We start from the raw sequence: 72,089 nt of genomic DNA on the forward strand, positions 1-72,089 counted from the left end.
ATGAGACAATTAAAAAACAAGAAAATAATTTATTATTGCATATATGTGAAGATTTTTGGCATACACTTCATGGATTAAAAGACCTAATATATTGATAGCACATATTACAATAGTCAATACATGCATGTTTACAAAATCAATTTCTCATTAGATCGATGAAATTGTTAAGCGGTGGTGCTTGGTTATATCTAGTACTTAGTTTAGTTTAAGTTATGGAGTTCGATTGTTTTTGATCTACTTATCAAGATATGTTTAGAAAGAGTGACTCGATAAGGTAGGTGGATGCGGTTTTTTTTTTCTAGAAAGGGGATTTCTAGAAGGTCTCGTTAGAAGACTGTATAAGGCTTAACATCCGAGATGAGTTAGGTTTATGGTTTGGCTTGCTTATTATATTCGGCTTGACTTATAAATGATTAAGGCTTGAGAGCCTTATGGAGATGGTATGGGCAGTTCATGGGCTTGGCCCGTTTGTTATATTTGGCTCAATTTTCTGCCTTTTTTTTTTTTTTTTTTTGCAGCGGGTTAGTATATGTTTTTAATAGAACCTATGATTTTTTGTTAGTAACTTCTTGTTAGACACCATATTAGTTAAGTGTCTTAGCCAAACTTGTATCTGTAGTATCCCCTAACTTTTTTACATGAATAAAAACTTTTCTAGTTCGCACGTGAACGATCACGATTACAGGCTCAAAGCCTTATGGAGACGATATGGGCTTTTAATGGACTTAGCCTGCTTGTTATATTCGACTCAATTTTTTATATATATAAATATATGATTTTCTAATATGTATCCTAAGAGCACATGTAAAAAGCATTAATTAATGACAAATAATACTATAATTAAATATAAAATACATTAATTATAAGGAATATTACTTTAATCATAATAAATGTATTTTGAATTTAATTATTGTAATGTTTTTCATAATTAATACTTTTTATATATGCTTTAGCAAATTAGAAAATCTCTTATTTTATTTATTAGATTTTTAATGTGTGTTCTTAATGGGACTTATTACCATATATAATACCGGTTTTATAAGCATTTAAAGGTATCACACCATTTTCAAACGGGAACTGATTCGTACACAACACTTTTTTTCCATACACAACAATTTGTGCTTTAAAGTGTTGTATTGTACAACTCTATAATGCATAAATTGTTGTGTACGGCAAAAAACTGTTGTGTACGAATCACTTCCCTTTTCAAACAAGGATCATTCTCTCATTGATTACAACTTTAATGTGTTCGTTATAGGATTAATTAGCATATATAAGACCGATTAGTTATTTGCTTGATCGGACTTCTATTTTAGTACTTTTAACTTATAAATACAAACAATCCACAAAAAATAAAAAATAAAAAATAAATTAAAAAAAAACACTCGAGGTGATGATTAATATTGCTCAAGGAGATGATGACATTTCAACGAAAAAGATTTGTTGAACATTACAAACCACATAATATTGATTCTTTTAGTGCTTGCAAAGCCTTTATTTTCTTTCCAAAGACAATGCTTTTATATCTCTTATCGTTCAACCATTTTACTTATTAATGGACCAATGTTTTCTAAATTCCATTTCTAATATATCTCTCTATCTTCCTATTCTAACAAAAAAATAGTTTTATTTTTTCTTTGACATGTATCATTCTATTATATCTCTTAATTAATATACATTTTATTCTTTTTTTTTTAACATGTATCACCCTATTATGTCTCCTAATTAATACATATCACTTGTCAAACTATTAATTATTCATTTCAAATTTCAAATTTCAAATTTTAAATTTCTTATTCTAATTACTTTAAATTAATAACATTAGAATAAAAGTTAAAATAAAATTAATACAAATTATAAAGTGATATGATTTTACATATTTATTTAAATTAATAATTATAATTTTATATAACTAAAAAAGTCTTTTAATTAATAATTTATTTATGACAATTTATCTAAAATGATTGATTAATAATTTTGAGTTGTCATTATAAAAGTTTAATTAATTTTGTAACCGTGATTTCCACGGGTTATAAACTAGTTAAATAAATATAATCAAGTGGCGAGGTTGAGGCTATGCATAACTAAGATCGGGTATAATGACCCACCTAAATTTTATAATTTATCTAAAAAAATTATAGAAAATTTTTAGAGATCTACTTTAAAAAAAATTAGGACCTACCTTGCCAATCAAATCTTTAAATTTTTATAGACAATTTTCTATAGAAAAAATTAGTGAATCATATGGTTTTCAACCTAGACTCGCCACCGAATATAATCAGACCATTAATTAAAAATTGGATCAAACAAGTCCAAATGGTAAACATTTATGCAAAGTATATTCACTCTAATAAATCAAGATCATATTGACACACGTTACTTTCTCATAAGTTTTGATACATGTCATTTTGTAGTATTTTCTAAATAAATAATATTTATATGTCAATTTATGGTCTTTTTCAATTTTCATAAATTAAAATGCTACATAATACTAATATTTATATATGTAAAATATTAAGTATAATGAATGTAATATTATATTAGAATATTTCACATATTTTTACAGTGTAATATTTCACGTATTTTTATAGTGTAAAACATTAAATAAATAATATTAATATGTCACATTAGAATATTTACAGTGTAATATTATATTAGAATATTTCACGTATTTTCAAAAAAAAAAAGAATAACTTTTTTATATTTTTTTAGGCAATTAAAATTCCAAAAATAATAACTAAAAGAAGAATTTTTGGATTTTTTCTTTTATTTTGTGTCTTAAAATTATTTTTATATTTGGTCTCACGGTCTCATAAAATTAACATTATTTCAAATGAATCTGACTCTCTCTCTCTCTCTCTCTCTATATATATATATATATATATATATATATATATATATATATATATATATATATATATATATATATAAGACTAAATCAATTATAAAATTAATATGTAAAGATTTTTTTGCAGTTTACCTTTTTTTTTTTGTTAATATCCTTTTGGTGCCTACTTATTTATGTATTTTAGGAAAAGCAAATGAAACTATTGATATATAATTATCATTACCTCAATCAATTAAACGGATTTAGCATTAAAAATGATCATTATTGTCATATAGAATAGTAGCATACTTTTGGATTTATCTAATTACCACTAAGGTAAAAAGTAAAAACAATCCGACATTCTTTAACGTCTCATCAACATTTTAATTAAATTCAAAATATGTTAGTTAAAGTACCGATGAGATGAGATAAACACTGGTTTATTCCGTGAAGACTTTTTATACCATACACAAACATATGTATGTAGTCTTACTTTTATTTATTACATAGTTCGATGAAAACTATAAGTGTATTTGTTCACAAAAATAAAAATTAAATCGAAATACTATAACATATAAAACATAAGAGTCAAAAAAAATATTAAAAAAAAAAATGCACACTTTAACATGAATTTGAAACTCACATCGAATATATCATCTTCGATTAAATCAATATAACTATTGGTATTAAATAACAGATTTGAAATACTAAGATTTTTTTTTTGCTTCATAAAAGAAACGTATAGTGTAACTTTACAGCTTGGAAACAGCAGGGGAAGGTGGTTTTCGGACTTTCCTTATCAAGCCCTCTTGAGTTACAGATGCAACAAGCTAGTAATAAAAAAGCAAGTCAGCTTTCCTCATAAAGTCCTAGCTTTTTACAAATTTGCCCTCCTTTGTTTTTTCTTTACATTTCCCAAAAATGTGTCAAATATTTTGTTATTTATACTGACAATACTTTGTTTAAAGAAAAAAAAAAGAGAGAGAGATAGAGAAACACCCATGTTATCCTTAAGATGAACCAATCATGACTGTCTTATTGGTAATTTATGTGACTTTAAATTATGAATTTATTTTTATTAAAAAAACTAAATACACCATCAATGTTGTTATAACTGTCATATACTTCTAATGAAACATTGAATTGGGTGAGGTTGCTCATAAGACTTATCTTCAGCAACAATCCAACCCAACCCAACCATTTATTAAAATATTAATTTCCTTCTCATCCACATAAACAACCCAACCCAACCTATTCGATTTTTATTATTTTATAGACAACCAACCCAATCCAACCTTTTATTATAAAATATTATTATTTATGATCAGTTTTTATTATTTTTAAGATCGTAAAAAATATAAGCAGTTTACATTTAAATAGAAAACGAAATAAAGTTATTATTATTGTTTCATCAAAATATTTTTCTTTTTCTGTTTCTGTTAATAATTTTTTTTGTCATTATTGGTGAACTTTTCACCAAATACTGAAACGGTCGGGTTACTTGTGTGTGATTGTGAATGAGAGAGAAGATAATTCTTTTTTTTTTTTTAATATAATGAAAGACTGTTTTGGTTGGCTAGGATTTAAATAGATTATTTTTTATGTAATAAGTTTTTTTTATGATTGGGTGAGTCATAAAGATGAGTTGGCTAGGAGGATGATACTGATAGTGGGGGGCATACGCATACCTCTCCTTTTCTGTTGAACATTTGGCCACTCACGAATCCACGTGCATTGTATGCAGTTGGACTCGATATCTGTAAAACCAAACCCAAACCCAAACAAGGAGTCATGTTTCATATCAAAAGAGTCAAAGAGTAATTTAATAAAAACAAGACTTGACTACTTTTTGGCACTTACCACAAACAACAACCACTCGTCAGCTCTAAAAGGCCGGTGAAACCACATCCTTATTTAAAACAAAAAACACAAAAAAATATCAAGAGAGGTTCGTTATCATTAAGGGTTTGTTTTTTGTCATGTTTAGGTAACCAACGTTTGTCCAATTTTCTCTTTAGATCATGAAACTTGTAAATTGTAATTGTGCTCTGTGTCCCCTTAAACTATACTTTTTGTATCTATTATTTATACCATCGTAGCATGCTATTGCAGGTTTAAGCGGTTGCCTTGCCTACATGGAATCCACCCTGGACAAATTTTGATCAGACTATGTCTATGTGGCGCTAAATTAGTACTTTTGACTTATTTTTCAATTTCTTATAACTTATAAAGTTAGTTTTTTATATATACTAGAATTATAGATTTTTTAAAACATAAAAGTTTTAGCAATCAAAAAAATGATAAAAATTGCAGTTCTGGTCCCAAATAGTTTCCTTTTGCTCTTTTAGGGGGCGTTTGGATAGGAAAAAAACAGGGTGTTTATTGCTTATTGTTTATTCCCACCACAATAAACTACATTTAAGTGTTTGGATAAAATCCTTAAAAATCAGCTTATTGTGTTAAAAATAGGCTAAATAAGCTAATTCTAATAAGCATCTCCCCCATTGCTTATTGTTTATTGCTTATTCCCACCACAAATAAGTTAATAAGCAATAAACTAATAAGCTAATCCAAACACCCACTTAGTGCCTATTTTCAATTGTTGTAACGATCTTCGACCCTGAGATTGTTTAAAAACTGTATTTTCAATAGTTCCTTCTGCAATTTTGGAAACTATTTGGGACCAAAGAGGAAGTTACATTTTTGGTCCTTGATTATAGCTGATACTAGCAGTTTTGATCCCAAAATGTTAACTTATTATCTTGGGGAGGATCATGTAAGATTTTGATCCCTGTTCCAAGTAAAATGACTATTTTTGATCCCTGAGTATCGCTAATTTTTGCAATTTAGTCATTTAATTGGAACACATACCAAAAATAAAAAACGTTTTGGGACCAGAAATGCAAGTATCAGCTAGGATGATAGTGGGGGACATAGTCTAATCAGAATTTGTTCAAGGTGGATGCCACATAGGCAAGGCAACCGGTTAAACCTGCAATAACAGGTCATGATGGTATTATAAATGCATGACTTAAAGAGGTGATTGGAAATATAGTTGGTTCCCAAAATATGACATAAACCCTATTATTTAATACGAAAGCCATAATAGCATTTATTTGAATGATTTGAACATGAAAACTTCCCAGAAAAGGAAATGATGGGATATTTCAAAAGGATAAATTGTTACAATTAAAACGATTTAATTATCCTACCTTTTGTTCCTACAAATCCTCCTACCAAATTAAATGGTGACATGTGTAGCATTTAATTATATTTTAGTATATTAAAGTAATGTGACACATGTCATCATTTAAATGTAGGAGGATTGGTAGGAACAAAAAATAGGAGGATGTTCAATTTCTCTTTAATTAATTGTATTTAAGTTAAGAGTGATAAGTGATTAGAGGATAGTTTAAGGTGCTGGATACTTACGAGTGATCTAAGCTAACAGAAGAGGTTTTCAAGCCCTTACTGCGGTGAGGATTCAGACTGACATTTAGAAATATGAGATCTGAAGTGTATGCTGCAACACATCTACACATAAATATAATATATAATTATATCATCTGATTATTGTCTAAATAATACTAATCACCTCAACCTTATTAAAGGACTCTCACCTATGCAAAGCCTCATCGTCTGACAGTTTTCCTTTCGCTTTAAACCAGTACCTCAAACTGCAAAATAATATAATATTATATATATATATATATATATATATATATATACACACACACACACTTTAAAATTTCTATCCAATTGTATTATAGCAGTGAAAATTGTTTCATATTTGGATGACATTCCTATAATTGGGTAGAATTGACAAAGTACAATGTTGTGATGGGAAGAAATAAAAGGATGCTACTACAAACAAATCACAAAAGTATATTGCTATTTCATGGAATTTTCCTATATTACATAGTAACCATACATGAGTAGATAATGATTGGCAACTTACAAACAAACCATTATATTCTTGGCAGTTTTGCGGTTCAACCACGAATACTTCAGTTTTCCTTTCCAAATTAACAATGTTGACCATTATATTAGGTCTCAACAGTGATTTTTCAAATTAACCACTTGAACCTCTTATATCAAGTGAAAATGGATAATTTGGAGAAATGTCTAAAAGTTTCATGGCTTGATTGGAAAAAATAAAAGTACAAGTGAAGTGGTTAAAGTGAAAATTGCGAAAAATAGATATGGTTTTTTTTTTTTTTTTTGTGTGTAAATTGGGCTTTATGATTGATTGAATGAAATGTGGTGATGGTGGTGGTGGAGGTGGACCTTGCAGGACGTTTATCGTAGTTGGTTGAATTGCTAGGCTCACAAAATCTTATCTCAATAGGCCAAGGAATAAACTTTGCTGTGGCAACTTTGTTTCTGTAAGTCCTGTCACAATAACACAAACAAGCATTCAATATTCATATTATACCTTCTTAGTGTTTAGGGTTTAGGGTTTAACAAAGAATGGATCTACCAATTTTTACCTGGGAAGACGAGGATCGGTAAGGCGCCTCTCACGCAAATCTTCCATTGATAAAAGCTGAAAACATCAGAGTTAATAATAAGGAAATACCAATCTTTTACTGACTTTATAGAAAGCAAAGGTACTTCTGATACCAGTTCTGGATCAGGGACAGCTGGCATAGAGGGTAACTGGTGATCAAACCCTACTTCTTCTTTCTGTAATAAAATATATCGATATAACAACAAACGGGAAAGGATTTAATCAAAGTTAGATGAATATAATAAATACCTGAAATGAAGCAATCATTGTGAACACAACATTTCCCTTTTGTATTGCATCTATCCTTCGTGTAGCAAAACTATTGCCATCGCGTACGCGATGAACATGATATATAATTGGAACTGCAATGCAAGCATACACTTATCAGACATTTCTCCCAAGTTATTCATCAAAGACAAATGAAATCACACATCACACATCATCTAATCTAATTATCCCAACAAGATGATAAACTGAACATGGCTTACTTTCAAGATCCCCAACAAGAAGAAAGTAAACATGTAAGCTATGAACAATCTTCAGTGAATCAACAGTTTTTGATGCTGCAGCCAGCGCCTGCATATTATTCACCATTTACAAAAACCATTCCCATCAGATTTTCAGCTTCTTATAGACACTAAATTAAATTTGCCCCCTGAGTATAGCTGATTTTTGCAATTTCGCTCCAAAAAAGTTCTCTCTCGTAATTTTGGTCCTTATTTGAGTTTCACGTGAAGCTTTTGGTCCCTTTTCCAAGTAAAATGACTATTTTTGGTCCCTTGGTAAAGCTGGTTTTTGAAATTTGGGTGAAAAAAAAAAAAAAACTCATTTACTTGGAACAGGAACCAAAAGCTACAAAATCCTCAAATAAGGACCTAAATTACAACAAGAGAAGACCTTTTGGAACCAAAAATGAAAATAATCCATACTCAGGGACCAAACATATAATTTACTCAACTTTTTATATTATAGAGAAATCTCTTACCTAAATGAATGGGAACATTACATAAACTGGTAGGAAGATGTTAATGATAATGTAGGGTGTCAAAAATAGAGTAAAAAATATAGGTATTTTCTGCAATTTTCCCTAACATGATATGCATGTATATAATATAAATATACAATATAAGTATAAAACAATGTATAATCAACTGTTCCAGTTTAACTAAAAGAAAAAGTTGTACTATTACCTGTCCAATGAACTGTCCACCAAACACTTTCCCAAAACGTGGAGCATCAGGCAATGTGATCCCTTTAAAAATGTTGACCTTCATAGAAAACATAACAAATAAAAGTTATTTTTTGCTTTATCAACATATAAAACAGGGATCACATGATAATATGATATAGCCTGCTTTGTTTATTTTTATTTATATATTGCTTTACTTACTTCTATAGGCTCAAGATGCAATATGCTCTCTACAAGTGAACATGATTCTAGTGTTTTGTCTGCACTCCAGATCGACTTTGACTGCAACAAACCGCAATGCTCTTGGGGCAATACTAAGCAGGTCAACTGTTGCAAATAACAGGGGGGAATTATAATAATCAAATTTAGAAAATAAAATTAGAAAAAAACACAAGTATTTAAAGTACCTTAGTAAGTGCAATGACATCTGCTTGCTGTGCAGATACTGCCACACCTGCAAATCAAGGTTAAACTAGTCAGATCAAGAATTATCATGAAAGGACTACCTTTGAGTGCACTGTTGTTCCATTGAGAATTAAACTATCGTTGTTTACAGTTATTGTGAATGAAATAAAAAAAACAATAAATTATATAGCAAGCAAGAATAATGAATTAATGATGATGAAAGATGAGATTTTCACCATTGCCAAAGTAGTCATAACGTTTAAGTTGGAACTCTGGCCTATTATGCTCATCTGCTTGGACATAGCCAGACACCTCCGCCTGCAAAATTTGAATAATCATACTACTTACACATAATAGCAGCATACTGACATTTCTTTACCAATAATAGGCAATATGCAACATATATATAATGCCCATATTGCTAGCAAAATTCAATTATAGGTAAAAGATAAAGGACATTGCTATTATGGATTAGAAAAGTAAGTATGTTGCTACTATGGGGTAAAAAATAAAGTACATTGCTCATATTGGTAGCAAGAGCAAAGTACATTGCTATTCGAGGCAGTTTACTCATCATTCCGTAGTATTGAATCACATGGAAAACATTACCTCGCCTTCCCATATGAAGTAGATTCCATTCCCAGCCTCTCCTTCACGAACAACATACTCGTGTGGTTCTTGAAAAGGAAACATTACAACTATTTAGTTGTCAATAAACATCTTTCATTTTGAGGGACCCTAATTTCATAATTAAACTAGTCTAAGACTTTTAAGTAAACAATTTTACGATAATACTGAAAGCATACTCCTGTATACTTTATACTCTATGCAGCAACAATAACATATTTGCTAACATATTTTACTGAATCAATAAGATATATAATCATGCGTCTTTATAGGGCATTGTATGCTTTCTCCCGATAGTTATGTAAATTGACCCACGACACCCCAGAATTATTTAGCTTCCTTTCCATACCACCTAAGCATTCCAAATTTTATGCTTTCTTAACACTTTTCAACATTCCTAAAATTCTGATGAAGCCAAGCCACACTAAATTAAACTATTATTCTCAGTCCCATATAATTGTAAATATTTACTTGGTAACTGGCACATAGCCTAAGCATAGTGTTTTACTATTCCCCAAATATCCAATCAATGACAAAATTAAAGACTGTAATATCACCAGCATAATCCATTTGAAATGGTGCAAACTCATAAATGGGTCATTTCATCTGTACAATTTTCCAGTCTTCATGGTACATCACACATATCAAACTTTCAATGCTACTAATGGATTGGAGGTAATATGATATAGTACTTCACGAATCAACCTTAGATTTGCACAATTACATTACTCAATCCATCCATAACAGAAATAAATTATTACTTGAAATCAAACAACAATAGGCATAAATCTGAAATCTAAAACAACTCAAAACACTACTTTTCTATCAAATTACTGATCATCAAAACATCAAATGGACCAAACCGGTATCAGTCTATATAGAACTAATTTATTACTGTAATATTCAAAACCCTACTTTTCTACCAAGTAAACTGATCATCAAAACATCAAATTCACCAAAATTATATCAGTCGACAATCAAAATAGAACCAACTTATTACCGTAGTGTTTAACAGTAACAACTTGTGCGATTTTCCGGAGAGACAAGCTCGGGAGCCTCTGAAGCAACGGCACACAACCCAAAAACTCGATCACTGCTCATTAATTTCAACCATATACACCAACAAAAACAATCATCTATCACATCAATACACATTGAAACTGCAAGAGATTAGCGACTATTGATAACGAATTCAGGTTACCTGCTTCTGTAGTGTACATGTTGAACTTTGACCACAACTTTACAATGATTCGGGAAAAAACTGTTTTTCCAGTCGTATCTAGACGGCAGATAAAGAGAGATGCTCCGAGCCCCCACGGCAACGGCAACGCGACTATAATTTATCAGCGTCCATTTAATCACGTGTTTTCTCTTTTCCCCTTCTTTTTCTTTCAATAATTGATCTAATAAATTAAAATGCTAAATTATATTATTCGTTCACATTATACACAAAACTTCAAAAAATGCTTATGTGGTATAGGGATGGCAAAAAATCCCGAACCCGACGGGGAAACCCAAAACCCGATCATTTCGGGTCGGGTAACGGGTCGTTATCGGGTTTTTTATTTGGTTCGGGGCAGGGAGTGGGTTATCCTCGCCCCGATCCGCCCCGCCCCGATTATATATATATATATATATATATATATATATATATATATATATATATATATATATATATATAATACGTTCAAAAAATTTTGCTGTTAATTGTACACGTTCAAATATAAAATACTTATCATGGACAATTTTTTTAGTTATTAACAATCTGGTGTTAATGATCATTTTTATGTGTTTTGACGTATTAAACAAAACTTAAATCAAATATTTTTTTATATAACGTCTAGTTTATTTTATTAAAGTGATGCATCATGTTTTTAATTTAAAAGAGTTGCTAGAACATGTATATTTTATAAGATATTGGGGTACCCTAAAAGAGAATAAAGATTTCGTTATCAGTTGTTGTAAACCCGATAAGATACCCGAAACCCGACGGGGAAACCCGAAACCCAATGGGGCGCCCCGATAAGATACCCGAAAGTTATCGGGGCGGGTTTGGGAATCCATGCCCCGCCCCGAACCCGCCCCATTACCATTCCTAATGTGGTATTCTTTTTTTGGCTTTTAGTTCAAATTTCGATTTATTTGGATTAGTGGTCATTTTGAACTAGTTTAGTTGTGGATTTGATCCCTCGGTAACCTAAAATGATTTTAATACCCTTGGGTATTTATTTTCTATTTTACTTTCATTTTTTGTAAATCTAATAATTATTAATTTATTTAAAAAAATAAAAAATAAGAGGGTCCACCTCTCTCTCTCTCTCTCAAAAATCCACACACGATGGGATTTAACCACCATAAACCACCGCTGCCACTACCCAATATTCCCTACTATTTTCTGCAATTAGCCCCACCCACACCTTCTCTGATCACTGCTAATTGATTCCCTCCCTTTTCCCTTATCATTTGTTGTCGAACAGAAAAGTAACGGGGGCAGCAAAGCGGCCAGAAGCAGCCTCACCACCCCATTGCCACCGCTGCCAACGTAAAAACCAACCACCACCACCACCTGCTGCCATAGAGATTTCCACCAACACCTTGCTGCTTTTGGCCCTATTCCCTCTACAAACCAGTGAACACTAGAGGTGCTCTGATAATTCCTTCATCTGAATCTGGAATCTGATCTGATTCCCACAAACAAATCAATTTTTTGGGATAAATACTCACACACAAATCAAATTCCATAAATGATAAACACACACAAATCAAATTCTAGTTCCTTCTATTCGACCTGTATTCATTTATTCAATCTCTCACGAAGAAAGAAGATCGTTTAAATTATCGGTAATCTCTCATCGAAAACAAAAATAAAATTATTGAAACCTACAACTCCTTCTATTCAATCTATTGCTGGAAACCTACAACCCCTTATATTCAATCAACCAGAAAGCTACGATGTCAAAAACTCAGTTGAAAGGTTTATCTAGCATATCACTCAACATCGGTGCCTTACTTTATCGATCTTAATTCATCTTTATTGTCACCTCCAGAGAGCAATCTTCAAAATCCATAACCAAGGTCTACTACTGAAAATGAAATCGAGATTTGTAGATCTGTATGTGAAAGAAATTGAGAGTGAGGGTTGGTTTCTTGCTGCTATGAAGATGGTGACAATGGTTGTATGGAGAAGATGGTGGGTCGATGTAGATGGGTCAATTACCACTAGTCCAGGTCGTAAGGGGGAAACAGGGGAACCATATTGAGTTCATGAAATCCGGGTTTTTTGGTATTACCAACATCGAATGTAACTGATTTTTGGGCTATAGCGGTTGTTGTAGATGATAACTTGGTGGGTAGATGTGGAATTTTGATTAAGAAGGAAGAGATGAAGAAGATGAAGTGTTCATCTTCGGTAAAAAGAAAAAGGACAAGGAGGTGGGGGTATACGATGGAGAGAGAGAGAGAGAGAGAGAGAGAAACTTTTTTTTAATTAGTTAAATAAATAAATAAGTATTTAGATTTTTAAAAATGAAAGAAATGAAAAATAAATAATCCAAGGGTATTACAGTCATTTCACTATTCAGAGGGACCAAAAACGCAATGAAACTAGTTCAAAAGGATCATCAATCCAAAAAAGTCATGGTTTGGACTAAAACCCAAAAAAAAAATACATACCACAGGGACCATTTTTGTAATTTTGTTAATATTATATTCTTCCTTCATACAAAATATGAAAATAATGATATCATTCCCAAATTGACCATTGTTTTGATTATTATTATTACTAGATTTAGAAAAAACATTATTGATAATTTTAAATCATAATAACTAATAAAATATTTATAAAATTTATTAATTTATAAAAATAGAAATTTTGTTTGTATTTATAATGACATTTCAAATCATAATCATAATGACTAATAAAATACTTGTAAAAAACTATTAATTTACAAAGACATAAGTTTTGTATGTATTTATAATGATATTATTTGAAAATTATGATACATAATATTGTTGATAAATAACAATAACTAGGGTTTGGACCGTCTGTGTGATGCTGCAGAAACCCGGTATATTGAAAAATGCAGCTCAACATGGATAAGGTTTGTGGAGAAATTTTGAGACAACTTTTAACATAGTTACTTTCAACCATAACCCAAAATTACAAACTACAATGTTATTTTCTACCATAGTGATGCTAATTTATGCACTTTTATGGTGATGATCTTGAGCCAACATATTTTGATCATATAAAATCAAGCAACAGAACAACTGTAATTACATTCAACGTTTGTTAATCTTTTATCATCTTCAAGAAATATGATCATAAGTAGGATGCTTAAAAAATTAAAGGTCCCATAATAACCATTTGAATAGTAGACCATAAAAGTATAAAAATAAAGTTTATATCTTAATAATTATGTATGAAAGATGCTGTGAAAAATAAAATTTGAAAATATATCATATTTGGTATAATACTACAAATAACAAGTAATAAAAAAATAATTAATGAAAATGAAAACTATAAAAACAAATTATACAAAGGACATAAAATGTTACTTTAAAATATAATTAGGGACCGGAATCGCAACTTACAAAATACCAATAATATAATTTTATAAAAATTAAGGATGAAAATAATTAATTCAAAATTAGTTGAGGGGAAAAAGTATAAATATAAAATTTTGTTGCAAGGAGATTCAAAATTGTTATTTCTGAATAGAGAGGTTATTTGCAATTTATATCAAATGTTTTAAAAATAGTAATATAATATGAATTTTGTAGTTTTGGTTATAGTAAAAGTAAAAACAAATGAATAGTGTTTTATACTTAGTGATTCGAGTTAAAATTTATACAAACAATATTTAATGAATAGTGATTATCCCTCACAAACAATATTTGGTAATTAATATATACAAGGGTTTGAACCCTCTACACGTTGCTGTGAAAACTCGATAGTTGAAAAACATAGCGTAACATGGATAAGGTTCCGTGGGAGAAATTTTTAGATAACTTTCAACCTAGTTTAAACCTTCAAAGTGTTTCGATTATAATTTTATTTTTATATTTTTTTTGTTTCACTTAGCAAATGAGTGATGCGTAAAATGAACCATAAAAATATAAAATAAAACTTCGAACCAAACAATTATATTGGAAGAGGTAGAAAAAAAAAAGTTTAAAAGTGTATCTTGAACGTATTAATTTTATAAGGTGATACCACAGTAAATACGCGTAAAAGTTTATGGTGTTTAAATAAAAATGTAATAGTAGTAAAAATAAAAACTATAAAAACAATCATCCAAGGGACCAAAAATGTAACTGGATCAAAACCATAACTTAAAAACGTCTATAATTTAACTTTAGATTTATGAAGGGTAAAAACTTTTTAATCAAAATTTATTTAGAGGAGAAAATGTAAATATAAGATCTTTTTATTAGCATAATCAAACTTGCTATTTTTTTAAAAAAAATGCATATTTCACAATTTATAATATATTCCGGAAACCTTGTATCTTGGTGTGTTTTGGATTGAGAGTAGTATAAGCTAATGAATAGTAATTTTGTGAGTGACACCTTACTTGGAAATTAATATATACTAGGGTTTGGATCCTTTGCGCAATGTTGTGGAATCCCAATATGTTGAAAAAGCATCTCGACATGGATAAGGTTTTTGGGAGAAATTTATGCACGTTGTGGCGAAAAACTTATTTACAAAGTGAATCATAAAAGTATAAAATAAGGTTTTGAATAAAAAAATTATGTATGGATGATACATACAAAATGAGTTTGAAAATGTATTTTAAACGTATCAATCATCGTTTAAATAAAAAATAATATTAAAAAAATAAAAACTATAAAAACAATTTTGTATGAGACCAAAAATGTAACTTTAAAATATAGAAAGTGATCAAAATTGTAACTTAAATTTACCAATAATTTAAGTTTATAATTATGAAGAATAAAACTTGTTTAATCAAAAATTATTTTAAGGTAGAAATTCTAAATGTGAAAATTTTGCTATAATAAGAACCAAACTTGCTATTTTCAAGTAAAACCTTATTTGTATTTTGTACGAAGAGCTTTAAAAACTGTAACATCCTATTTGAATAGAATAATTAAAATGATAAACTCAGAACCCCGAGAAGCAATTTTATTATTATTTTATATTATTATAGTCCAAAAATCAAATAATTAGTGGGGTGTTGGTTTTAGGGGTGCCAAATGATATAGATTTGAATCTCCAAGGGTTAAAGTGTGATTTTGGGACTTATTTTGTGAAGATTTTTAGGAGTCAGGGGCTGTTTAGTTAGATTGGGACTTAAATAGAAATGATATTGAAATGTTGAGGGTTGAATGGTAATATTTGGATTTAATTTGAGAAGAATATGAAGAGAGGGACTAGAAGTGTAATGTATGCGAATGTTGGAAGTTGGGCACGGGTTAAACCCGTCACCCTTGTTATCCTTCGTATATATATTATTCATAACCCACTCATGTAACCAAACCCTAACCCTAATGCAATTCCGGCCGCAACCATTCCCTTATTCGACTCTGGCGCTGCTACACCCCCTCTCTGTCGAGTCACCTTGCACCACCGTTGCTGGAGTCATCAAGCATCACCACCATAATCCATGACGATTGTGTCATTGTGAATGACCGAAGGAAACCCCACCAAGGGCGAAGCCATCACCCGTCACCGTTCAGTTTTGGAGATCGAAGGCGACGATAGTTAAGGTCGTTGTGGTCGTGGGAGAGAACGATCAAACCGGCCGCTGTTAGATCTCATTTGTCACTGCCATGCGGTGTTTTGCATATGACACTGCCAATTTGATCGTGTATGCCCTCGTCCGCCAACCGTTATTCTGCCATGGTTGTGAAACCACCGCTGTCGGGAACATAGAGACATTCGGAAGTCCACCGAAGGTTGGACACAGAGCAAAGAGTGAAGGAGTGGGCCGTGAACCACCAGGGTTGCGGCTGTTGTGCGTCGAACTCGTGAAGATGTAGGTGTCGATGATGTTGCCATCGTTAGTTGTTGTTGTGTCGCCGTCAACACCACCAGTAGTTGCCTTCTTGTGTCACTACCACCGTCAAACACCACCATGTGGGTGGTTGGGCTTATTTAGCAAACAAAAGACTTATGTGTGCGTGTGCTCATTATAGTGAAGCGGTATTGGGTGTTTATTTGGCCGGAAAAGCCACCACCACCATCGTGAGGTGGTGGTTGCCACCATGAACCACCACCAGCCACCACAAGGGGTAGCTGTGTGTGTGTATTATTTTATGAGTGTGTGTGTGTGTGTTGTTTAGATATTATTGTAAATTACTTTGTAATTTGTATGGGGATAATGAAAGAAAAAGTCTAAACCACCACTGTAGGGTGGTGGCTACCGCTCCTGCCACCGTCGGCCGTCGTGTCGAGTGACAGTGTGCTTTGATTGCATTTGGACCTCGTTTGGGACGATTGGACAGAATGGGCCCAATGAAATCCTATTGGGCCCAATAGAACCCCAATAAAGCCCAAAGTGACCTAAAAGCCCAACCAATTGATTAATAGGCTAATATTGGGTAGGAAACCCTTATTAGGGTTTGGAAAACCCTAATGGCTTAAAACCCTAATTTTTAGGAATTTGATCGGGACACACACACACGAGAATGATTTAATAAACTTGAAATAATAAATTCTAATCATTGGCAAATAAACCTAAGGCACTAATAGACTTAATGAATTAAACCCTTAATGGATTAAGTCCTTAATGGGTTAAGTAAGAACACTTAACCCTAATTGTCATTTCATGTGAAAACCGTATTTCACTTGGGCCTTGAGTTGGGCCTATACTTTGGGCTTTGGTAATTGGATTATAAATGGTCCATCCAAGAATAATCATATGGAATGGAATATGTTAATGGGCTTAGGGTAAGGCCCATATGAGGGTTTGGGCCCAATTTGGAAAATTGGGTCGTAAATGGGCCATAGTTAGGCCTTGAGGATTATACGATATTGGGCCATTGGAGATGCCAAATGTCTGGATTGGACTAAGTAGTTGGGCCTTTAATTATGACCATGTAAAGGTTTGGGCCCAATTTGGAAAATGTAGCCATATGTTGGGCTTTGGCCTATTACTTGACTTTTGGGTCTTTGGAGTGTGATTTGGACCTTGGGCTTGGAACCCAATTATTAATTGAGTATTGTTTGATGTTGACAGTTCAGGAATCTATCATCATGCAGCTGGAGTTTTATCTTACTTCAACAGTGTCAGGTGAGTTATCCTCACTATACTCAAGGGTCTAAGGCACCAAGGCCGACCCTTTGGATTGTTATCTGGTTATGTAATGCTAGTATGATCTGTTAGATCGGTATCCTAGAGGGTAGGACAATATTATGTGGTATGTGGTATGATCTGTTAGATCGGTATCTTAGAGGGTATGATAATATTACGTAGTATGCAATATGATCTGTTAGATCGGTATCCTGGTAGATAAGATGGTATTATGTAGTATGTAGTATGATCCGTTAGATCAATTGTTGTCTATAGACTATTGTGTGATTATCGGTTATATATATGTGCACATGTTTGTTTAGCAGTTGAGACTTATCTGCTTTGTGCAGAGGCCAATAGACATGGGCATTCCAACATGTTGGTTGTGGGCCAAGAGTATTCCATCCCGAGTATAATTGGACTCATAGTATGTAGGCATTCCAACCTGTTGGTTATGGGCGCAGGGTATTCCATCCCGATGATGATTGGACCCATAATATGTTGGCATTCCAATCTGATGGTTGTGGGCCTGTGGTATTCCAACTTGATGGTTGATTGGACCCATAATATGTTGTTTGTGATTATATATGTATTGTAGTGTGTATGGTATTTTGGGGGAACTCACTAAGCTTTGTGATTACGGTTTCAGTTTATTGTTTCAGGTGCTTTGGATGTATTGGCAAGGCGAAGGTGTAACTATACACATCCTCGTGTTTTGGACTTATGGTTTATAGGATACTCTGATATTAAACTATTTTGAAAACATTTTTTAATAACTAATGACTTTTGGATGTTTGAAATTTTTTTAAATTAACTTGATTTTTATGGGTGTTACAAGTTGGTATCAGAGCCTTGGTTTGAGTGAATTGGAGGAACATTCGTGTGAATCCAGTCTCAAAACAAGGAAATATTTTCAAAATAAATTTAAATGGTTTTCAAAATAAGTAAAAGAGGATGCGAAGTATACGATCAGCAGGAGCCAGTAAGTAGACCCCAAAATATCATGCAATTATTTGATTATGCGATATGTTAAAATAGCATGCGAGTAATAGGCTAGGGGTCTTCAGGAATTGCATGATAGAATTGCCTGATTACATGATGCCTTCTAGCCTAGGGTTTTCCTTATATGAGATTAACATCATTACTGTAGTTGCTTGTGTATGCATCACGGTTGTATATAATTAAGATCTTATACCCTGAGAATGTTTGATTTGGCCTTATGTTCTGTTCTTATTTATTAGGGCTTAGGGTAGGATTGGATATTCAAAAGTCTATAGGGTCCAACGTTATGTATGGCTAGCATACATTAGTACTACAGGGTTGGTGGAAATTTCATGGACGGGTGAGTTGTGAGAGGCCAGGAGGCCAGTTATGAGATATCTAGCATTCCTCTAGGAATGAGGACTGAGCACCCACTATGTTTATGTATATTGGTAGGGGGTTTTAGTGATACTTGAGACAAATATGGGTAGGTGTGGAAGGTAGTATGGGCTCTTACTATTGAAAGCACATGAGCCATACACATAGCAAGGAAGTCACAAGCCCTAGGGTTGGGTAGGGAGTTGGTCCCCTGTCATATTATGGATTATTAGAGATCTTTCTGGTGTCTTACTGGAATGGTGGTTACGAGACATCTTGAGACCGGATCCAGGTTAGGATCGGGAGTTGGCAGCCAAGATAGGTCGGCATTGTCAGGGGACTGTGTCAGTGAGATCATCCGGGAGGAGGTGATTGGGGACTATCTGCAGACAGTTTCCGGAGATGTGTGGGTCTATTAAGATCGTCATAGTTGAGTATTTCGATGAGCGATATGCAACCATTGCCGTGGCATCTATATCAGCTGTAACGACGGCAGGGAGAGGAGCTGGTCGAACTTTCCAGTACTAGGACTCGTTACTGGGACATATTCTAATGAGCAGATGGTTGCATTTACTTGGGACCAGGGATATATTCTGTACTCGTTACATTTCGCGGGTTGAGCGAGAGAGTCTAGCACATGAGTTTCTAGATTTGAGGATTTGGGGGTTTTGCTCGAGGTCAGAATGTGAGTCGCGAGGACTCCAGAAAGGATTGATGATTATGTTCAGATGGGGTTTTGCAGCTGTAAGTAGAATGGTTAAATGGTGGATTGGAATGTCGTTTTACAGGGCAAGGATTGTGCCCTTTCAGTTTTCGATCTCGAAATAGCAAGCATACTTAGGACCCGAGGGTCAGGTTGTGTTCCAGCTCGGGTTAGTTAGTCACATGGGCTGGCGACAGTATTTCACCGTTGGTGAGCGCAGATTGGTCGATGTGGTATGATTATATTGTGAGGCATACGCGATTACCATTCTGACCTATAAGAGTTAAGATCCGATTCACATTAGATCTCTTGCATTTGACGATAAGGATTGATTGTGTGATCTATTGCACTTCTGGGGATTGGAGACTATGTCTTGGGAGTAGTTTGTGGCCGGTTTAGGGAAGAGGTTGTTTCAACTACTACAATTCAGATATGGATGATCGAGCTGGTGAGTGAGTCAGGGTGCGAGACCCTGAATGATATGATTTCTAGAGCCGAGAGCGGGATATTTGTTGGAGCACTTTGGGAAGAAGGTATTATATGGGAGGTCTGAGGACAGAGTCCCACAGATTGGTTATTCAACACTGTCAGGATTCAGTGGTTTTAGTAACCATTATTGATTGGCGGAGGTAAGCGCCAATGGAAGTAGCTCGTTGTTGAGACTTTAGTTAGAGCATCTATCTTTGGACTTCAATATTTGGGGGTGGGGTCATTTGAGCATTAGGGACTGTTGGTTTCCCTAGGATTCAGGAAGTGTTCATTTAGTTATTGGAAGCATGTGATCATTTAGGGTTGGCTAGTAAAGGAGTACTAGTTGGAAAGGTCTGGTTGTCATCAGATCGAACGTTGGAAAGTGAGAAGGATTGGGAATTCTAAAATTTTCATGTATTGTGAAGACATAGTTGAATCTAAGTGGGGGAGAATTGTCCCGGAATGCAGAAGCAGGATTGGTTTTGAAACTGGGATAAGTTTTGCATCGTTTTCAGGAATGAAGACAACCCTAGGGACTGGTTGGTTTAAGTGTTGTATAAGTTGGGAGTTCGGTAAAATCCACAACATATAAATCACGTCTTCTCGGTGCTTGATAGCAGGACTTGGGGATATCAGGTTGGGATTATAGACATGAATTAAGTTTTGTGGTGTGTTAGGTCGAGCGCGAGTTCGATCAGTATGGAAAGTGTTGTAAGACTGTGGGGGTAGCCGTATCATTCACCAACGATTAGTTAGTATGGAAAGTGTTGTAAGACTGCGGGGGTAGCCGTAGCATTCACTATCGATCATTTAGTATGGGAAGTGTTGTAAGACTACGGGGTAGCCGTAGCATTCACAAGGTTAGAAAATAGTGCTAGAGTGATGTATGTATGTGGGTGTAGCCGCAACATTCACTAAGTTGGAAGATAATATGAGAGCGTTACTAGGACGTAGAAGGGACAATAGTAACCACCAGTTCGGGTGTAGCAGTGAGGATATGGAAATTCACGGATTGGTTTATGGGTTTCCCCAGAGGGATTAGACCTGGTTAAGCCAGTGATAAGGTTGTAGGAACGTTACTACAGTTATGAGACCAAGGAAGCAATGGATTGCTGAATGTTGCTTGTGATGTAAGGCCACTATTGGTCATGTAGCAATCGCTTTTAGTCGTGGATTTGGTAACGATGGGATTTGACGCACGGATCTGATCGGTTGGATCAGTAGGTTGTTAGAGTTGCATTGGCTTGATAACTAGTGGTAACTAGTTCATGGGAAGGATTTCGTTCGGAAGTCGTGTGAGACAACTATGTGGGAGTCCTTTAGCTCCGCGACCGGGCCGGAACCCAGTATTTCAGATGTGGTACTCGGTTGTGACGAATCAAAGGATTTTAGATGAGATGCAAGGATAGATCCTTAGATTTCAAGTTATGGGTTGTACCCGAGTTATGTATATAGTGGTATTCCAATCTAGGGTATTCCATCGTGAGGATGACCAGACCCTATGATTGATTGGATATAGTGTGTTTGGTATTCCAACCCGAGGGTTGATTGGGCCAAACATGTGCGTTATACGAAGGTATTCCATCTTAGGGATGATTGGACCCGTCGTAGGCATGCCTGGTATTCCAACCCGAGGCTGATTTGGGCCAGGTATGAGTATTTGTGCTTATGAGTCGGTTATTATATTTATGTGGTTTGGAAACTAAAGGAAACATTGTCTTGTTGATCCAAAAAGGGTTCATCTCCCAGTTTACACCCCCGTTGTTCATTATATCACTAGGAAGGGATTACCAGAACGAGTCTCTCGTGAAGGAGTACTTAATCTCTTGTCAAGAAAAGGATCATAGTTAGCAGTGTGGGATTTATGATTCTGTTTTCTAGTGGGAACCTCAGGTTATCAGAAGTTAAGTAGCCAGTTGGGAGTTAAGTGCAATGCATTCGACAATGATCCAGTGTGGGTAGTCTGTCAGGAAGCCAGACCATCTTGAGACTTCAGATTTCAGATTGAGTAAACGTGATCATATTGCAAGGGATTCGTTTATGTTCAGGTTTTAGAACCATGTGAGGGTTGGTTACGGTTGCCTTGGAAAGGCCGGGGTTAAGCTCGTAATTGTGGCTATGTTGCTCAAATTGTGTGGCATGTAAGGCATGATAAGAAACGATTTCGAGGACGAAATCAAATTTAAGTGGGGGAGAGTTGTAACATCCCATTTAAATGTAATAATTAAAATGTTAAACTCGGAACCCGAGAAGCAAATTTAATATTATCTTCTATTATTATAGTCCAAAAATCAAATAATTAGTAGGGTGCTGGTTTTAGGGGTGCCAAATGATATAGATTTGAATCTCCAGGGGTTAAAGTGTAATTTTGGGACTTATTTTGTGAAGTTTTCAAGAGTCAGGGGCTGTTTAGTAAGATTGGGACTTAAATGGAAAGGATATTGAAATGTTCAGGGTTGAATGGTAATATTTGGATTTAATTTGAGAAGAATAGGAGGAGAGGGACTAGAAGTGTAATGTATGCGAATGTTGGTAGCTGGGCATGGGTTGAACCCGTCACCCTTGTTATCATCCATATATTTTTTTCATAACCTACTCATGCAACCAAACCCTAACCGAAATGTAATTCCAGCCGCCATCATTCCCTTCTTCGACTCCTGCGCTGCTATACCCCCTCTCTGCCGAGACACCTTGCACCACCGTTGCCGGAGTCGTCAATCATCACCACCATAATCCATGACGATTGTGTCGTTGTGAATGCCTGAAGGAAACCCCACTAAGGGTGAAGCTGCCACCCGTCACCGTTCAGTTTTGGAGATCGAAGGTGATGGCAGTTAAGGTCGTTGTGGTCATGGGAGAGACCGGTCAAACTAGCCGCTATTGGATCTCATCTGTCGCTGCCATGCGGTGTTTTGCATATGACGCTACCGATTTGATCCTGTAAGCCCTCGTCCGCCAACCGTTATTCCGCCATGGTTGCGAAACCACCACTATCGGGAACATAGCGACATTCGGAGGTCCATTGAAGGTTGGAGACGGAGCAAATAGTGAAGGAGTGGGTCGTGAACCACCGGGGTTGCAGCTATCGTGCGCCGAACTCGTGAAGATGTAGGTGTCGATGATGTTGCCATCGTCAGTCGTTGTTGTGCCGCCGTCAACACCATCGGTAGCTACCTTCTTGTGTCACTACCACCGCCATACGCCGCCAGGTGCTTCAGATGTATTGTTTCAGGTGCTTCAGATGTATTGGCTAGGTGAAGGCGTGACTGTACACATGCTCGTGTTTTTGACTTATGGTTTCTGGGATACTCTGATATCAAACTATTTTGAAAATATTTTGTAATAACTAATGACTTTTGGATATTTGAAGTTTTGAATTGGCTTGATTTTTATGGGTGTTACAAAAACTATAATATGATATGAATTTAGTAAATTTGGATCTAGAAAAAGAAAAAACCAAATGAACAAGCATTTTATTCACATAGTCGAAGTTTATATATATATATATATATATATATATATATATATATATATATATATATATATATATATATATATTATACATACTTATAAAGCTAGCATTTTTTCTTGAATCTCATGCACTTGAAGCCCCATTTTTTAACTTTCTCAAACCACATTCATTTGAAACTCCCTTTTTTAACTAATGCAACTCAAAAGTTTTATTAATTGTGATTTAACATTTAAAAGTTTTATAATTTATATTATGTTTAATTAGCATTTAGTGAAAAGTTTACTATAAAAAGGTCAATCTTTTGTGTCTTTTATGATATATAAAATATTACATGTAAGAAGGATTTGAAGATATTGTGATTCAAAAGTTTTCATATAGTTGAAGCATTCACGATCCAAATATGATGATTTGAAGAAATGAGTTATGTCGCATTGATGATAATTGTAATATGATTTTTTCTTTCAACCAAAACAAATGAAGTTTTTCTATTATTTCTTTATATTTAGTTTCTCATTTAATCTTTATATGTGATTTGTGTGTATTACTCAATCTTCAATGTGATTCTCCAAACATCAATGTTTTACTTGGAATATCTTTATGATTCTTCTTTTTCAAGAAAAATATTTGATTGCAGGTTAGTGAAGAATTATCATCATATTTCTATAATTGAACGGTGTTAAATGAAGTAAGATGATTCATAAAATGGATATAGGTTTTTTTGTTTGAGCAAAGTTGACGAATGTTAGTTTTTTCTTTTGATTTAAATGTATGTTTTTGTAACATCTTTATTTATATATTCAACCACTCAATGCTCTTATTTATTTGATTGTAGTTTTTTTATGTTGATTATGTTTATTTTATATTATTTTTTTGGGTTATCCTACACAACATATTTAAAAGATAACATAATTTTGAACATTTGATATGTAATTATGATAGACTTATCATTATATATTTTTTATATGAAAGTAATTTATTCATATTACTACGACAAGAATTATATATAACATTTATGAAATATATATATATATATATATATATATATATATATATATATATATATATTATATGTGACTTGCTTAACATTTATATGCACATATGTATGTTATAAATATATAATTAAATATCTTTACGTTTAATAATTGAAGGGATTAAAATGATGCATCAAAACCAATTATTTAGATGAATATAATAATAATAATAATAATAATAATAATAATAATAATAATAATAAATATACATTTCCAAGTACCGTATTAATTTGAAACTCATACTACAACTCAAGAGTTTTCTAATTTATTTATATTTATTAGTTACAAATCAAGAGTTTTTAAATTATGATTATTAATTAGTAATCACTAATAACTTTTTATTTTCCTTTCTTTTATAAGGTTTTAAAGTTTTGCTTATTAAAAACATTAATGTATTTGAAAAGATTTGTGATTTAAATATAAAGAGTTAATATAAATGTTATAATAGATATTTTAATGTTTTTATGTTATTAAAAGTTATAGTGTTTATTTTTCATATTTTTTATTATTCGTTGTATATATATATATATATATATATATATATATATATATATATATATATATATATATATATATATATATATATATATATATTTAATACAAATGTTATAATAGATGTTTTTTTATTTGGGTTTAGGTCATTTTTGGTCACTTAACTTTTGGTTTTGTGCTCATTTGGTCATTTAACTCTTTTTAAGCTTTAAAAGGTTATTAAACTTTTGACTTTGTGCTCATTTAGTCACTTAACTTTTGGTTTGGTCATACTTAGTCACTTAACTTTTAGATTTGTGCTCATTTAGTCACCTACATTTTAAAATTGTGTTCATTTAGTCACTAAACTTTTGAAAAAATTTAAAAGTTTAGTGACTAAATGGGCACAATTTTAAGAGTTAAGTGACTAACTGTGACCAAACCAAAAGTTAAGCGACTAAATGCATACAAAACCAAAAGTTTGATGACCTTTTAAAACTTAAAAAGAGTTACGTGACCAAATGAGCAAAAAATAAAAGTTAAATGACCAAAAATGATCTAAACCCTTTATGTTTTTATGTTACTAAAAGTTGCAGTTCATATTTTTGTTCATACGTTTTGTTACCCGTTATATTATCATTCATTTGATATATAATTTACACAATTTTAAACGGTTTATAAAATTATCAAATAATTGTATATATCACAATGACTTAAAAATTAAACTACAATGTTTAATAAAACTAATATGTTAACTATATGCTTGCTTTACTACTAACATTTTGTTTCAAAGTAAAAATATTAAATAATAATTTGGTAAAAGTGATTATTTTAATTATATAATTCTATTCTCACGCAATGCGGAGGGACTTGCCTAGTATATATATATATATATATATATATATATATATATATATATATATATATATATATATATATATATATATTAGTTTATAACCCGTGAAACCACGACTACAAAATTAATTAAACTTTAATAGTTAGAACACAAAATTATTAATCAATTATAATCGTTAGTTTAAATAAATATGTGAAATTATATCACCTTATAATTTGTATTAATTTTATTTTAATTTTTATTATATTGTTATTAATTTATTGTAATTAAAGTGAAAATTTTAAATTTTGAAATAGAGAATTAATATGTTGATAAGTGACATGCATTAATTAATAGGTTTAATAGGGTGATACATGGCAAAAAAAAGAATAAAATGTGTATTAATTAAGACTATTCTTTTACTAGTTTATAACCCGTGAAAACCACAGTTATAAAATTAATTAAATTTTCATATAAAAAGTCAAAATTATTAATTAACTATTTTTAATAAATTATTATTTAAGAGATATTTTTTAGTTATATAAAATTATAATCGTTGATTTAAATAAATACATGAAGTTATATCTTATTTTTCAATCTAATGTTATTAATTTAATATAATTAGAATGGAAAATTTTAAAATTTGAAATTTAAATAAAAAAATCAATTGTTAGTTTAATGTAATTAGAGTGAAAAAATTTTAAATTTGAAATTTGAAATGAATAATTAATAGATTGACAAGTGGCATAATAAGGGATATATAGCATTAATGAGGTGTTTTAATTGTATGACACTTGTTAATAAGAGATTAAACCTATTCTTTTATTAGAATGAGGATATATATATATATATATATATATATATATATATATATATATATATATATATATATATATATATAGAGAGAGAGAGAGAGAGAGAGAGAGAGAGGTTGAAATGTTTTAATTAGATTTTAGAAATAATTAAACAATTAATAAAATATGAAAGGGGCATAATAGTAATCTTAGTTATATTTAATTATGGTAAATAGTTAAAACAGTTAATATCATTTAAATGGGAGAAATTAGTTTATAAACCCTAAAAAAAACCTTTGTCGTCATCATCCTCTTTGGAACATACTTTGTTCGTTTTTTTTTTTTTTTTTTTTTTTTTTTTTTTTTTTTTTTTTTTTTTGTAGTTGTATCTACTCATTCATCTTCTCTGTTCAGTGCCATAACGAAAATGCTCAATTCCAATAGAAGATAGCTCTACCAAACCATTGTTTATCAATAAATATTACATATATTTTTTTGTTGGCAGGAGATAAGCTCTTAAAGATTCCATGACTTTTGGATTATTTTCAAGTAACTTTACTCCACATTTGATCTTAAAGACTTCACATTGTATGGCATAAATTCTTCACGTCAACACAATCATAAAACAATTTCTTTAATTTTTTTTGGGCTTTTAGTTTTTTTCTTATACAAAAAAAAATTGTATTTTTTGTTTTACTTTTGTTCCACAGCAACAAACAAGAAAAGAAAAATAGTTGTTTTTTTGTTCTTGTTCTTCACGTCAAGAACTATAAAAAAAATTCTTCAATTTTTTTAGACTTGTGTTTTGGTCGTTTCACCAAAAAAAAAAAATTAGTTGTGGTTCGTTTCACTTTTGTTCGGGAGGTACAAATAAGAAAAGAAAAAAAAAATATTCTGATTTGGTTCCACTATGTTGTTAGAGATTATATATTTTTCATTTTCGTGATCATTTTGAGCTAGTTTTGTTGCGGATTTGTTCCCTGGTAAATTGAAATGAGTTTAATACCATTGGAGTATTTATTTTCTATTTTTCTTTTATTTTTTTTTAAATATAAAGCTTATCTATTTATTTAAACAATAAAAAACTAAGAGGGTCTATCTCTATCTCTCCACACACACACACACACAAAAAAAAAAAAAAAAAAAAAAACTAAACCCAGGAAACAAAACACACGAGACCCAACCTGATTATCTATGAATACACATAATCGAAGCTTTGAGACCTGGGATTTGGGGGGTTGATTTTCGAAACCAGAGTCAATAAGACATTTAGAACACAATACATCGACACTCGCTCTCTCGTGAATGAAGTTTATCCCGAATCAATCTCAAATGATATTCTTAGAAGCTGTGGAAGTGCAGAAAAAACCGAAAACATGATTCATAACCAACCCATAAGACAATTCAGATTCAACATTCTTCTCATTAATCATTATCTTCAAAAATCGACAAATCCTAGCTGTTCTTGAATCCACAACTAACCCTACCTATGTTTTTTAGTGCTTTTTTGTTAGCAAATATCAGATTCATGGCCGCATTCATGTCTTCCTCAGTGGTTTTTATTTTTAGGTTTTCTTTGGTTGCAGGACGAGTGAATAAAAAAAGTAATTGGTATACAAACTTTAATTTATAGGTGATGATCTTGTAATTATTCCTATGGACCAAACGACCTAGGGGTGTTGATCAGGTAAAATTTTTGGGTTTCAGGTAATTCGGGTTTTTCATAAAAAAAAATTACCCGTTACCTAACCCAAATTAAATTCGGGTAAATCGGGTTTGGGTAATGGGTCGGGTAAGGGAATTCGGGTGTTACCTGATTTTTTTTTAATTTTTTTAATTTTTTAATGGCACCTAAAAATAAATTTAATGAAATAATTATGTTGTGCTCAAACTTTGTACATTGAGATTTTTTACGCAATAATATTTGAGATATCAAGTATTCATTTAACAATTTAATCAAATCAAATAAGATGTTAAAAAAACAAATACTTAAAAAATAATAACAACCAAAGTCAACCATTTAAATTACTTGATATCAATGTATATGCATGTATTTTGCATTTACCAAAAAAAAAACTCAAGTCGTAAATCTAGAAAACATAGAAACCATTACATAGTATCAAAATAATAACACGCCAAGTTCCAAAAGACATTCATAAATATACTCGTCTTCTTGCACCTACTTGTTCTTCTTGCACCTTTACAACTTCATCTTGCTCAATTCTATATAAAAAAAAAGTCAAATAATGTTACTATTAAAAGGAAAATATCTAAAATTTACAACAATTAAAATAATAAACGATAAATAATTACCTTTTTTAATTTGTTGATTTTTTTCCCAATCTTTTTCATAATCGATTGTGTCACTTATGTTACCCCAAATCCATTCTTGTGTACAAATTGAACTTTCAACAATCTTAGGAGTCAAAGAACTCCTAAACGGATCCAACACCCTCCCACTAGTGCTAAAAACGGATTCTGAAGCCACGGTTGAGACATGAGTGGCAAACACATCTCTTGCCATCAATGATAAAATCGGGAATCTTGGACTATTCACTTTCCATCAATGATAGAATCAGAAATACTAAACATTTCTGAGTCGTCTTCAACACTTTCTTGCAAATACATTTCTAACTCCCCAATTGATTCAACTATGTTCGTCTTCATCTTTTCTCTTAGTTTATTTCTCAATGGGGGTTAGGTGTTGTAAAATCCGGGTTTTGGCATTTCCCTAATATCGATGATGAAGTGGTAGACTCGGTAGTACTTGAAGTAGAACATGGAGAATGAATTCTAATATAATCATTATATAATTCATACATAGAATCCATGATATATTTCTTTTTAGCCTCCATCACTTTTTCTCCATAACGATCCTCTAGTAGTATAACCAAATACTTTACTTTGTTCCTCGGATCAAGAATCAAAGCAAAGTAAAGCAATAAATTCATTTTTTCTATGTCGCCAAAATACTTGTCAAACTTTATTTTCATGGCCAATGCAATATCACAAATACTAGAATCGGAAATAGCATCATCCAAGAGCGTACGAATAGAATATATGCCTTCAATGCACGTGTTTGATGTCACATAAAGTGTCCCGGAAATCCTCAAAGTAACATCATAAAAAGGTTTTAAAAAATGGCATACATTCCTAACCCTTTCCCAATCGCTTGATGAAGGTATCGACAAACCCGCCTTTCCAATTTCATACCGAAAATCAAATTCCTCAAGATCATATCTTTCAAAAGTTTTTTCCTAAGCTTTGGCAATTTCAAACATATGGTAAGTAGAGTTCCATCTTGTTGGCACATCTCTTCTCAAGTGTTTTGTTATACCGGGATTAGCAACCTTAGCAAACTCGATAAACTTATGAATTCTAGAAGGCGATTGCCTAATTCATTTAACCGCCCATCGAACTATCTCAACCGTCTTATCAACTTTTTTATGCCATCTTGCACCACTAAATTTAAAATGTGGGCAACACATCGAATTTGCATCCATTTCCCATTTAGAAGACACTTGTTGGATTTTTGAAAACTTTTTTTTTCAAGAAGTCAATTGCCACATCATTCGCACTTGTATTGTCAACAAAAATTGTGAAAACATTTTCTATTTCCCACTCCATTAAACACTTTTCAACCATTTTTCCAATATAAACCCCATGGGGACTCTCTTGAGAAGAAAAACACAACACCTTTTTTTCAATTTCCATTCGTTATCAATAAAGTGAGTGGTGAGACACATATAACATGATTGTTGTTTAGAAGTCCACGTATCGGTAGTCAAACATATTTTACCAACATTTTTTTTAATAAAGTCACGGATTTTTTCTTTTTCTCTACAAATAATTGGTGGACATCCGTTGTGCTTGTACTTCTACATGGCACTTTAAACAATGGTTAAGTAGCACTATTGTAATATCTAAAGCCTGCACCTTCTACAAAGCTAAATGGAAGTTCGTCAACTACTAACATGTCGGCTAGAGCCTTCCGACTGTCATTTTGATCAAATTTCCAAGTTGACAATTTGTTTTCATCACCATATTGGAAAGCTAGTTGTGTTTCCCACCACTACGTTTAGCCTGGTAAACTTTACATTTAGTTAAATGATAACCTAGATTTTTGGTCCCATAAGCGCCTGATTCGCACTTGTATTTCCCGCCACCACAATGCTTACATTTGTATCTTTGAACACCATCTTCATCCTTATATCTTTCAAATTCGTTCCAAACTTTCGATCGTGGGTTGAATTCTTTAGTTTTTCTCACATTTTCTAGTAGAACTTGATTATTTGTTGGGTTTTCAACTTCAATCGTCTCATCTTCCACTTCAATATAATCATATGTTTTTGACATCTAAAATAGAAAAAGAACTGTTAAGAAACATAAAAATCAAGAAAAAAAAAAGAGAACATGAAAAAAAAATATGATAAACAGGAAAATATCACAGAACAGGAGTGATCAAACCAGGGCCTTCATAAAAAAGAAGTGACAAAACTTTTTGAGTATTATGTGTCATGTTAATGTGTGGTTTTTCAAAATGCCATATGATTTAGATGCAAAGATTTGGCCATAAGAAAAGAAAAACATGTTGGCTTTATGTTCCCCAAACTTGAGAAAAATGGGAGAGAAACAAGCAACAAATGTAAAATATCATGTGCCCCACGAAATATGCAGCCTTGTACACATGTAAAATATCACAAACGAAAAAAGAATTGAAACATATTAACTATCACATGACTGAATTGATTAAGTTAAAACCTTTTAATTTGGTCTTTGATATACTATCAGCTTCAAGAATTTGGTCAACCGCAAGAAGGAAAAAGAATATGAACAAATCAGCTTCAAGAATTTGGTCTTAAAATATATTATCAGCTTCATAAACGAAAAAAGAATATGAACAAATCACACTATCACAGGAAGAGATTAAAGAAGGAAAATGTTATTTCTATGTTTCTGTAAGGGAGGTCAACTGCAGCCCTCCCTATCTTGCTCTAGCGAGGGGTAAAGCTTCAACTTTTGGAGTCTTCATATCAAAAATCACAAGAAGATATTGAAGAAGGAAAAGGTTATTTCTATGTTTCTGTGATTATTTCTATGTCAAAATCCAAAAAGGGTGTCAATAAAACTACATAGTGAAGAAGAAACAAGAATAGGGAGATAATTGATGACCGTCAATAGAACAAGAACTAACCTGCGACGATGAGATGATGACAGGACGACGAGCTGAATGCTGATGACCGGAGACGTTACCTGCTGACCGGCGACGATGATTGATGACCGGAGACGACGATTGGCGACCAATGATGAGCAACAAGGGTTTTTTTATGTAAACAATCAAATACGTAGAGAAAATCAGAAAATAGAACAAGGGGAATTGGGAGGAGAATTAGGATGGACACTCATAGACATACCAATTACCATAAATGGATAAATGGCCCATTAGTTGTTAAAGATAAATCGGGTAATTGGGTAGACCCGAAACCTAAGAAATATACCCTTTACCTGACCTAAAAAAAATCGGGTTACCCAAATACCAGAAAACATTTACCCGATACCCGAAAAAATCAGGCGGGTAAATCGGGTAAAGGGTATTTTCGACAGGGCTAAAACAACACGATAATGGATGTCCAGAGTGAGAAAGATGAATAGAAGAATGTGAGTGATCTTAAAATTACCTAAAATGTGTATGAAAGTCTTATTGATAAGAAATGATTCATGTATTAAGTAAAGGACCCGACGTTTTACAACAACAATTTCGTGGACTAAAACAAACAAGCAATTGCAGTATTTTTTTTTACGATGATAAAAAAGTCAATACATATCGACAGAAGTCAAACGGGCAACAAGTTGCACCGTTATCCCTTTCTGGATGGAAAAACTAATTCTTTTGAAAACAACATATATGAACTTAGGAGATATAACATTAGAATGTATGACCAGTTGGACTCTGTTGAGGAGCTCCAGCACCTCTGGTGCGAGAAAACCAAAGGTATCAAATGCAAAAGGTATAAACACATGTCGATTTTTATGCGTGTATTCTCATGTTTTTCCACTTTGCACACAACGATTTTCAAAGCGGCATACCCTGCTGTGTGACCCCCGCTCCTCAAAACGATGAGATGGGAGACCCCGGTAAGATCCACACAAGCAGTAACGCTTAGTCCATGTATTATTTATTTCTCAATATTTTAGGATTTTGGACTTAAAATCGATGAGTTGGGGAGATGCAACTCGTCGTGTAGAGATTTATTTGGACGCAAGTTAAGGACTCTACTCAAAGAGTTGAGGAGTCCCAATTCGACGAGTAGATGCTGGAAAGGAAAACTCTAATTTTTAGGGTTTGTACCCTATTTAACGGCCTTAAACCTCTTTGTTAGCCTCCCTCACCACCTCCTTTGTCCAGAGAAACCGTAGTTCGTGTTTTTCCTTTCATTGTGAGTATGTGAGAGCTCAAAGAGTTCATTCTTAGTGTTTGTTTGAAGAGGATTGAAGGAGGAGGTGCATAGCTGAAGGAAGAGGTTGTAGGTCCAGTGTCTTCACTATTGAGGCAGTCATATTGAGGTATAAAGCTGATACCTTGATCATTCATTTGCTAGATCTTTCCATTAGCGGGTTTTGTGTCATTTTAGCTTATTATTGGGTCATTCTTGGACTTAAGCATGACTTGAAGCTATGACTTCAGATTTGGACACCTCATGGCCTCTTTTAACATAAAGTTGCCATTTTTATTAAGTCGTGGCACTCCCTGACGCCCTAAATCCCTTAATAAGCCATGTTGGAGTGTTTTATCCCCTTAATGCCATGCATGGATGTAAAGTTAGAAACTTTACGTGATTAAACCAACCTAGGACCTCACATATGCAATATGAAACGTTGAAGCAAAGAGTTAGAGGCTTAATAGGTCAAGACGTTCTTCAAAGAAGCTAGGATTTGAGTCTAAAGCTTATTAGATGATCTATAGGGGTAGAATTGGAAACTTTACCCTCCTAGACGTATCTATGGTTAGGGATATGAAGTTTGGAACCTTTAGATTTGATAAAAAGGGACTTAATGCATTAAGTGGATTGGCAGACTAAAGAAATTGATGAGTTTACAAGGGAACTCGGCGAGTTAACTAGGATTTTTCCCGATTATCTGATAACAGAAGCAACTTGACGAGTCAGCAAATGAATTCGACGACTTGGGTCAACATGGACTGTTGACATTGACTTTGGACATGGTTGACCTAGTTGAGTTTAAGGGTATCTTTGGTATTTCAAGATTTTGATGAAGTTAGTCACATGGTGATTGTAGGCAGTTGAGTTCGGAGCTGTGAGTCAGGATTTGATCGTATCAGTTTAGCATTCTTGAGAGGTGAGTCTCTTCACCATACCAATGGGTCGAAGGAACCAAGGCTAACCCATTTTGTGATATGCGGTACACTAGTTGACATATAGATATGTGGGATACTAGTTAGTTATATACTATGTGATATGTTAGTTGTTTATGTGGTATTTACATGAAAGACCATGGGGGAGCCAATGACACTTGGATGTCAGATCATGTGGGGGGTCCCATGGCTTTCCAAATAAAGACCATGGGAGGAGCCCATGGAACTTGGATGTCAAACCATGCGGGGGATCCCATGGCTTTCCAGGTAAAGACCATGGGGGGAGCCCACAACATCTCCGAGTAAGACCTTGGGAGGATCCCATGACATCCTTATATGTTTATATGCATAGCTTATGTGATTGATATGGATTATATGATTAAGTGGATTATGTGGGGTATGATCTGGGGAACTCACTAAGCATTGGCTTACAGTTTGTTGATTGATTAAGGTACTTTCGGATCTAAGGGCAAGGGTCCGACGTGATGGCACAACATGCACTCTCTGGCGTTTTGTTCGGGGACACTCTGATTTTATGAATAATAATTCAGATGTTACAGATTTTGAAAATAATTATGATTCGAATTTTATAATCTATGGATATGAATTTCTTAATTGTAAATGAATTTTATTGGAAATTTGGGCTGTTACAAGTTGGTATTAGAGCCTAGGTTTGAGGGATTCTGGCACACCCACATGTATGTCAGAACTCAAACTGAGGAAATGGTAAAAGTGTTTTCAAAAATCAAGTTAAAAACTTTTAACCCAATTTCTCAAAGGAAAAAGGGAGAGTGCAATGCGCATAATCGTTCAAGCTCAAGTAAGTATTTTTCCCCAATATGTTTGCCATGCCATGTTGATATTTGGAATGAGATAATCGTATGAATCTTGCTATGTGTATGCTTCCAAAATTGTATACGGTTAGGGTCTTATAGCCTTAGAATGATTGATTTGGCCTTGTATCCTATTCCTTGTCTGGTTGTGGTCCTAGGGTAGAGTCTGTTATTAGAAAGTCTATATGATCCTGTTATGTGTATAACTTGCATGCATAAGGCAACCTGTTATGATTGATTTGAGTTCTGGTTTGATGGGATAGAGCAAATCTTAGGATAGCCTAAGGTTTAAGCTGTGCAATAACTTGTGAGATATGTTTTGTTCTGGGGAGAATTAGGGTTATCAAGTAGAGATTTAGGGAAGGTACAGGTAGGTACGGAAGGTAGTATTAGGCTCGTACTACTGAAAGCACAGGACTTGTACTCGAACTAATGTTAGATCTAGAAGCTCTAAGGAGAACCGGTATGGAAGGATTCCCTTTTTGAATATCCTGATCATTATGTCTTATGCTATTTCAGTTCAGTATGGTGATGACACGTCAAGGAGTATTGGGATCGAAATTAGGATCTGGCTCGGGCTACGTTACTAATCCCATTGATGAGAGGCTGTGCGAGCTTATCACAACCGAGATTACGAGGGGTATTATTGACGCTACCCCAGTGATATTCGGGACTTTCAAGGAGGGGATGATGGAGATCATGGAGGTGCGACTTAGATCTTTCCGAGATGAGATTATCATGGGCTAGGTCGGGGCCCGAACTCCCTTGTTCCAGGAGTTCAAGGCGTACGGAGCTCCTGATTTCTTTAGGGTCTGGGAGCCTATTATTAGTCGTTGTTGGGTTGCCGACATGGAGAACACCTAATACGCGAGCTCTTGCCCTAGGTGGAAAAGGTGGGATCTGCGCCGTGTATGTTGAGGGACCGAGCCAAGGATTGGTGGGAGGATGTGACCCATTAGGTGGGAGCGTACTATTGGTCCTGTAGTATGTTGCAGATAAGGATATGAGGAGGACAAGGTATCATTCCATGCTGAGGGATGATATCTGTGAGTTTATGAGCTTTTCATCGTGTAAAACCCTGAATGAGATAGTGGAGAAGGCCCTGGAGTGGGAGATGGAGTTGGAGTTTCGCACCAAGAGGAAGCCAGAGCAGACTCCGACAACGGGAGGTCAGGCTAAAAAGCATAAGACCTATGATTCTTCCAGTAGAGGCCAGCAGGGTCGTGGTCGGTGTGCCAAGGGCGGTAATCCACACAATGGAGCTTGTTAAATGGTAGGCTTGGGATGTTACGCGTGTGGCCAACCAGGGCACTTGAGCAAGGATTGCTCTAAGAAGGGCTTGATTTGTTTCCACTGCAATCAGATCGACCATAAAATTGCCGATTGTCCAAGGTTGCAGGGAGGAGGAGGAGCAGTGGCAGCACCTGCGCCCGCCATAATGAGGATCGCTGATGGCCGCGCTGGCAAGGTGGATGCTCATGCGGCGAAGAGCCACACATTTCAGCTGACCATGGAGGAGGCTTGAGCTGCACTAGACATCGTAGCTGGTATGCAATCTATTATTCATGTGTGATATTATTTGTTATGCTTATATGTATATGTTTGTGCACTTGTATAGGGACCTTTTTGGTCAATGGCATGTCTGCTCACATTCTTTTCGATTCGGGAGCTACCTGATCGTTCATATCCCCTGCGCTTAGCAAGAAGTTCAAGGATGCTCCGGGGACTTTGGATTCCCCAATAGAGGTTGAGATTGCGGATGATCGCATCATGAGTGCTGCAAGGGTATATCGGGACTTTGTCCTGAATGTGCTTGGGGATAGGTTCCGTGTTGATTTGGTTTTGATACCGTTACCAGGGTTGAAGGGGATTGTTGGGATGGACTGGTTGGGGGCTAATGGGGCCATGATAGAGTGCGGGCACCAGATGTTGAGAGTTTGAACCCCAAGTGGGGGAGAGCTGGTTATTCATGGGGAGAGGGCCTCGTAGGGGTGTTAGGTGTGTCAAACCCAACAAATAAAGGGGTACGATATACTCCAAAATAATCCCACTATATTGCACTAAAAAGGTAGTACAAGGTAAGCAGGGTCGATCCACAGAGACACAGGACAATTAGTCTATACCTCTTTGCACAAGGTACTATAGTCACCAATAGTAAAAAGAGAGGGGGTTTTAGAATGTAATGATTAAACAAATAATTAAAAACATAAGCAGTCGATTAAGTGCGTGAATTAAGTTAAGAATTTGTGAGGACTCCAACCCCATGTATGACAATTTAGCAATGTGACTCCAAGATGACACAATATTCGTTCAATTCTATCTAAGTTGGTACTTGAAAGTGCTAATAAGCTCTAACACTTCCCATTCACCATATTAATTAACCAAAACAAGCTCTTTGATTAATCCTAACCTTATTAACCTAATCTAAACAAGCTCTTAGGATTAGATTATAAGATTGCATGAAGCTTTATGTGAATGTTCCCAACAACACCCAATACTCCTCATAAGCTCGGAAGTGTAAAAGTGTATGAATAAAATTTACACTAAATTCATTCAATAGAGATCAATTTAATGTTTGTTACTTATTCAATTTCACAAAACAATTACGGATTTTGTAAAAGAGATAACTTGAATGACCTAACCCTAATTCAAATGGCCAATAAGAATCATAATTAGAATCAAACATTCGATTGAAGCAAAATCAAATTCATTAAATAGAAATTAAGAACAAACATCATGTCATATGAATGAAGTCACTACCAAGAAGTCAAAACATGAAATTGGAGAAATTAGGGTTCTAGCCACACATGGCTAGAACAAGATCACAAGAATAAAAGATGGAATTAAAGTGCAATTACAACTTACAAATACTAGAAATAATGTTTCCAAATGATTGCTAATCAAACCCTTGCAAAAACCTTTGAAAATCCTCCTCCAATGGTGCTCTGGTATGTTCTCCTTCTGTCCCTATAATCCTCAACCCGTAATATGAAAGATAGAAAAACTGCCAAAAGTTGGTTTCTGGGTCGAACACGACCCGTGTTAAAATAGGCTAAACTGACACGGGTCGTGTTCAGCATGGTCAACAGCTCCCATTTTGGTCAAACACGCCCCGTGTTGATTTTTCAGTGTAAATCAACACGCCCCGTGTACCTCTCTGACTCCAATTCCAAACTTGATTTTTCCAACTTTTTAGTTCTTCGCCGGATCGTCCCGAAATCTCCACCAATGCTTCCCGAAACTTCCCAAAGCGCGTTCCAACCTCCGGTTTACCTGAAAAAGATATAAAAGTGTGCAAATAAGGTTGTTCTAGAGACTAAAATGAATATGATAAAATGCAAGGAAAAGGAAGAACAATTTTGCTAAATATATGCATAAAATGGGACTAAAAGGTGTGCAAAAAGGTGCACAAATAGCACCTAACAAATCTCCCCAAGCTTAGACCTTTCTTGTCCTCAAGAAAGAACAAGAACCGGACAACAGGACGATTTCTAGATGGCAAAAAGAAAAACTTAGAACGAAAAGGGGATGAAGGATCCTAAAGGTTAAGAATGAATGCATGCAATGCAATGCCATGAAAATATGTTCAAAATGCACCTGAGAAACAAAATGAAGCAAAAGAAAAGAAAATTAAGAACAAACACAAAATATGTACTTTTGTAACTAAATAAAGGTACGATCAGACTTTACATCAATAGGGCTTCGATCATTGATACCTTGGCAACCATCCTGTTTCCTTCCACATATCACAGACTCTCAATGTGAGGAAGACCCGAAACGGTGTAACCCAATAATCCAACCAAAGTTTTATTTAATCTTTATACCTTACTAAGCTTTATGGGCGAAAATAACATAGTCCGGATTTCATGTCCTTAAGACTAAATGGCCAAGAATCAGAATCGACGCCTCCTTAAGAACCCGTCACGGCGAATCAGCTTTCGCTGAAACAGTGAGCCCACCCGAAGGGGCTCAGCTCCTATGCTTTCACTTTTTCGAGAGCCACAAGTATCATATCACACAGTTCTTCATTCGCCATATTTGAATTGAGTTGGCTTTTGATTTGATTGAGCTTTGATTTGTACTTCGTTTTGAATTTGGATTCTTCAATCTTCATCTTTGGAATTTCTTTAGATTTCTTCGTTTTGGTATTTGAAATTATGATTGGGGTACTGGATATGACAGTTGTACCCTTCCTTCATTCTCGACTGTGTGGGTCTGATACATAAGCTCTCTGTTACCGCGGGGGTAACGCGTGTCAACAAATAGGTCTGTGTTCTGTGGGTTCAGAGTTGCCGATAAAGATTCTTTTTAAACATTCAAAAGCAAATCATCCTAAAGCTGTTATTACCGCCCAAAAAATGTTTCAATATAAATTTTTTTATTATCTGAGGGTAGTGTCTCGAATTACGATATTTGGGTCCCCTAGTTATGACAGCTGAATCTATGCTTCCGGTAACAATCCGGTTACTTCGGTATTTTTCATTTCATGGAGCAATTGTATGTAAAGAGTGTCATCATCTCGTACACTTTTTTTTTTTTTTTTTTTTTGTCATATGAATGAAAATTTGAAAATAAGAGAAAATTTGAAAATAAGAAAATTTGAAAAATTGAAAATAAGAAAATGCATGTATGAGAATGATTGAACCTAAAATACAAGTCTACCCCTCCCCAAGCTTAAAGATAAGCATCGTCCCCGATGCTTGGAGAGGGTGGAACAACCTAAAACGGAGGTGGAGGAGGAGGATAGTAGCTGGGGTTTCGGGTCCAAGCCCAGAAGTCCTCCTCATGTTTGCGTTGACGTCCTTGATCCCGAGCGTACTGGGTGGTGAAGGTGGAAAAATTCTGGGTCAGGCTGGTAATATCCTGCTGATAGGTGTCGAGGCGGGTATGGATTGATTGGAATTCGTCCATATATTGTTGATGATAAGGCGGGGGTGCAGCAAAACGGGATGAGCTACCACCACTGGTGGGAGAAGCATGGTGAGGCTCCTCCTCTCCTTCATCATCATCACCTTCTTCCTCGTTTTCTTCGCTTTGCTCATCGACCTCGGTGGAATAAGAGTGGGGGAAGATGTATGGAATGATTTGCCAATCAGTCATATGAATGGGATTTCGGAAATCAAGAATGCCTTTATTTTCTGGTGTGATGAGGAGCTTGGGATCATGATTTTGACCCACGGTCCAGTGGTGTGTACCATCGCCTGCCGAGCGGAAGAGTCGCATTGACTCAAGGATAGCAGTGGTGAGATAAGGCTCACCCGGCAGTGGCTGGTGGGGATCGGGGTATGGGGCTCGGATGTGGGCGCTCTTGGCGAGCATGCTGACAATACCCCCGCAAACAATCTTTCCTGATCGGGATGCGCTAAGGCGGATGAGCTTGTGGCACAGAAACCGACCATAATGAGGAATGAGGTTATTCTCGGGATGGGTCATTGCATAAAGGATTTTAAGTTCCAGCGTGCTAATGGTGCTTCGCTCCTCTCTAGGGGCGACGAGCGAAGCAATGATTCTGTGAGCTACCTTAATCACAGGATGGATAAGTGATGAGGCTTTAGCAGCGCTAGAGACATATGGATGTAATTGGGTGAGCTGGGTCCACCAAGTCATGTCATAGTATCCTTGGATTGGATCAGTGGGGCCAAATGTGTTTTCCGCTGGGGCCCCCACAATGGCATTGATTTGATCCAAGGAGATCTCATAGTCTTGATTCATTAGACGGAAGTAGAGGATCCCATGATCTAAATAAACTGAGGATAGAAACTCAGCAGTTGGGACTTTATAGCTCAATTCATGGACCCTTAACAAGCCATGCCACCCTATGTTGCGAAACAGGGTTTTGACTTGATTGTAAACATGCAACTCTTTCAAAGTTGGAACATGCACGAATTTTTGGATGGCATGACCTCTTTTAAGGAATGACTCAAGTTTGCCCTGTTGAACTGGGCCAAGACATACAACACCAAAATGAGACGGGTCGGCTGGGGGTGTTGGAGGTGAGGGAGATCTAGATGGAGGTGATGGAGATCTAGGCTTCCGACGGCGGGCGGATGATTTGGTTTGTCTTGGTCTTTTGGAAGATGTAGCTTCCATAGTCAAGTTTGGGACAGATTAAAAGTCAACGGGTCAAAATGTCAAAAAGTCAACTGTTGACGGGTCCAGTCAACTTTGAACTTGGCCACCAAAATTTCGCGGGAAATTTGGTTTTCAAAGATTTCCAACTAAGAATCAAGTCCAAATAGACCACACTTTCAAGTATTTGACTCAAGAACACAAAATTCAAAGGTTAGGAGTTGGAAAGAATTTACCGAATCGTGTGTTGGATCGTGTTGTTCTTGATGGAAAAGATCTTCTTTAACCTCCCCAAGCTTGCTCCTTTCAAGATTGAGACACTAAAACACCAAAATCAAGTGAGAATTTTCGGATCTAGGGTTTATCAAAACCCCCAAATCCACCATTAAAATGCAAGAAAATGGTGTTTAAGATGGAGAAGATGAAGTGTAGATGATGAAAATCAAACCTTTTTGTAGATGAAAGTCAAAATCTTGAAGAAATTGAAAGGTATTTGATGAAAATCGGACCTAAGGTTTTTGTTGGGAGAGAGGGGTTGTTAGGAAGTGAAAGTGGGGATAAATGAGGTCAAATCCCGATTTTTTTCTTTAAAAAGGGCCTGAACTGCTGCGCGAACACGACCCGTGTCTCCCCAGGCTAAATTGACACGCCCCGTGTTGGGGGTTTATGCTGCGTTATGTACGAACACGACCCGTGTTGGGTCAAGGCCAAAATGGGACACGACCCGTGTTGCTCTCTGGAAGATTTTGGGACTTTTTTGCATGAACACGGCCCGTGTTTCATTAAGGCAAAGAGGGACACGACCCGTGTTGGTCCCTGGATGCTAATCCTCACTTTTTGAACTTGAAAATTCCCTCTCTTAGAAATGAAATACTTTTGCATTCCTAGGTCCGTTTGGTGATTTTAAATCATGATTGAATGCATTTGGAACATCGAAAACCAAAAACTTAAAGAAATAGAAATTGTTTTTAAGTAAAAGACAGAAATACCCCCGGGTTGTCTCCCGGTTAGCCGCCCTTGTTTTAAGTCGTTGGCTCGACTTTGTCCCCCAGGCGTGATTCATTCTTGGTATGTGGGGTTCTCCAACTCTTCTACCTCTTCATTCTTCACCTCAAATCCCTCATAAAACGGCTTCAACCTGTGACCATTGACTTTGAATGTTTTACCCATTTGCTTGCTCGTGACTTCCACTGCACCATGGTTAAACACCCTTGTGACTACGAAAGGACCGACCCATCTTGATCTTAACTTTCCTGAAATTAGCTTGAATCTCGAGTGATAAAGCAACACCTTTTGTCCTTGTATAAAGGTCTTTCGGGAAATTGCTCTGTCATGATATGCTTTTGTTTTCTCCTTATAGATCATGCTACTTTCGTATGCATCATTCCGAATCTCTTCTAGCTATTGGATATCCAGTTTCCTTTTATGTCCCACCTCATCTTCAGTCATGTTGAATTTCTTTACCGCCCAAAAAGCTTTATGCTCAGGCTCAACTGGGAGATGACATGCTTTACCAAACACAAGCCGATATGGGGACATACCAATTGGAGTCTTAAAAGCAGTACGGTATGCCCATAAGGCATCATCTAGCCTTAAGCTCCAGTCTTTGCGGTTTGGATTGACTGTTTTCTCCAAGATACTTTTGATTTGTCTGTTGGAAACTTCTGCTTGTCCATTGGTTTGGGGATGGTAAGCCGTTGAGACTTTGTGTGTCACTCCATATCTCTTCAAAACAGCTTCTAGCATCCGATTGCAAAAATGGGTCCCGCGGTCACTTATGAGCGCCTTTGGTGTGCCAAACCGTGAGAAAATCTGTACCTTAAGGAAATCAACCACAACTTTTGAATCATTAGTACGGGTGGCCTTAGCCTCCACCCATTTGGACACATAGTCCACTGCTAACAAAATATAAGAGCAACCAAAAGATGATGGAAATGGTCCCATAAAGTCAATGCCCCATACATCAAAAATTTCACATACTAGAATAGGGGTAAGGGGCATTTGATTTCTAGAGCTTAAGGACCCGGATTTTTGGCATCTTTCGCAATGTGCACAAAATACATAGGAATCATGAAAAATAGAAGGCCAAAAGAATCCGCTATCTAAAACTTTCCTAGCTGTCCTTTGGGGTCCAAAGTGACCACCACAAGCATAGGAATGACAAAAATTAAGGATAGATTGTACCTCTTTTTGCTCAACACACCTGCGAATTACTTGGTCCGCACAGTACTTCCAAAGGTAAGGTTCATCCCATATGTATCGTTTGGCTTCTTTTTTGATTTTGTCTCTTTGCCAACGGGATGAATCTGGGGGAAATTGACTTGTGACCAAGTAGTTGACGATATCTGCATACCATGGTGCCTCTTTGGCTGAAAATAGATTCTCATCCGGAAATGTGTCACAGATGGGTTTACCATCTTCGGGTGATACGATGCGACTTAGATGATCCACAACCAGATTTTCCTTTCCACTCTTGTCTTTGATCTCAATATCAAACTCTTGCAAAAGCAACATCCACTGTATTAACCTCGGCTTTGAGTCTTTCTTTGTAAGCAAGTGTTTTATGGCTGCATGGTCCGAATATATGATCACTTTAGTTCCAAGGAGGTATTGTCGAAACTTCTCCAAAGCAAAGACAATAGCAAGCAACTCTTTCTCTGTTGTGGTGTAGTTGCCTTGTGCCCTATCAAGGGTCTTTGATGCATAGTAGATGACATGATGTGCTCGATCAACCTTTTGTCCCAAAACTGCCCCAACCGCGGTATTGCTAGCATCGCACATGATTTCGAATGGAAGATCCCAATTTGGCGGTTGAATAATGGGGGCGGATGTCAACAAATCTTTCAAAAGATCAAATGCCTTTTTGCATTCATCACCAAACTCAAAATCAGCCTCCTTTTGTAGAAGTTGACACATCGGTACCGTAATCTTGGAAAAATCCTTTATAAACCGCCGATAAAAACCTGCATGGCCAAGAAAAGAACGTACTTCCCGAACATTTGTCGGGTATGGTAAGCTCTTAATAATATCTGTTTTGGCCTTGTCAACTTCTAAACCTTTCTGGGACACCACATGTCCAAGTATCAAGCCCTTGTCGACCATAAAATGGCATTTTTCATAATTAAGGACTAAGTTCGTGTCAATGCACCTTTGTAAGATTTTGGTGAGATTTTGCAAACATTCATTAAAAGAGTTTCCATAAATAGTAAAATCGTCCATGAAAACCTCTATGATATTTTCAACATATTCTGAAAATATGCTCACCATACATCTTTGGAAGGTTGCGGGTGCATTGCACAAACCAAAGGGCATGCATCTATACGCAAAGGTGCCGAAGGGACATGTGAATGTGGTTTTCTCTTGGTCTTCCGGGGCAACCGGAATTTGATGAAAACCAGAGAAACCATCAAGGCAGCAGTAATGGGATTTCCCGGCCAATCGTTCTAACATCTGATCAATGAATGGCAAAGGGAAGTGGTCTTTGCGGGTGGAAGCATTCAGCTTTCTATAATCGATACAAACTCTCCACCCGTTTTCCACACGGGTGGGTACCAATTCCCCTTCGGAGTTTTTGACAACGGTAACTCCAGCTTTTTTCGGGACTACTTGCACAGGACTCACCCACTTACTATCAGAAATAGGATAGATTACACCTGCATCCAAGAGCTTCATGATCTCCTTTTTGACCACCTCCATCATAGGTGGATTCAACCTCCTCTATGCTTCACGGGTTGGCTTGAAGTCCTCTTCCATCAGTATTTTGTGCATGCATAATGATGGGCTCAACCCTTTTATATCCGCAATAGTCCAACCAATAGCCTCCTTGTATTTCTTCAAAATTCCAACTAACTCTTTTTCTTCTTCTCGTGCCAGCTTAGTCGAAATTATCACCGGTAGTGTCTCTTCCTCTCCAAGATAGACATACTTGAGATGGTCGGGAAGAGCCTTCAACTCAAGAGTCGGCGGCTGTACTATGGATGGGAGAAGTTTCGGATTAGAACTTTTTAGCTTCATGCAGGGTGGTTCAACTCTCATTGGTTGTGCTTTCTCCAAGGAATCAATTACTTCGATCAATTCGTCTTCCAATGTGTACTTGTCAGCCAACTCTTTAATCCCTATCTCATCAAAGTGTTTGCTCAAGATGGTGGTTAGCACATCTTGGCTTGACATCTCAAAGCAATCATTAGTACATGAATCAATAACATCTATGAAGTTTAAAGAATGAATATCGCTAGGATAACGCATAGCTTCAAAGATATTAAAGTTAATTACCTCACCATCGAATTCCATTGACAAAGTACCATTGGCTACATCTATTTTTGTTTTTGCGGTACTCATAAAGGGTCTCCCCAAAAGGATGGAGCTCGATTGTGGGGTGTTTTCATCACCCATGTCTAAAACATAAAAATCAGCGGGAAAAACGAGCTCATTAACTTGCACTAACACGTCCTCCAATACACCTTTCGGATGTACCAAAGACCGATCAGCAAGTTGAATGATAACTCCGGTTTTTGATAAAGGTCTAATTCCCATTGACTTATAACTTGAATAAGGTAAAACATTAATTGAGGCTCCAAGATCAAGCATGGCACGTGGTACAAAAAGGTTACCCATTTTGCAAGGAACCGTGAAAACACCCGGATCCTTGCATTTTTTTGGTAGCCGTTTTTGTAACACGGCTGAGACATTTTCACCAACCTTCACGGTTTGATTTCCTTTAAGCTTTTTCTTAGATGTGCAAAGTTCCTTAAGGAACTTAGCATATCTAGGAATTTGTGTAATGGCATCTAGAAGAGGGATATTGATTTCAACCTTTCGAAACATGGCCATGATTTCGTCATCTTCCCTTTCTCTTTTGGTGCTTGCCAGCCTTGAAGGAAATGGAGCTGGTGTGACTTTCACTTCAGATTCTATTAGCTTCTTGGACTTTGGATTACTCTTCTTTTCCTCTTCTTTGATAGCTTCTTCCACCTCAATCTCCTTCTCTTCTTCTTCTTCCTCCGGCATCTTTGGATTTTCATAGCTTTTCCCACCTCTTCATGTAATTGCACACGCATTGTGTTTTGGGTTCTTCTCCGTTTGAGATGGTAGCTTGCCTTGCGACTCCATCTTACTTACGGACTGAGCAAGTTGTGATACTTGTTGCTCCAAGCTTTTTATGCTCGCCTTGGTTTCTTGTTGAAAGCTTTGAGTACTTGTGGCAAGGCTTTTTACTATGTCTTCTAGGGACATATTTGAAGAACTCGCTTGGGGAGGGGGTTGTTGTGGATGCCTTGGTTGGAAATTTTGAGGTTGGAATGGTGGTCGTAGTTGATTTTGAGGAAATGGTGGTCTTGGTTGATATTGATGCGATTGATTGTGCTGATAGTTCCCTTGTTGATTGCCTCCCCACCCTTGATTATTGTTCCATCGCTGATCACCTCTTGGTTGCTCATAACCTCTTTGATTTGCCCCCGAATAGCCTCCCATGACTTTCGCTTCTTCATAATCTTCCTCTTGGAGTTGTGGGCACATATCAGTTGGATGCCCCACTTGGGTGCAAATACCGCACGGGCGGGGTGTGGACTGCACGCCTTTGTCTTTGGCCAACATCATGACTACTTTCGTGAGCTCGGACAACTGAGCTTCAATCTGAGGAGTTTGTACTTCTTTTACACCTCGGGGTGCATCCGTGTACCATTCTTCATCATGGCTTGAATGTTTAGAATCTTCAGCCATGTTCTTGATTAGATTTCGGATCTCAGTTGGGGTTTTATCGGGCAAAGATCCACCACTAGAGGCGTTAAGAAGCCTTCTTTCCATTGGGGTCATTCCTTCAATGAAATATTGGAGGAGTTGGTATTCGGTAATCCCATGCTTTGGGCATCGAGCACAAAGTTTCTTGAATCGATCCCAATATGCATGAAAAGCTTCTCTCTTGTGCTGCTTGATTCCAATGATTTCCCTCCGTAGGGTGGAAGCTTTCATCTCGGGAAAGTACTTATCCAAAAACAACCTTGCAAGATCTACCCAAGTAGTTACCATCCCCGGTGGGAGGTCATAAAGCCAGTCTTTGGCCGCGTCTTGCACCGCAAAGGGGAATGCCCTAAGCTTGATTTGGTCCTCTGTGACATTGTGTGGTTTCATACCCACACATACTACATGGAACTCGGTGAGGAACTTGTGAGGATCTTTGTTCTCCAATCCTCTAAAAGTTGGGAGTAAATGGATAAGCCCGGATTTTAGTTCCAAGTTGGTGGCGGCTGGGTATGTGATGCAAAGAGGTTGTTGAGTCACCTCTTTTCTTGACCATTGGCGGAGGGTTTGTTCAGGTGGTGGGTTTGGAGGTGGATTTCCTCCAGGGATGTCTGCCATGGCTTGAGAAGTGGGTGATGTTTCTGTAGGCGAAGTGTTTAGGATATTATGAATAGGTGAAGAAGGTGAAGTGGTATTGTTGGGTGAAGATGGTTGTGATGAGAGTGAGAGACTTTTTGTTTCTGATGTGGATACACTTGAGAGGGGTATGTCCTCCCAAATGTTGATGACCGGGGGAGTAGATGATGAAGAAGTCCCGAAACCCGGTTGCCTCTTACGAAGCTTGGCTTGCTTCCTTAACTTCTTTGCAGTCTTCTCTATCTCCGAATCAAATGGCAATGGCGTACCTGTACGAAAAGATCTAGGCATAAACAATTAGTAACACCGTGTCCCCGGCAACGGCGCCAATTTGTTAGGTGTGTCAAACCCAACAAATAAAGGGGTACGATATACTCCAAAATAATCCCACTATATTGCACTAAAAAGGTAGTACAAGGTAAGCAGGGTCGATCCACAGAGACACAGGACAATTAGTCTATACCTCTTTGCACAAGGTACTATAGTCACCAATAGTAAAAAGAGAGGGGGTTTTAGAATGTAATGATTAAACAAATAATTAAAAACATAAGCAGTCGATTAAGTGCGTGAATTAAGTTAAGAATTTGTGAGGACTCCAACCCCATGTATGACAATTTAGCAATGTGACTCCAAGATGACACAATATTCGTTCAATTCTATCTAAGTTGGTACTTGAAAGTGCTAATAAGCTCTAACACTTCCCATTCACCATATTAATTAACCAAAACAAGCTCTTTGATTAATCCTAACCTTATTAACCTAATCTAAACAAGCTCTTAGGATTAGATTATAAGATTGCATGAAGCTTTATGTGAATGTTCCCAACAACACCCAATACTCCTCATAAGCTCGGAAGTGTAAAAGTGTATGAATAAAATTTACACTAAATTCATTCAATAGAGATCAATTTAATGTTTGTTACTTATTCAATTTCACAAAACAATTACGGATTTTGTAAAAGAGATAACTTGAATGACCTAACCCTAATTCAAATGGCCAATAAGAATCATAATTAGAATCAAACATTCGATTGAAGCAAAATCAAATTCATTAAATAGAAATTAAGAACAAACATCATGTCATATGAATGAAGTCACTACCAAGAAGTCAAAACATGAAATTGGAGAAATTAGGGTTCTAGCCACACATGGCTAGAACAAGATCACAAGAATAAAAGATGGAATTAAAGTGCAATTACAACTTACAAATACTAGAAATAATGTTTCCAAATGATTGCTAATCAAACCCTTGCAAAAACCTTTGAAAATCCTCCTCCAATGGTGCTCTGGTATGTTCTCCTTCTGTCCCTATAATCCTCAACCCGTAATATGAAAGATAGAAAAACTGCCAAAAGTTGGTTTCTGGGTCGAACACGGCCCGTGTTAAAATAGGCTAAACTGACACGGGTCGTGTTCAGCATGGTCAACAGCTCCCATTTTGGTCAAACACGCCCCGTGTTGATTTTTCAGTGTAAATCAACACGCCCCGTGTACCTCTCTGACTCCAATTCCAAACTTGATTTTTCCAACTTTTTAGTTCTTCGCCGGATCGTCCCGAAATCTCCACCAATGCTTCCCGACACTTCCCAAAGCGCGTTCCAACCTCCGGTTTACCTGAAAAAGATATAAAAGTGTGCAAATAAGGTTGTTCTAGAGACTAAAATGAATATGATAAAATGCAAGGAAAAGGAAGAACAATTTTGCTAAATATATGCATAAAATGGGACTAAAAGGTGTGCAAAAAGGTGCACAAACAGCACCTAACAAGGGGCCAATTCTTTGTTCGAATGCGAGGGCGAGGAGACTTCTTCATCGGGGTTGTTCGGTATTTTTGGTGTATATCTCGGATACGAGGATTGAGACCACGATAGATTTGGACAGTGTACCGGTTGTACATGATTTTCAGGATGTCTTCCCCAAAGAGTTTCCTGGAGTTCCTTTGGAGAGGCAAGTTGAGTTTCGCATTGATTTGGTGTTGGGTGCCGCTCTGATAGCTAATGCATCGTATCGGGTAGCTCCGTCTGAGATGCAGGAGCTGTCTACGTAGCTTCAGGAGCTGCTAGACCGAGGGTTTATTTGTCCGAGCAGTTCTCCGTGGGGTGCATCGATCATGTTTGTGAAGAAGAAGGGCGGGTTACACAGGATGTGCATCGATTATCGGGAGCTGAACAAGCTAACAGTGAAAAACCATTATCCGCTTCCGAGAATCGATGATTTGTTTGATCAGTTGTAGGGTGCATATTGGTTTTCCAAGATTGATCTTCAGGGGTTCCATTAGATAAGGATTAGGGATGAGGACGTACCAAAGACAATTTTCAGCTTTCAGGAATCGATAAGGTCACTATGAGTTTCTCGTGATGCCTTTCGGGCTCATCAATGCCCCAAAAATGTTCATGGACCTCATGAATAGGGTATGTAGATCGATATTAGATTAGTCTTTGACCGTCTTTCTTGATGATATCTTGGTCTACTCTAAGACCAAGGAGCAGCATGAGCAACATTTGAAAGAGGTATTGGAGACCTTGAGGACGGAAAGGCTGTATGCCAAGTTCTCAAAGTGTGATTTATGGATGCAAGAAGTACAATTTTTGGGGCATATCATCAACCAAGAGGGTATTTTGGTTGATGCAACCAAGATTGAGGCGGTGATGCAATGGGAAATACCGAAGAATGCATCCGAGATCCGTAGCTTTTTGGGCCTAGTGGGGTATTACTGGAGATTTATCCAGGATTTCTCCAAGATCGCCATACCTTTGACTCGCTTGACCAAGAAGAATGTGACTTTTCGGTGGGGCCCAGACCAGCAGTTGGCTTTTGAGACCTTGAGACAGAGATTATGTAAGGCCCCGATTCTAGTACTACCTGAGGGATTGGAAGATTTAGTAGTGTATTATGATGCGACGGTCTCTGGGTTAGCAACGATTTTGATGCATAGGGGGCATGTGATCGCGTATGCATCGAGGCAGTTGAATCCTTATGAGGCGAATTACCCCACTCATGACCTAGAACTGGGGTCAATGGTGTTTGTCCTCAAAATCTAGAGGCATTACTTGTATGGAGTTCAATGCACCATCTTTACTGATCACAATAGTCTGAAGTATTTGATGGATCAACAAAACCTAAACATGCGACAAAGGAGATGGTTGGATGTCCTGAAGGACTATGATTGCGAGATTTTGTATCATCCAAGGAAGGCCAATGTAGTGATCAATGCTTTGAGCCGCAAGGTGGCGGGTGCTCTGATCGGAAATGTTTTTTTGAGGATGGCAGTTGTCTCTCCATTGTTAAATATGATCAAGAAGGCTCAAGTGGAGGGTTTGAAGAAAGAGAACTTGAAGATATAGTGTATTCAGGGTCAGATTCCCTTGTTTTTTCGGGATAGTCAAGGTCTTCTAACACAGTGTGGCCGAGTGTGGGTACCGGTATCCGAGGGTGTGAGGCAAAATATCTTGGAGGAGCTGCACAAATCCAAGTTCATTATTCACCCGGGGGGCACAAAGATGTATAAGGATCTGAGGTGGCCCTACATGACGTGGGAGATCGCATGGTTCGTGGAGCGGTGCTTGACCCGCAAGAAGGTCAATGCCGAACATCAGAGGCCTCACGGCAAGGTTCAACCACTACTTATTCCTAGGTTGAAGTGGGAAGAGACCCCCCATGAAATTTATCATGAGGTTACCAAGGACAATGAGGGGTGTGCGTAACATCCCGATTTCCAGGAATGATATTTTAGGGATTTTCATACAATTAAGGAAGCCTACTCGATGAGTTGGAGGCCCTAACTCATCGTGTAGATAGTAACCAATCCGTGTGATTTTTAGGACCTTGTCAACGAGTTGGAGAACCCAACTCGACGAGTTGGAGCTCATTATGAAACCCTTAATTTTTTTTGGGTTTTCACCCTATTTAAAGGACCTTAAGTCCTTTACCCCAGCCACCCTTTCCACTTTCACGTCCAGAGAGCAAACCTTAAGCAAACTAAACCCTATTTGAGAGTATGTGAGGCTAAATGAGCGTGTTTGGTGCATTTCTTAGTGGAGGCTTGAAGATTTGGAAGCTTGGAATGGGAAGAAGCTTGTAGATCCAGAACCTACATCGTGTTGGCACTCATTTGGAGGTAAAAAGTTTTTGCCTTGACTTTCCATTTGTTATATCTCTTCTTATACAAGTTTATGGGCGTTTTGGTGAAAAATGGGGGTCATTCTCGGGTTGGAGCTTGTCACAAGTATATAGCTTCATATATGGACTCTTCTAGACCTCCTTAAGCATAAAGTTCTTGACTTTAGCAAGATTTGGCCCTTCGCCATGCCTTAAACCTCATCTTAGATTTGGTTTTCGTGTTTTAAGCTTCTTAAGGCCTTTCATGCACGTAAATTTGGCAACTTTATGTGGTAACTCCAATCTAGTAAGCTAGATCTGGAATTTTGAGCTTTAGAGTCGACTGGAATGGGCTGAATGCAATTTGGATGGCCAACTCGACGAGTTGAGATGGGTTTTCCCATTTTCTAGATTCTGCATTAACTCGACGAGTTAATATAGTAACTAGATGAGTGGTTAGGGTTTTCCCCGATATTATGGACATCGTATGGACTCGATGAGTTGTTGGGCAACTCGGCGAGTTGACTCATGTTTTAGCAGGTTTTCCTAAATCTGGAAGGAATTCGACGAGTCGGTGGCTATGCTCGACGAGTTGGGTCAACATGGACTGTTGACTTTGACTTTGACCAAGGGTTGACCACTTCGACTTCTGAGGGTATTCTGGTAATTTAGGATGTTGACGGACTTGGTCCTATGGTGGGTATAGGTGTTGGAGTTCGTGGTTGTGATTCAGGAGTTGATCTTATCACTACAGTTTGACATTGTAAAGTGAGTTGTCCTCACTATACTAAAAGGGTTGAAGGCACCAATGTCGGACCTTCTTTTGGATTGTTATCCTGTTTATTGCATGATGATATGCTTAGTAACCTGTTAGGTCGGTTTCCTGGTATATAGGATGATACTATGTTAGTGACTGATTAGGTCGGTATCCTGGTATATAGGATGATGCTATGTTAGTGATCTGTTAGATCTGTATGACTATTTGTACATGTTAACTATCGTATGATATTTATATGCACATGATTGTTTGAGTGGGGGTTGGTTGAAGTGGTCATGGTTTGTGCTTCTGCCAACATACCCAGGGCAGACCGAATAGACTGCAGACCCAGTTAGGGCGTACTAGTCGGGCCGAAGGCCCGACAAGCGGTCCAGATAGGCTGAAGGCCCTGAGAGGCAATCTAGACGTGCAGATGGCTCGGAGAGCGGTCCAGATAGACTGATGGCCCTACGAGGCGGACAAGTCAGGCAGATGGCTCATTATGCATGTTGTTTGTTTATATGATACGTTTATGGTTTGTATGACGTTGATATTTGGGGGAACTCATTAAGCTTCAGGCTTACAGTTGTTGATTTTGTTTCAGGTACTTCTGATGTTCGCGGGAAGGCGAAGGCATGATCGCGCACCTCCATATAGTTTTATGATTTGATTCTGGGATACTCTGACATGAAACCATTTTGAAAACAAATTTGTAATAATTATTGGTTTTTGAATGACTTAAAATTTTTTATATTTGCATGATTTTTTAGGGTGTTACAAGTTGGTATCAAAGCCTAGGTTTGAATGAATTGGAGGAAATACTCGTGTGTATCCAATCTCAAACCGAGGATAAGATTTTTTTTAAAATGATTTTTAAATGATTTTTAAAATACTAAATGAGGATGTAAGTGTACAATCGGCCAGAGCCAGTAAGTAGACCCCAAAATACCTTACAGATTATTTGATTTTGTGATATGTTAGAACAACATGCTAGTACTAGGCTAGGGATCTTCAGTAATTGCATGATAGAATTTTCTGATTATATGATGCCTGGTAGCCTAGGATTTCTTTATATGAAATTGACATCATTACTATAGTTGCTTAGTTTATGGATCATAGTTGTACATAATTAAGATCTTATACCCAGAGAATGTTTGGTTTGGCCTTATTTCCTATTCTTATCTGATTTAGGGCCTAGAGTAGGATCAGATATTTGAAAGTCTATAGGGTCCACATTATGTATGACTAGCATACACTATTGATGCAGGGTTGGTGGAAGTTTCGTAAGTGAATTGTGCAGGGTCAATCGGCCAGTTACGAGATATTTAGCCTTCCTCTAGGAGTGAGGATTGAGTGCTCGCTTATGCGTGTATATATATATATATATATATATATATATATATATATATATATATATATATATATATATATTGTTAGGGAATTGTGATGATACTTTATGGAAATATGGGTAGGTGTGGAAGGTAGTATGTGTAGGATAAGGTGTCTAAGTCCATAACTATTTCTGGTAAATACTTGACCCAACCCGGAATGGTCCATTTGGGTTGCATGGCATCATGCAATTGAATAAACTAAATGATAGAGATAACACTTATGGTTATTAATATATTATAAGTTCTAATATATTAATAATATTATTTAATTAGTTTTGATCAAGAATTAAGTTAGAATTAATTAAGTGATCAAAAGATAACTAATTAGATATATGCGTAGATTAAGTAAATCTTCCATATCTTATATAGTGGGCTAAGAGGCTCCATGGATTGTCAAGTTGGGTTCCACCCTTAGGATGCTCCATGGAGTTAACCCATGGATCAAGAAATGAAGAGTCATGGAACATTAGGGTTTACCTAATGCAACACACTATATAAGCAATGTAACTCTCCCCAAAATCGGCTACACTAAGAAATAAGAGGGCTTGGCCGATTTTGCATGTGTTAGAGTATTCTCTCAAGTTTATTCTTTGCATTTGGTGTTGTGTGAAGCATTTGAGGCATCACACTTGAGGTGCTAGGCTCACAAGGTTTCAAGGAACACTTTCAACATCAAGGTATGTAGTTCTATCTTTTATACAAAGAAAATTGTACCCCATGTATGCTAGATAGGTTCATAACCCTAGAAAACAACTTTTCATGATTATTAGGCAAACATAGATCCAAGGTTATTAGAGTTGCATGTACACTTAGGATGTGTTAGAATGCTCAAATCCCATCAGTATGGGCCCGTACTACTGAAAGCACAAGACCCATACACGCAACGAGGAAGTCACAACCCCTGGTGTTTTGTTGGTACTTGGTTTTTGGTTGTTGCACAGAATGTCTGATATCTTCTGGTATATTTATGGTATGGTCACTACAAGGCGATTTAAGGCCGAATCCTGGGCAGGATCAGAAGCTGGCAGCGAGGATAGGCCAACATTGACTGAGGATCGTGTCAGGGAGATCATTTGGGAAGAGGTGATTGAGATAGGCTGGGGTCAGATTTCAGAGATGTTTGGGTCCATTAATACCGCCATGATGGAGTATTTTGAAGACATATACACAACCATTGCCGAGACTGCGACTTTTATAGCCTCCACAGTCGTGGAAGCTACTGTACGAGGACAGGTCGGGAAAGTCACTGGTGTTTTGTTGGTAGTTGGTTTTCTTTTCAGATGTCTGCAAACACTGATGCTTCTGGCTCTAATCCTAATGGCTCCTTTTCTCTAATGAACTTATGTGGGAAAGTCACTTTTGATGGATCCAACTTTAATGAATGGATTAGAAACATCCGAATGATATCCACTACGAGGACAGAGAATATGTCCTCGATAAGGAGCTTAAGGAGATTGGTGAGACAATTGCTACTCCTCAAGAGATCGCTGACTTTAGGGCACATGAAAGGGATGCCACCAAGGTGGCATGCATCATGATGGCCACTATGACAGCCGACCTCCAAAAGTCCTACAAGGACTTCTACCCTTTTGAAATGCACCAAGATTTGATGGAAAGATACCATCAAAGTGCAAGACAAGAGAGGTATGAAATCATCTCCTCCATGATAACAACCCGAAAGAAGGATGGTGAACTCATCACGGGCCACATGCAGAAAATGCAAAGATTTGTGGACCGCTTGCAGAAGCTTAATGTGAACTTCCCCAAGGAGCTAGCAATATATATCATTTTGCACTCCTTACCTTCATGTTATGATCAATTACGCATGACATACCACATGAACAAGGAAGAGGTCACTCTCAGAAAACTTCAAGGACTCTTAAAGACCGCGGAAAGTGTTCTTAAGGGTAAGGCGGTTGTTACTACTCCTACTCCTATCAACTCCGCCCCTGTCTTGGCACTCGGGAAAGGACGAGGGAAGAAGAGAAAGAGTTCTTCGAAGGGTACTAAGGCTAGGACCCTTGATGGCTCTTCTTCAAGTGGAACCAAGAAAGGTTTTGCCACTCCTTCTTCTGACCCAAAAGAGGCTGAATGCTTCTATTGCCATGAAAAGGCACATTGGAAGCGGAACTGCCCAAAGTACCAGAAAGATGTGAAGGATGGGAACGTCAAACCCAACCATGCAGGTATTTACACTATCTTATCTGATAACTCACCCCATTCTAACTCTTGGGTCATTGATACCAGTTGTGGTATTCATATTTGTTTAGATCTGCAGGGACTAAGAGGAAGTGAGAATGTGGAGCAAGGAAGAACAAACTTGATCATGGGAAACAGGAAAGCTTCACCTGTCACCAAGATTGGAGTTTATACTTTATCGCTAAGTAGTGGGTTTAGTTTAGATTTGAATAAATGTTGTTATTCGCCAAAAATGGCAAGAAATATTATTTCCTTTCATGCATTGTATAAACAAGGTTTTACCTTTTCATTTGATAATGAAGATGGTTCGATTAATGCTTTCTTTAATAATATTCTTTATTTTAAAGCATTACCTTGTGATGGTGTGTATGGAACTGTATCTGTGGTTGATAACTTAGGAAATAATGTTTTGTGTATTGATTCTCTTAATAATAATAACTTGGATAAAGCATCATTATGGCATTGTCGTCTTGGACATATAAGCAAGAAACGCATAGGCCAACTCTAAAAGGATGGAGTCTTGGAGTCATTTAACCTAAAGTCAGATGATAGTTGCGAATCATGCTTACTTAGAAAATTGACAAAGTCGCCCTTCACAGGTTCTTGTGAGAGGGGTGAAGGTTTGTTGGATCTTGTACACACGGATGTGTGTGGACCATTCAAACATGCCACAAGGGATGCTAATCGTTATTATTTGACTTTTACCGATGATTACAGTAGATATGGATATGTCTTCTTAATCATGCATAAGTCAGAGACTTTCGTGAGGTTTAAGGAATTTAAATAGTAAGTCAAGAATCAATTGGGCAGGAACATTAAGATGCTTCGATCCGATCGAGGTGGTGAGTATCTTAGTTCAAAGTTCCTAGGCTATCTTAGGGAATGTGGGATTGTCTCACAATTGACACCTCCCAGGACACCGCAGTTGAATGGTGTGGCTGAGAGGCGTAATTGAACCTTATTGGATATGGTTTGTTCCATGATGAGTCGAGCTTCGCTACCAATCTTATTCTGGGGTTATGCCTTAAAGACTGCCGCCCATATTCTTAATCTTGTCCCTACAAAGAAAGTTGCCAAAACTCCTCACGAGATGTGGACTGGTAAAGTACCCAAACTAGACCACATCAAGATTTGGGGTTGCGAGGCTTTTGAGAGGCGCAATTCTCATGATAAGCTAGAATCCCGAAGCGAGAGGTGTATTTTCATCAGCTACCCACAAAGATCCTTTGGTTACCTCTTCTACAGACCTAGTGATAATGTGGTCTTTGTAGCAAGAAGAGGAGTTTTTCAAGAGAGAGAGAGAGAGAGAGAGAGAGAGAGAGAGAGAGAGAGAGTTTATAAGCCAAGGAGATAGTGGGAGGAAAATAGACCTTGAAGAACTTCAAGAGTCAAGTGGTGAAGGAACTTCAAAACCTAGCCCTCAACTTGAGGAGGAAACTCCTGTTGAGCCAATTAACGAGTCTGTACTCTGAGGCATTCCACGAGAGTTAGGAATGCACCTGAGCATTACTATGGTTTCCATATTACTGCGAAAGGTGAAACACTTATTAGTGATGAGACACTAGTAGGTATGGATGAGCCTAACAGCTACACGGAAGCCATGGCAGGCCCTGAGTCTGCTAAATGGAAAGAGGCTAGGGATAGCGAGATACAATCCATGTATGACAATCAAGTTTGGAAGTTGGTTGAGAATGTACCAGGTCGTAAGGCTGTAGGGTGCAAATGGATCTTCAAGAAGAAGACCGACATGGATGGTAATGTACACACTTATAAGGCTCGACTGGTTGCAAAGGGCTTCTCTCAAACTCCTGGAGTGGATTATGATGAGACTTTTTCTCTAGTAGACAAGATTAAGTCTATTAGGGTTATGTTAGCCATAGCTGCATTTCATGACTATGAAATATGGCAAATAGATGTCAAAACCACTTTCCTTAATGGAAAGTTGACTGAAGATGTTTACATGAGTCAGCCAGAAGGTTTTGTCAGTAACGAGTACCCTAATAGAGTGTGTAAGCTTGAGAAATCCATTTATGGATTAAAGCAAGCACCTCGCGGATGGAATCTTTGCTTTGATGAGAAAGTCAAGGAATTTGGCTTTTCTAGGAGTGAAGATGAATCTTGTGTGTATGTCAAGGCTAGTGGGAGTATAGTTAGCTTTTTGGTATTGTATGTGGATGACATACTACTCATAGGAAATGACATCCCAACTCTACAGGATGTTAAGTCCTGGCTTGGGAAGTGTTTCTCTATGAAGGACCTAGGAGAATCTGCCTATATTGTAGGGATAAGGATTTTGAGAAACCGGAGTAAAAGACTAATTGGACTTAGTCAAAGTACCTACTTGGACAAGGTGCAGAAGAGATTCAGCATGCAGAACTCCAAGAAAGGAGAGTTACCTATCCAGAGTAATGCCAGATTGAGTAAAGCTTAGAGCCCAAGTACTGAAGCTGAGATAGCAGAAATGAGTCAAGTACCTTATGCTTCAGCTGTAGGATCGATCATGTATGCTATGATGTGTACTCGACCTGATGTAGCCTTTGCCTTGAGCATGGTTAGCAGGTATCAGGGGAACCCTGGCATGGCACACTGGACTGTGGTAAAGAATTTCCTCAAGTACCTACGGAGGACTAAGGACTGGGTCCTTACCCTCGGTGGGAGTGATGACTTGAGAGTTGTAGGGTATTGTGATGCTGGTTTCCAGACTGATAAGGATAATTTCCGCTCTCAGTCGGGCTGGGTCTTCACCCTAAACGGAGGAGCAATCACTTGGAAGAGTTCCAAGCAGGAGACAGTGGCTGATTCCACTTGTGAATCAGAGTATATAGCCGCAAGCGAGGCAGCAAAGGAGGCTATATGGCTGAAGAACTTCATAGGAGACCTTGGAGTAGTACCAACTATAAACGAGCCCATGGAAATTTTCTGTGATAGTGAAAGTGCTGTTACCTTAGCCAAGGAACCAAGGGATCACGGAAGATCCAAACACATTGACAAAAAATATCATTTTATTAGACATCGCATAGAAGAAGGAATCCTCGTGGCAAAGAGGGTATCATCGGATGAGAACCCAACAGATCCCCTCACGAAGGAGCTGAGTAAGGTTAAGCATCTCCAGCATGCTCGGAGCATAGGGCTGAAGGATGATATAAGTTTTAGTAGTTAGATAAATTATGAAATTTGTAAAGTGTAATTGACATTTGATGATGAATAAAAGTTGTGTTTATTTATGAGTAAAGTGTTACTATCTTTTGTTAATCATTTACTATAATTTCTTTTGCATGTTTTGACTTCCAGAATAGTATGTTGTGATTTCACATATTATTCAAACTTTCCACAGTCAGTCATATGTTGGAAGTAGATATGAAGTAAGTCTGTCATGAAGTTGGTTGTAGGTGTCAGGATATAAGACAACACTTCATGAGTGCTCATAAGTTCTGAGTATTGGAATCAACCCACACTCACTGGAATCACTTCATGGAATTTTATCTCAAGTGATCGTGAGACGGTAATATCATATAAGTCTTCAAACCTAGAGATATGATTTGTTGCCTATGAATTGATCATGCATTGATTGTACGAAAACGCATTGGTAACTCGATGTTATAAAATGTGCTTTTGTATATAATTCAACTAGTAGTAGAACAAACATATGAGTCGAAGTTTATCTGTTCCTTCTTGGATTAGAAGCTGATATCTGGGCCCCTTGATGATTTTGTTTTGACCTATGTACCGGGCCCGGTCAGAACTAAGTTGACGTGTTCAATTAAGTTCTTTGTCAAACAAATCAAGAATCGGGAAACAAACTGCTGGACAATAAGTAAGACATTGTTCCATGTAATTGTCCGGCTGATATATTGAACAGAGGATTATATGATCACTTATCTTAAATGGTGTATCAACATCTTCTCAATTCTGAGAGACCTTGAATGATCTACGATTGCCGATCAGTTCCTGAAGTATTGCAGTGATAGTTATTAGACATATCCAAGTGGGAGACTGTTGAATAAGGTGTCTAAGTCCATAACTATTTCTGGTAAATACTTGACCCGACTCGGCATGGTCCATTTGGGTTGCATGGCATCATGCAATTGAATAAACTAAATGAGAGAAATAACACTTATGGTTATTAATATATTATAAGTTCTAATATATTAATAATATTATTTAATTATTTTTGATCAAGAATTAATTTAGAATTAATCAAGTGATCAAAAATAACTAATTAGATATATGGGTAGATTAAGTAAATCTTCCATATCTTATATGGTGGGCTAAGAGGCTCCATGGATTGTCAAGTTGGGTTCCACCCTTAGGATGCTCCATGGAGTTAATCCATGGATCAAGAAATGAAGAGTCATGGAACATTAGGGTTTACCTAATGCAACACACTATATAAGCAATGTAACTCTCCCCAAAATCGGCTACACTAAGAAATAAGAGGGCTTGGCCGATTTTGCATGTGTTAGAGTATTCTCTCAAGTTTATTCTTTGCATTTGGTGTTGTGTGAAGCATTTGAGGCATCACACTTGAGGTGCTAGGCTCACAAGGTTTCAAGGAACACTTTCAACATCAAGGTATGTAGTTCTATCTTTTATACAAAGAAAATTGTACCCCATGTATACTAGATAGTTTCATAACCCTAGAAAACAACTTTTCATGATTATTAGACAAACATAGATCCAAGGTTATTAGGGTTGCATGTACACTTAGGAAGTGTTAGAATGCTCAAATCCCATCAGTATGGGCTCGTACTACTGAAAGCACAGGACCCATACACGCAACGAGGAAGTCACAACCCCTGGTGTTTTGTTGGTACTTGGTTTTCGGTTGTTGCAAAGAATGTCTGATATCTTCTGGTATATTTATGGTATGGTGACTACAAGGCGATTTAAGGCTGAATCCTGGTCAGAATCAGAAGCTGGCAGCGAGGATATGCCAACATTGACTGAGGATCGTGTCAGGGAGATCATTCAGGAAGAGGTGATCGAGATAGGTCGGGGTCAGATTCCGGAGATGTTTGGGTCCATTAATACCGCCATGATGGAGTATTTTGAAGATAGATACGCAACCATTGCTGAGACTGCGACTTTTATAGCCTCCATAGTCGTGGCAGCTACTGTACAGGGATAGGTCGGGTTTTTCAGTATCGGGACTTTGATAACACGAAGCCCTGACCTTCAAGGGGATTCAATATCCGATCATATTCATAAGTTGGCTATCTGACATGGATGGATGCTTCTTCACATGTTCATGCCCTGCTGACAAGAATGTTAGGTGTGCTCTAAAACTACTGAGGTCTGGAGCAAAGGATTGGTGGAGGTTAATTACTAGGTCGCATTCTGATGAGCAGAGAGCTGCGGTTACGTGGGATTAGTTCACGGAGTTGTTCCGTACTCGATACATTCCATGGGTTGAGTGTGAGCAGCTGACATATAATTTTTTTTTTGGAGATGAGATAGGGTATGGAGTCGGTGACGGAGATCACCTACATGTTTACTAAGAGGACGATGTTTTGCCCTGAGTTGATTCAGAGTATGCTCAGATGACCTGATATCTGAGCATGCTCAAGACGGACATCAGACAGTTCGTGTCCACACAGATATGTGATACTTTTCTAGAGTTACAAGAGGCCGCAAGGCGGCATGAGTTGGAGATTTAGCTTCAGCTGAGGGAGTAGAGGCAGGCCCCAACGCATTAACAGCCTGTACCGAAACGGTTTTGGGATGCTGATTCCAGGCAGGAAAGTCAGAGGGGTTGCACTTGTGGGAAGTTCAATAAGGTGCATGATGGGGTTGCCGATCTTCTTCAGGATGCCACAAGCGTGGCAAGGAGGATCACATCGTGAAGGATTGTAGACAGCAGATTCTAGCTTCTGGTGTCAGACTTTGTTACCATTGCGAGCAGATGGGCCATATGAAGGCTCAATGTCCCCTGCTAGCTGCCAGGCCAACACCATCTCCAGCGCAAGCTACCTTGAGGATTGCTGACGGGAATCAGGATAGAGTAGAGCCCCGAGGACTCGGGGACGCGCCTTCCAGCTTACTATCGAGAAGGCCAGGAGAACACCTGATGCGGCGATTGGTATGTCTTTACCTCTTATCTTATTGTTTACGATTATATTGTGAACTTTCATTTGCCTTCTGCATGAGACGCTATGATATATGAGGGTCAGGGGAATTTAGTAATGAAGGGTGGTAGATTATTAAGATCCAGGGATGCATTTAAGGATGAGAAGTTAGGATAGAGGATCTCCATTCGAGGGTCAGTAGTTGTAATTTGGAAATTCAGAAGTATTTAGGGAGGATTGTTCTATGTAGGATATTCATTCCAGGGATTAATAATTCAATGGTTAAGTATGGTAATACATGGTGGGGACGGTTAAGACGTGTTTTGGTTTCGTCACCATTAGGTAGTGGTTAGTGGCCCAAGTGGGGCAAAATTGGGAATTCTCAGATGAAGCATTAGCCATTGGAGGTTTTTTCCATTGCTGTCCGGATAACGGTTTCCAGAAAGGTTGGGCAAAGAACATGTGGTCAAGGGTTTCCCCCAAGTACACGTATGGAGGCAATTTTTTCTAGTGTATTTGTAGGTGTTCAAGGTATCATTGGAGTTTGGCTCAACTTACGTGTATGGTTAGGTCAGAATTATGGTTTGCGGATTGGATCAAGAGTTCGAAACCTGAATGGAGGAGAGCTGGTTATTTATGAACAGGGGACTCGGATGGGTTCGGGATTTTGCTCAATAGACCTAGGGTGGCCTAGATAGACTGAAGGCCCAACGGGGAGTACCAATCAGGTCGAAGTCCCAAAGAACGGTCCAGATAGGTTGAAGGCCCGGAGAGGTGGTCCAGACATGCTGAAGATTCTAAGAGTGGTATAGATAGGCTAAAGGCCTGGTGAGGTGGTCCAATCATGCTGAAGACTCTGCGTGTATTTTGTTATATCCACGTTCTGGTATTGAGCTTGCTTCTTTGTGATAATAACCCCTGGAATCGTACATTATCCGTGCTTGCGGGTTATCACATATAGAGTGCCTTGAGGGACTATCGGTGGTCATGCAGGAGAGCTTGGAAACTCTTGGGTAACAACTTGTTCCAAAAGGGGATCATGCGTGGTAGAGTAAGTATTATGATGATTGTTTGGTGATGTAAGGAATGTTGATTAGGACTTTTGGGCAACAAAGGAAGGTGGGTATCTTCAAGACCAAAGGATTGGGCCACTGACGTGAAGACGACAACATCGATAGGTTACCGAAGGTGTTGTAGTCATAGGCTGTGGGCCTAATAATCGTAAAGATTCATTCCTTTTACTTGTGGTGTTCTCGGGATTGACGTCTTGATGGGGGCCTAGCGAGTCGTAAATCCGTTGGTTGGATAACGGAAGCAGTAATGACTGAGGGGAGTATCAATCATGTATCATAATGAATCTGGGGAATGTTTCCCCCGTATTCCTGTATGTTCACAAGTTGTTGTTCGGGATCGGATGCAATGCGGAAGTTCTTGGTTGATCATATTCTTTTGTCGCTCTGAATATTGTTAATGGCATGGTAAAGAGTCAAAGGTTACACTAAGGTTTTGGTGTATCATATGGATTCAGATTGTGAAAGGTTCGCTATCGACCTATCTGAGGATCTTTCTGCATGATTTGTGATAGTTTTAGTTAGAAACTTGGGGTGGATTCATGGACGGCCATTTCGGGATGGCTTATAGTGGAAACTTGCATTGGGGATCACAAGTGTATCCGGGTGAGGCATACACTCTAGAGGTCAGTGAGGTAAATAGGGGAACCTTTTTGGTTGTGGGGTGAATCGAGAGTTGTAGACAAAATGTATGATGTCATTAACGGGAAATCGAGGGCTGCTGGGTTAGAGCGTCCCTATCTTTCATGTTTTAAGAACCGGGTTAGATCTTTCTTTTGATTATCTATGGCAACACATCATGTTGGGAAGGTTGAGGCGGTCCTGATCTATGCAGTAGGCCAAGATACCCGGTGCGCGCCGACTGTAAGTCATAGGCACACAGACTCAAGAGGAGTAGTAAAGTTGCGATAGTAGGCCAAGATACTCGGTGCGGGTCGACTGTAAGTCGTAGGCACGAAGGCCAGGAGGGTCGTTAGGGTTGAGGCGGTAGGCCGAAAAACCCTGAGAATTCCAGTATGGTGGTTGATTGGATTCGAAATATTGATATTCCAACCCGAGGCTGATTGGGCTAGTCATAGGTGTTTGTGGTTATGTGTTAGCAATTGACTGCTACTGTTTGTAGATTCAGGATCTGAAGGAAGCATTATCCTATCAGCACAAAAAAGGGTTCTTGTCCCACTTGCCTCCCGTTTTCCATGTTATCCCTGAAAATTCGGTCATTGAATGAGTTTCCCTTGTAGGAATATATAATCTCCTCTCCGGCAGAGAATTATCGGCTACCGTGCATTATCCATGATTGTGTTCTGGAAAGGACTCCAGGTTTTCAGGGTGTGATCCGCTTTTGGAAGAAGGGAATTTTGGTTCCCGATATATCGGGTCATTTCGGGTTTTTCCAAGGTTGGAAAGGCAGCATATCGACTGGGTCTCCTGGAGGTGCTCAGTTAAATTCATAGCACTTCCCATGCCTTGCAGTTGCGAAAGTGCGTGTCGGGCGAAGATGTCGTGGCATCATCGAGTGATCTTTAGGGCAATGAGCACCTGAACTACGTCGAGAGGCCTGTGGCCATATTGGAGTGAAAGGTAAAGGTTCTACGTAGCATGGAGATGCCTTTGTTAAAGGTACAAGTGGCAGCATCAGAGGGGGTCCGAGTAGAATTGGGAGCCGGAGGCTGGAATGCAAAAGTATTATCCGGATTTTTCCACTACAGCAGGCTTCGAGGACGAAGCCTAGTTCAAGTGGGGAAGAGTTGTAACATCCTGATTTCCAAGAATGAGATTTTAGGGATTTTCATGTAATTAAGGAAGCCTACTCGACAAATTGGAGGCCCCAAATCGTCATGTAGAGAGTAGCGAATTCGTGTGATTTTTAGTACCTACTCGATGAGTTGGAGGACCCTGAAGTGATATGAGCATTCTGACACTCTTATGGTGTACATGCAACCCTAAAAACCTTGGATCTATGTTTTCTCTATTATACATGAAAATGTGATATTTCTAAGGTTCTCATCCTAACTAACATACCTTGTGGTACTTATAATATAAAACTTAGTGGGATGACATGCCTTTTCTTGTGGTTGATTCCTTGGAGCTTCAAGAGTCTAGCACCAATAATGTGGATGCCTCAAGTGAAATCACAAATCACCAAAACACCTTGGAAAACTTGAGAGAATAGTAATCATACTAGAAATCAGCACACTCTTGTTTACTCACACACTAGTGTCATTTCAGATGCAAACGACCTCTTTATATAGTATGGAGGATTAGGGTTACATCCATGTAAACCTAATACCCATGACCTTTCATTTCCATATGATCCATTGGTTAAAAACTCCATGGACTATCCATGTAAGTTTGGCCCAACCTAAATGAACTTGGCCCATTATATATATATATATATATATATATATATATATATATATATATATATAAGAGTCCATATTTAATTAGTTCCTTTTAATCACTAAATTAATTCTAAATTAAATTTTCATCAGTTCTAATTAAATAATATGATTTCATATTAATATATTGTAACTTATAATATATTAATAAACCATAGACATACTATTCGCAAAAGACTATCCATACAAATTATTCAGGTGAAGTGCAACCTAAATGGATAAGTCTAAAACTATTATTCAATAATGACTCCAAGATCCCGACTAGCAATCGTAGCTCTTAAAGCTGCTGCCAAACTCTGACCTAGTCAAATGACTTGTCTATTAGATAAGGGATCATATATTCCTCCATTCTAGATATCATATGGACTGAGACATGGATTATAATCATTATCTCTATCCATTTGTTGTTTCCTAATTTCCGATTTATGATGACTGACTAATTGAACAAATCAAATCAGTCCAGGCTTGGCCAAGCAGTTAGGGGTGTCATCACTAAATCATTGAGGGGCCCACAAATATCACTTTGATCCCTCCAAGGGTAAAAGGAATGGATAAACTTTGACTCATATGCTTGTACTAACCACTTGTTAAATCATACACAAAGGCATGTTTTATAACATCAAGTTACTGACGCGTTTTCGTACAATCAATGTATAACCAACTCAAAGTTAACAAATCATATCTCTAGGTTTGAAGAATATAAGATATTACTGTCTCATGATCACTCATGATAAAATCCATGAAGAGATTCAAATGAGTGTGGGTTTAATCCAAGACTCGAATCTCATTCCAGGAGCGTTTCATGAATGTTGCAACAACTATTGCTATGTCTAAACACTTAAAACATCTACAAGCCCACTTCATGACAGTCTTGATTCATACCTACTTCCAAAATATGATTGACTATGGAGAGTTTGACTAACCTAGTTATTCGGGAAGTCAAAACATGCAAAGTGAAACACAATAATAATCGAATCCAATATGGTCTCAAAGCTTAGGAATATAAATAAAACACCTTTTATTTATCATCATATTGATTACACATTATTCATTGTATAATGTTTCAAATAATCAACTTAATACTTGAACTGAAACAATAGTCATGCCATGCTCCAAGCATGCACACTATGTTTTTCCAAACAATAGTTATGCCATACACAAAGTATGCACACTATGTTTGTCTATGATCCTTACTTTGTGGAATAGATCAATTGAACATAATTCAATGATTCTCATTTCACAATCCCAAATCCTTATCGTAAATGTAAGAATTCCAAATTCCTGCCATTTACCAAAATTTGTTAGATTCTAAACTTATATGTATTGATCCTCCTGTAATGACTATGCACAAAGTCACAAAGACTTGTCAAAGGACATTACAGAGTATTCCAATGGAGATCAATTCCATGGAAACGAAGTCTCAAATTTAAAGTACATTCCTTTGAACATCCTTCTTGCATTATGTTTCCTAATCTTACACAAATTTAATGAATAACTTCCACCTATGTAAACATTTCCATATTCCCATTCTGATTATCACTTCTGAACAAGAGTTGCCTCGTTTCAGAATATGTCAATATGGTAATTTCCAAAAAAATCTACACCATACTTCCAACTGTCCATGAGCAATCAATCTTTGGTAAACCTCAGATTGTCCTTGACAATTGCTTAATCATTTTAGTCATATCCAATTGTAGACCTTTTCCCCTATTAATGCCCTAGGCATTTGGAAATTTTAGAAAGGATAAATATTATACCACATGTAATCAATCCTATATTCGAAGAATATAGGACACGATTCATGATGTCTCACATAAAGACATGATCCTAGACCAGTCTTTTGCTGCAATATTTTTGATTTGCCATGTTTTCATAATTTGACTATGAAGAGGGATGCCATAATCATAATCGAATTTTAAGAACACAATATATATATATATATATATATATAGAGAGAGAGAGAGAGATAGAATTTCCTTATGTTGATCCATTCCAACATAAAATTCATATATATATATATATATATATATATATATATATATATATATATATTTTATATATTCTTGACTAAAGATGATTAAAATCTCAAATCTAAGCTTTTAGAATTGAAATGAAGTATAACTTCCTCTCCCTTAATTATAGCAAAACAATTTTTCTCAATAGAAACTTTTGTTTTCTATAATTAACATTGCTAATTAGCAATACTAAACATAATAATCATGCTCCCACTAACATGATAATTATTAGCATAACACTTATACTCCCACTCGCTTCGACATGTATCCATAAATCAACTGGATTTCTAGAAATCAATAATTTATTGAATTTCTTACCAAAGTTCAGATTTCTGGATATCCCAAGAGTGTTGATTTTCTATTGTTGATGTGTAAGATCTTGTTGCACTATGCAGTGCAATGTATTAATATGTTTTGTCAGAACGTGATATTTTTTAAATTGGTATCTTTATACTCTTAAAATAAATATTTCATTTAATATATTATGAATTGTAGATTTTTTATTTGAAAAGATCGCATTGTGCTCACATCTTCTATGTTGGAAAAATACTTCACGATTCTTAGAAAATAAATTGAATACAAGTGATTGTAAAATAATCTAGATTTTCTAACATTATCAACTTCCATTATTCACTTCACATAATAATAACATGATTATAATTTGGTTATCCGACTATAGATGATGATCATAAATTTTATAAATGAACATTGAATTTGGTAGATCAATTTATCTTAAATAGTAAGATCTATTAACAATCTATGCAAACACCTAAGATAGTTGAAACTTCATCGTCCATAACGTATAACCCTGATGTTATTTAGATTACTAATGGTTTTTGGTTTACTTTTTAGTTGTTTGCCTTTGTACTTTACACTTGATTCTCTATCATATCAACCACGTTTCTCTATTATGTGAGAACAATATTTCCGTGTCATGTCGTGCTCATGCATAATTTTTGCCTCTTTTTTCTAATGGTTGTATTAGTAGTATAATGAAGAAATATATTTGAACTTTAAGGTCATATCCTTCTCTCCTCTTAACTTGAATGCAAGAAAATTCTAGACTTGCATTTGATTATTTCTTTAGAGAATTAATTAGCCATAAATTCCATCTTTTTGGAATCAATTTTTTCATTTTCAAAGTCAAATGTTGTATCTTTGTTGCTCCTTCTTCAATCTTGGATTCATGGTTTAAGATATAGGAAGAAAAGAATAAAATATACATATGACATAAAATTTGGTGGCATGATTAAGATAAGCATGATAGTTTGATATGTAAAATTTTCTTTTTTTCCCATGTGACTAGGATAACCCTGTTGTGCTAGACCCTAATATGTGTTGATCGTGTTTCCGTACTTCGTTCTTATGGATTTGTATACTGATGTCCTCCGATGAAGATTGCTTCATTTTAATGATGAGTTTAAGAGTGGTTAGACTATTGGAGATGAAAGGTGTTGATAAAATGACAAAATGTATCTCTAAAATTCCAAAATGATCATCAAAGATGCCAATTCAAATAAATCGATGGTGATATCTAAAGCATGGCTATGCCAACAATTACAATAGTTGAAAATTCAAGGTTCGTAATTTATATACAATGCTTCATGTAAGCCACGCTTTAGTCATTTGGTAGTTATTCCACAAGTAACCCTGTCAACGTCCAATGGATTCCTTCCACACATTTTTTTGCAACCATGAGGTGTAATGGTCACCAGCATAATACATCTTTCATGATTACTTACTTTTAACATTACAAATAAAGATGTCAATCTAAGGGATGCTATAGATATCCTTCAACAATTAAGTATTGATGACTATCATCAACTATACAATAACCACATATTGTGATTTTCCACTTTCCAAAACACATGTATAATCAAGTATAAGTGTTCAACCACCACAAAATAATTCACCTTGAGAGATAGTGTGCATGTCACTTTTAGTTCTTGGTATTTCTTCCTCTCCTTTTATTGAATGACAAACCACCCCAAAGTTGAGCCTGTGATATTTAAATCTCGGAGAATTACTATTTCTGGATTGCTTGAATATTGATTCCCAAGTTATCACAATTAAGCCACATTGGTGCTACTTCTCGGACTCATTCTCCTAAGATCTAATTCTTTAGTACAACAACGACAATTCACCTTGATAGCTTCAATTTTACAACACCCCGTTAGGGTTTCAATTGGCATATTGACCTCCATGGAGATATGGGTCATCTTATATGGGTTTCAAAAGTGTATTAATGAATCATCCTTCCGTAAAACACCCACAACGATCGTATCTAACAGAAATTTTACTCAAATATCATCCCTCTTCGCTTCTCTTGAAAACCTAGCTAAGCTACACAAAAGAAGCAGCAATCCATGAACACACTCCTTGATGTTAGTTAGAGATGATTAACACTTGTTAAAATAAGCTTTAACCTTTGAAATGTGTGTTTTCTCCCAAACTCGCCAATAATGTCAATCTAAGATGTCTACAATAGAGAGAGAGGTTGAAAAGGAAGTAAAATAATCTATTCTCGTATGTTTTTTGGTTCAAAAGTTCCAACCGACACAGTACTACTCAAAAAGAGTAGGCCCTTGCCCTTTCTTTGTTTAGAGCGTACACCAAGACCCATAGTGTGTAGTTTTGTGGATAACAACTTTCTCATACAATTTCCAAATATCTTCACTCTTTTTGCGTTATTTTTTTGTCTTAGGGACACACCTAGCTTGAGAAAACATCTTACTTTCCATACTTTGTCAACTTGAGTTATATATCACAATTAACATCATACTATGATTAGATTGATACTTAGACCATCTGCATTGGCACTAGCAAGTGGCCTTTCACATTGACACATAAGCATTTCAAGAATCCATACACTTTATGTCCTTTTAACTATGAAAGACTTAAAATACTAGTTAAGGGCCCAACACCACTTCTTATTGCATTGATGTGGATGACCTTATAGCATCTTACATCCCATACTTTGTTAACGTGACTTATATTCCATAATTAACATCATATAATGATCACATATATTAAAATTCAACCTTTTAAGTATTCTAAAGGCTCAAAAAATTATGTTTACGGGTATCTCACAAACTATAAGCCCATACCTGATATACCCACTTAGGATTCCTTAATACCCAAGAACATATTTTATAAGCACCACCGATCGTTATTACCTAAAATTCCTTAGGTGTTGTTTGGTTTGCAGAATGTTTCTAAATGAAATGGAATTGGAATTGGAAAAGGAATTTGAATCCAATCCCATATTTGATGGAAATTTTTTTTCATTTAGGATTCCAATTCCACCATATTGTCTACGTTGGAGATTAAAAAATATTTAAAATTCAAATTTTGAAATTTAAATTTCAATCATTTTGGTATCCTAATCACTACGAGTGTGAAATACATGTGAGATGATTCACGCTTCATATATGATGACAACAAAAGTTGTGTGAAACCAAATATATTAAATTTAGTCTATTCGTGATACCAACCACAATTTGACTACATATAGCACTTCTTTTTTCCTTGATGCACACATCACTCTTCTTTTTCTTATCTGTTTGCATGTCTCTTTTTTTTTGTGGTGCACAAATCTAACCACTTGTCTCATTTTACATATACGAGAGTTCTATTCCAAACATGGTTCTTTGTTTTGAGTTCTCAATTCCTATATTAGTTTCGCTTCCACCAAATCGTTAGCAAATGTACTCTTTCTTTTCCTCTTAACTTGAAAGAAAAAAGATACTGGACTTGCTTCCTTAGACACTTTCTTAGCCTTACATTCCATCTATTTGGAATTATTTTCTCAATTTCTGAGTCAAATATATCTTTGCTACTCTTTATTTAATCCTTGATTTATGGTTCAAAATTCAAAATTAAGGAAGTAAAAAATAAAAAGGTACATATGACACATAATTTGGCGGCATGATTCAAAAAAGTATGGACTGTGATTCCAAGAAGTCTCTAAAGATGCAATTCGATGAAAATCCATTATTTTTTTCTTTTGAAGTTGGTATGAATCGAGAGATTATATATTTCTTGTTTTTCTCCTTTTCTTCTCTTGTAATAACTACCGGTTGTAGTATGTTAACTTAAATGAATAATATGTTTTTAAGTTTTTTTTATTGAGTTGATATCCCAATAGTGTATGATTTTCTATTGTTGATGTGTAAGATCTCATTGCACTATCCGGTGAAATGTATTAATGTGTTTTGTCGGAATGTTATATTTTATAAATTGGTATCTTTATAATCTTACAATAAATATTTCATTTAGTATTATTATGAATTGTAGGTTTTTAATTTGAAAATATCGCATTGTGCTCGCATCTTCTATGTTGAGAAAATATTTCACTATTCTTAAAAAATAAATTGAATACAAGTGATTGTAAAATAATATAGATTTGATAATATTACCTCCTTCCATTATTCACTTCACATAATGATAAAATGATTATAATTTGGTTATCCGGCTATAGATGATGATCATAAATTTT

At 36.5% G+C, this 72,089-nt stretch overlaps 2 protein-coding genes and 1 long non-coding RNA gene across 3 annotated transcripts; all 3 read right to left on the reverse strand.

Moving 5' to 3' along the window:
• Nucleotides 1-3,427: 3,427 nt before the first annotated feature.
• LOC145004515 (acyl-CoA hydrolase 2-like) lies at nucleotides 3,428-10,919 on the reverse strand. The gene is made up of 17 exons (XM_078963451.1): nucleotides 10,760-10,919; nucleotides 10,559-10,651; nucleotides 9,541-9,608; nucleotides 9,168-9,249; nucleotides 8,934-8,980; nucleotides 8,728-8,853; nucleotides 8,528-8,605; nucleotides 7,826-7,913; nucleotides 7,587-7,699; nucleotides 7,451-7,513; nucleotides 7,318-7,373; nucleotides 7,115-7,219; nucleotides 6,448-6,504; nucleotides 6,260-6,361; nucleotides 4,688-4,736; nucleotides 4,516-4,584; nucleotides 3,428-3,657 (listed from the first exon to the last, which is right to left on the reverse strand). Exons 1-17 carry the CDS (start codon nucleotides 10,776-10,778, stop codon nucleotides 3,580-3,582), a joined length of 1,293 nt encoding a protein of 430 aa, XP_078819577.1. The 5' UTR covers nucleotides 10,779-10,919; the 3' UTR covers nucleotides 3,428-3,579.
• An 18,022-nt stretch (nucleotides 10,920-28,941) lies between these two features.
• LOC145004171 (uncharacterized) lies at nucleotides 28,942-32,354 on the reverse strand. Its single transcript, XR_013662304.1, has 3 exons — nucleotides 32,147-32,354; nucleotides 29,266-31,308; nucleotides 28,942-29,175 (listed from the first exon to the last, which is right to left on the reverse strand). It is a non-coding gene; the product is annotated as an uncharacterized LOC145004171 (long non-coding RNA).
• Nucleotides 32,355-44,943: 12,589 nt separating this feature from the next.
• LOC145004984 (uncharacterized) lies at nucleotides 44,944-46,233 on the reverse strand. The gene has a single exon (XM_078964014.1). It carries the CDS (start codon nucleotides 46,231-46,233, stop codon nucleotides 44,944-44,946), a length of 1,290 nt encoding a protein of 429 aa, XP_078820140.1.
• Nucleotides 46,234-72,089: the final 25,856 nt, after the last annotated feature.

This window comes from Lactuca saligna, chromosome 7 (genome assembly GCF_052625555.1).
Source record: "Lactuca saligna cultivar CGN05327 chromosome 7, ASM5262555v1, whole genome shotgun sequence".
NCBI lineage: Eukaryota > Viridiplantae > Streptophyta > Magnoliopsida > Asterales > Asteraceae > Lactuca > Lactuca saligna.

Bases quoted from the DNA above. Each gene is read 5' to 3' on its own strand.
- LOC145004515 (XM_078963451.1), bottom strand. The intron at 7,914-8,527 runs GTAATAGTACAA...AATAATATGCAG, and splicing joins GTGGACAGTTCATTGGACAG to GCGCTGGCTGCAGCATCAAA. The intron at 7,514-7,586 runs GTATTTATTATA...ATTTTATTACAG, and splicing joins CAATGATTGCTTCATTTCAG to AAAGAAGAAGTAGGGTTTGA.
- LOC145004984 (XM_078964014.1), bottom strand. From the start codon at position 46,233: ATGCCGGAGGAAGAAGAAGAAGAGAAGGAGATTGAGGTGGAAGAAGCT.